The 72,089-nt window shown below is 40.4% G+C and overlaps 2 protein-coding genes across 5 annotated transcripts; both read right to left on the bottom strand.

The window, feature by feature from the left end:
* Positions 1–25,072: 25,072 nt before the first annotated feature.
* Positions 25,073–46,795, bottom strand: Lhx9 (LIM homeobox 9). 4 transcript variants are annotated; one of them, XM_008830255.2, is made up of 8 exons: positions 46,719–46,795; positions 46,164–46,253; positions 45,847–45,909; positions 40,529–40,647; positions 38,506–38,708; positions 37,012–37,367; positions 30,967–31,169; positions 25,816–26,911 (listed from the first exon to the last, which is right to left on the bottom strand). In XM_008830255.2, exons 3-8 carry the CDS (start codon positions 45,872–45,874, stop codon positions 26,855–26,857), a joined length of 966 nt encoding a protein of 321 aa, XP_008828477.1. In that variant the 5' UTR covers positions 45,875–45,909; positions 46,164–46,253; positions 46,719–46,795; the 3' UTR covers positions 25,816–26,854. The 4 variants fall into 4 exon arrangements, with proteins under 4 accessions (XP_008828474.1, XP_008828477.1, XP_008828476.1 ...); XM_008830253.2 differs by lacking the exon at positions 25,816–26,911 and adding an exon at positions 27,378–29,852; XM_008830252.2 differs by lacking the exons at positions 45,847–45,909; positions 46,164–46,253; positions 46,719–46,795 and having other exon boundaries at positions 25,073–29,852; positions 40,529–41,186.
* Positions 46,796–50,489: 3,694 nt separating this feature from the next.
* On the bottom strand, positions 50,490–55,182 carry CUNH1orf53 (chromosome unknown C1orf53 homolog). The gene is made up of 3 exons (XM_008830251.3): positions 54,902–55,182; positions 51,980–52,081; positions 50,490–50,627 (listed from the first exon to the last, which is right to left on the bottom strand). Exons 1-3 carry the CDS (start codon positions 55,127–55,129, stop codon positions 50,556–50,558), a joined length of 402 nt encoding a protein of 133 aa, XP_008828473.1. The 5' UTR covers positions 55,130–55,182; the 3' UTR covers positions 50,490–50,555.
* Between the last annotated feature and the right edge of the window lie 16,907 nt (positions 55,183–72,089).

Below are 72,089 nucleotides of genomic sequence, written 5' to 3'. Positions count from 1 at the left end.
GATAATGCCTCCTATCACCCTCCGACCACCCCATGGTTCATTTCTGTTTCCTGGATCCTTCAGTTACTTCAGGATATATACTCAAATCTGAGGATTTGGAACTAGGACTCATAGATGAGAGAAAGCATGTGTCATTTCTTTTTCTGAGTCTGTATTTCTTAGTATAACAGTTTCTGGTTCCAGTCATTTACCTTCAAATTTTATGATTTCATCTTTCTTTACCACTGAATAGAACTCCCTTGTGTAAATGTACCACATTTTCATTATCAGTTCATCTGTTGAGGGACATTCAGGTTGTTTCCATTTCTTAACTATTGTGAAAAGAACAGCAACAAAAATGGCTGAGCAAGATTTTTTGTACTAGGATATCAAGTCTTTCGTGTATATGCCAAAGTGTGGTATAGCTGATCACATGGTAGATCTATTTTTAGGTTTTTAAGAGTTCTCTACATTGATTCACATAGAGGCTGCACCAGCTTGAAATCCCACTAGCAGGGAATGAGGGTTATCCTTTCCCCATATCCTTGACAATCTTTGTTATCATTTGTTCCCTTGATCTCAGCCATGCTGACTGGGGTAAGATGAAATCTTAAGGTGGTTTTAATTTGCATTTCCCTAATTACTAAGGATGTTGAACATTTATTGAGGTATTTTTTAGCCATTTTCATTTCTTCTTTTGAGAACTCTCTGTTCAGATTCATGGGCCATTTTTTTTTAATTGGGTCATTTGTTTTCTTGATTCTTTGTTTATTTTTAAGTTCTTTGTATATTCTGGAAATTAATCCTCAATCAGATGTATACCTGGCAAAGATTTTCTCCCACTCTGTGGGCTTCCTCTTCACTTGATTGATTGTTTCCTTTGGTGTACAGATGCTTTTTAGTTTAATGAGATTCCATTTGTCAATTTTTGACCTTAATTCCTGAGCAAATGAAATCCAATTTAGAAAGTCTTTACCTGGACCTATATCTTGTAGGGTGTTACCTATGTTTTCTTCTAACTGTTTCAGTGTTTCAGATTTCACATTTAGGTCTTTGATCCTTTTGCAGTTGACTTTTGAGCAGGGTGATGAGTATGGGTCTAATTTCATTCTTCTACAGATAGAGACCCAGTTTACCCAGTACCATCTGTTAAAGATGCTGCCTTTCCTCCTCCAGTGTGTATTATTAGCTACTTTGTCAAGTATCAGGTGGCTGAAATTGCATGTACTTATGCTTGGGTCTTCTATTTTGTTCCATTGATCTGTGTGTCTCTTTTTGTGCCAATACCATGCTGATTTTACAACTATAGTTCTGTAGTATAGTTTGAAATCTGGTGTAGTAATTCCTCTAGCATTGTTTTTTTGTTTTGTTTTGTTTTTTGTTTTTTGTTTTTTGTTTTTTGTGCTCAGGAGTGCTTTGGCTATCCGGGGTCTTTTTTGCTTCAATATAAATTTTAAGATTTTTTTTCTATTTCTGTGAAGAATGTCTTGGGGATTTTGTTGGGAATTGTATTGAATCTGCAAATTGCTTTTGATCATTTTCACAATATCAGTTCTACCAATCCATGAGCAAGAGAGGTCTTTCTATCACTTTGTGTCTTCTTCAATCTCTTCAAAGATCAAAAGTTTTCATTATAGAGATCTTTCATGTCTTTGGAAGGTTTATGCCTAGATTTTTTTGAGGCAGTTGTGAGTGGGAGTGTGTCCATGATCTCTTTCTCTGATTTCTTGTTATTGGTATATAAAAAGGTTGTGGTTTTTGTAAATTGTGTATCCTGCCGCTTTGCTGGAAGTTTTGGTCATTTCTTAATGTTTTCTGTTGGAATGTTTTTGGATCTCTTACATATAACATCATACCATATGCAAATTGACTTCTTCTTTTCCATATAGTACTCCTTTAATTTCCTTCTCTTGTCCTATTGCTCTAGCAAGAATTTAAGCACTCCTTGAAAAGGAGGGGAGACAATAGACAGCCTTGTCTAGTTCCTGATACTAATGGGAATGCTTTGGGTTTTTTCTCCATTTAGAATGATGTTGGCTGTAGGTTTGTGGTATATAGCCTTAATTATGTTGAAGTAAGTTCCCTCCAGTCCAATTCTCTCTAGGACTTTTGTCATGAATCCATGCTGGATTTTGTCAAAGACCTTTTCTGAATCTATTGAGATGATCTTGTGATTTTTGTCTTTAAGTCTGTTTATATGATTTATTACATTTATTGACTAACATATAGTGTACCATCCCTGCATCTCTAGAATAAAGCCTACTTGATCATGGTGAATGATCTTTTTGATAAGTGTCTACTGCAGTTGGCAAGTGTTTCTATTGAGAATTTTTTCATATATGTTCATTAGGGATACTGGCCTGTAGTTTTCTTGTTTGTTGCATCTTTATCTGGTTTTGGCATTAGAGTAAGACAGGCTATGTAGAAGGAGTTTAGGAGTTCTCTCTCTTGCTCTTTTTGAATAATTTAAGGTTTCATTCAAAATCATTTTCTGTTGAGCGACTTGTCCTAAGCCTCAGAGAGCTGTCTTCTTTATTTCCTCATTATCCTCCACATCTACTTAGAGAAAGAAAGATTGCCAGCTCTCAGGCTCTCTTCTTAAAAGGTCATTTACAAAGTCCTCTGAGGCTTCAAAAGAGGAAGTTTAGTTAACACTGTGAAGTATCAAGGGCGAAAGTTAATCAGACTCCAGTGTTTCAGGGAGGTGATTCAGATTAGATAAAGACTTAGTGTGGAGCCCCATGATTGAATACAAGTAGTCAGAAAAGAAGGGCAGAGACCAACAAAGACAGCCACACTCTTGCACTCTGCTGTTTGCCATGTGATGCCCTGTGCCACCAGAGGACTCTGTCAACAAGACCCTCCCCTTGCTGCAGCCCCTGGACCTTGCACTTCCAGAACATAGAGCAAAACAAGTCTTTATGCTTACCAGTGTGAGGTAGTGTACATAACAGAGTCTACACCCAAAGGCCCCATCCTTACAAAGACTTCATTTAAACTAACCACTTCCACGGGGGTCCCATCTCACTAGAAGTTCAGTTTTTAACACGTGAATGAAGAAGGGGCAGTCCGTAACAAACAACAGGGCTCTCCTGGATCGGCTTGCCTCAGGCCTAGTGCAAAGCAGACTGATTTGTTTTATTCTCTCTCTCTCTCTCTCTCTCTCTCTCTCTCTCTCTCTCTCTTTGATTTTTTAAAATTTATTTTTATTTTATATGTACAAATGTTTTACCTGCACTTATGTGAGTACACCATGTATGTACAAGGCCCACAGAAGCCAAAAGAGGGTTTCAGATCTCCTGGAACTGGAGATACAGAAGGTTGTTTGCTCCCCACCACGTGGGTTCTAGAAACCAAACTCAGGACCTCTGCAAGAGCAGCAAATGAGCCATCTCTCCAGTCTCTAAATTTTGTTTTTCTTCTTAGGATATCCTTTAGATTTTTCCTCACACAAAATATCTTTTTGATGGTATTTGATTATGTTTTTCTTTTCTAATATGATTATTATCTATCTATTTAAAATGGTCAAATCATTACAATGTTTCCTTCATAAAAACAAAATGAAAGCATTGTTTAATGAGTTTTAAGGTTCTACTTATAACCAGATTCTAAACTAGCACACAATTATTTCAAGATTTCCATGTGCTTTAAAAAATATTTTATTACTTTTAATTATGTGTACTGTTGTCTGTATGGGGATATGTGTGGGGGTGCCCAAGGAGACCAGGAGCATCCGATCTCCTGGAACTGGAGTTACAGGTCTGTTGCCCACATGGGTGCTGGGAACCAAACTCAGGTCCTCTGCAAAAGGAGTGATCGCTCTTAACTGCTGAGCCGTCACTTCAGTGCCCTCAGGTGCTTTTTCTTTTCTTCCTTTTTTTTTTTTTTTTTTTTTTTTTGAGACAGGGTCTAACTATACACCATCCCTGGCTGCCCTGGAACTCCACCCCTATGTAAATAGACCAGAACTGACATTGAATTCAAATACCTGCCTGCCTCTGTCACAAAGTGCTGGGAATAACAGTCCCTAAAGATCACAAAAGACTCACACAGATGAAGGAGAAAAATAATCACAGACCATGACCCCCAATAGTGCACACTGTGACAGAATGGGTGACAGGGTGCCAGAGACAGTACATGCTGCAGAGAAGGAACTGTTTTCTATGTTGGGGAAGCTGCCGAAGCCCTGGATGAAGACAGGAAATGCTTGTTACATTCTCCTTGTACATCAATGCTATGTTCTAAGCTCATTGGTTTATTCCTTTTACCTGAAGGCAGTGTCTGCTTCCTTTCCTCAGCTACTGCTTTAATGTCTCTTTCACATGTTTGCATACCCTGCTTGACCCTAGTCACTCAACTCTTTAATCTTTAAGTTTCTAATTTTTTTCTTCTCATGTGTATGTATGTAGTATGTAGGCACACCATGTGTTGCAGCCATGGGGACAAATATGCGTCTCTTTCATATGTTTGCATACCCTACGTGACCCTAATCACTCAACTCTTTAATCTTTAAATTTTAATTTTTTTTCTTCTTTTCATGAGTATGTATGTAGTATGTAGGCACACTGTGTGCTGCAACTGTGTGTACAAATATGTATGGAAGTCCCAGGTTAATGTTGGAAATCTTCCTCACTCTCTGCCTTTATTCTTTCTTGATTGGTTTCATTTGGCTTTGCTTTTCAATTTTTTGTCTTTTTCATGAATTCTTTAGAATTCCGTAAAATGTATTTTGATCGTGTACTCACAACACAACACACACAGTAATTCCTTCAATATCTACTCTCCTTCCCTACCCACTCCATTTTCTGTCCTCCCTTTTTGTAAAACCCATGGAGTCCAGTTTGTGCTTCCAGTATACTCTTTTTGAGGCAGGGTCTGACAATCAAGCCCAGAGCTAGAAGATATGGGTAGCCTGGCTAACCAACATGCTCACAGGTGATCTCCATCTGTGTCTGACTTTTAAGGATGGATTTGTAGGTGACACACGACACCTACCCAGGGTTTATGTGGGCTCTGGGGATCTGAACTCTGGTCTTCTTGCCTGTATGGCAAGTACTTTAACCACTGAACCATTTCCTCAGTCCCCTTAGGTTTCTTTTAAAAACCACTTAATAGACTATAAACCAGTTTTATAATTATTCAGTCTGAAATGGTTTTTCTCAAAAACCAGTAGCTATTTTGACATAAAACTGATACAAAATCAATTGCATGCATCATGAGTAGACAACATCAAGCCTTGCTTTTTCTAGGTCTAGTTTCCCTGATTTTTAAATAGTAATTTTTAAAAAATAATTTATTGAGAATTTCATATATGTATATATGGTGTTTTGATCAAATCCATGTCCACTCCCTCCCCTCCAACTCCTCCTATATTTCCCTATCACTTTTTTCTGATAACTTCATGTACTTTCTTCTTTTTTTAAATTTTTTATTTATTATTTTTATTTTATGTGTATGCGTGTATTACCTGCATATAGGTAAGTGCACCCATGTCCTGAAATGCCCACGGAGGTCAGAAGAGGCTGTCAGATCCCCTGGGACTAGAGTTAGGGACAGTTGTTAGCTGCCATGTGGGTGCTGGGATTCAAACCCAGGTCTTCTGCAAGAACAACCAGTGTTCTTAACCACTGAGCCATCTCTCCAGCTCCCTCTTTCTACTTCTTTTTTATTTAAAGGGGCTTTTGGCTACTCTAACATCCCCTCCTTCTGAAATTTTTAAAGTTTTCTATTATCTACTGTCCAGAAAACAATTTTAAATTTTTTGATAAGAGCAATCATCATGTGTTTAATTCCCTGAAGCAATAGCTCTCAGTCATGATCCCTGGGCTAGCAATGTCAGCATTGCGTTGGAACATGTTAGAAATGTACATTTTCATATGACTCCCAAGACCTACTGAATCAGAAATTCTGGTTGAAGCCCAGCAATCTATGCTTTAACAAGCCTTTAGGTGATCTGGATGCTAAAGTTTGAGAACCAGTGCCCTAGTGCATCTAAAACAATCCCCTGAATATTGATTCATTCTACATTCATTCAATAAATATTTATGGAGTGCCTACTCCTGCCTAGCATTATGTTAGATACACAGTGCAAAAGTAGAAATGGTCACTGCTCCGATGAGTTGTAGGTTAGTCAAGAGACAGATACTATTAAGTACTCTCATGAATAAATATAAAGTGGCAGCTGTCATAAGTTGTACACAGAAAGGCACATGAAACCACTCAATGCTATGAAACCTTATCATGCAAGATGGATCACATCTGTGGTATGCTTTTGAAAAGGGTGCCACTTCAGCTTCTAATGAAGGATGAGTATGAATCAACATGCAAAGAAGGGCCAAAGCACTTTCCTGACTGAGGGAAGTACCCATGCGAAGGCTTGTGTTAATGGAGCTGAGACCTGTGAGGCTGGAGCTCAGAAAGTCAGAAGAAACCTAATCAAAGGTAGACTTGCACTCCACAGGAAAAATCATTAGACAGACAGGATCACCAAGAAATATGGAGATTAATATTGTGAACCTAAAACAATACTCATCTGACCTATACTGCAAATTTCTCCCAAAGGCTCCGCCTTCTTACCATGACATAGAGAAAGTGAGGGTACAGTTACAATAGCTTTGAAATTTAAATTTTATGAGAAATGTGATGATTGGCTTTATTTTTAATTTTTATTGAGAATTTCATACATTTTATGTTGATCATATTCACTTCCCCTTTCCCAACTCCTCCCAGACCCACTCCTCTTCCCTATCTACCCACTTGTGTCATCATTTTAAAAAACATCTTTCAACTCTAATTTGAGCAGGGTTGACCTACCAGGGGCCACACTCTTAAAGAAAACTGACTCTTCCTCTCCCAGTTATCAGTTGCCAATAGCTCCTTAGCTAGAGATGGGACTTTGTACCCATCTCAACCCCCTCCATTCTGGGATTTTGTCTGGAGTTTTGAGCTTACATGGGTCTTATGTATGCTGTCATAACTGTTGTGAGTTTATATGTACAGCTACCCTGTTGTGTCTAGGAAACATCGTTTGTTGTAGTTATGCACCACCTTTGGCTCTTATAATCTTTCTGCCCTGTCTTCCACAGTGACTGCTGAGTCTTAGGAGGAGGGGAATAATGTAGATGTCCTATTTAGGGCTCAGTGATCTGAAGAGTTTGAGAGATATGCTAATATAGAGATACAATGATAAGTCACTAGGAGTCGTTTTAATACTAGGTCCATTTAGCATTTAGGTTCACCTATTGACTATGTAGCCACAGGTTCTTGGCCCTGATAATGGTGCCAGGTATGGGTTCCATCCTGTGAAGTGGGTCTTAAAATGGGTTCCATCTTGTGAAGTGGGTCTTAAATCCAACACAAAAACATGACTGGTTACGCCAATGAATTTCATACCACTACTTCACCAGTGGGCATGTTCTGCCCAGCCAGTCATTATTGTAGCTTGCCAAGTTCCATGCTGGATAAGACTGATGATCACCTTTCTTCTCTGGTAGCATGCATAGCACTTTCCAATACTATGAAAGCTAGCTGTAAGAATGAAGCTTCTATGTCAGTACCAGCTTGTTTCCTCCATGTTCTATGATTCAAGTATGTGGTATTTTCAGCAACAGGATCTTACAATCAAGTTCTGGAGGGTTACAGAGAGGGATGACAATAGCCTGCCATTTTGGTGGGGTCTATGGGAACTTGCTGACCAACAAGTCCAAAAGGCCAACATTACTGGCACTGAATCTTTTATTTGTTAGCCTGTGGTATCTTACTAAACACCACTGTTGCCCCGTTATAGGGTAACTCAATTTAAACTCTTTTATGTATGTATATGTATATATTTTGGAAGCTTCAGCAGATTTCCATATGACTTTTTCAACAGGTCTTTGGTGTGCATCATCTCTCCCCATACTTCCTCCTCTGCATTGCCCTCCCATTCCCCACCCCATTTAATCCTTCTTGTTCCACCATTCCCCTTTCTCCCTTAATATCACTATGTTCTATCTCTCTTCCTATCTCTCTTCTATCTCATCCCCTCTCATGGCCCTTTACTAATTTCTTTACTTCTATGGGTTTTTCAAATGAAACCCATATACGTTTACAAAAATGTAAAGTTAGAGGCTGGAGAGGCAGTTCAGTGGTTAAGAATACTGGCAGTTCTTGGAGGTTGTATTCAGGTTGTAATCCCAGCACCCACATGGCAGCTAACAACTGCCCATAACTCCAGTTCCAGGGGATCTGACAGCCTCTTCTGTCCTCTGCAGACAATACATGCATACACATAAAATAAAAATAATAAATAAATAAAATAAATTTTTTTTAAAAAATTCAAAGCTAGCATTCACATGTGAGAGAAAACATGTGAGATTTGTCTTTTTGGGTCTGTGTCACCTCACTCAAGATGACTGTTTCCAGCTTCACCAAAAAATACACATTGGAAAAAGAGCAGCTTCAAGAAATGGTGCTGGTCAAACTGGATAGCTACATACAGAAGAATGAAACCAATCCTTATACCCTAGACAACACTCAACCTCAAATGGATCAAGAATCTCGACATAAAACCCAATACCCCAATTATGTTAGAGGGTAAAATAAGGACTATGCTTCAACTTATAAACACAGGAAAGGAGTTTCTGAACAGGATCCTGATAGCTCAGGCATTAAGACCAAAAAATAGGAACTTATGAAACTAAAGTCTCTGTACAGCAAAGAATATCATAATTCAAGTGAAGAGGCAGACTATAGGATGGCAACAAAGCTTTACAAGATATATATCTGACGGAAGGTTAGTGTCTAGAATGTAAAAAGAATTTTTAAGAACTAAACACCAAGAAAACAAACAACCCAATTAAAAATTGGGGCATGGAACTCAACAGAGATTTCTCAAAAGAGATGAAATATAAATGGCTGAGAATTCTTGTTCTTAATGTATATGAGCAGTCTGTCTCTATCTATAAAAGTGTACCCGTGTTGTGCAGTGCCCACGGAGGCCAAAATAGGGTGTTGGATCTCCCGCAACTGGAGTTATAGATGGTTGTTAGCTTCCATGTGGATGCTGGGAGCTGAACCCAAGTCCTCTAGAAGAGCAGTCAGTGCTCCTAACTGCTGAGCTATCTCTCCAGCCCCCTGAAAAATATTTTTTTAATGTTCACCATCCTAGGCCATCAGGGAAATGCAAATTAAAACTGCTCTGAAATTTCACCTTACCATAGTTGGAATGGTTAAGAATTTTAAAAAAAAGACAAATGTTAGTGTAGGGAAATGAGGAAAGGGAAACTCTTACTGCTGCTGGGAATGAAAACTGGTACAGCCACTATGGAAATCAGTTTGGAAGTTCCTCAGAAAGCTAGAAACAGATCCACCACGTGACTCAGCTCTAATGTTCTTGGGCATATATCCCCAAAATCCTGTGCCCTACTACAGAGAAGCCTGCTCACTCATGCTCTTTGCTGCTCTAGTCACAATACCCAGGAAATGGAAACAACCTAGATGTCCATCAGTGGATCGTGAAAACATGGTATACTTACATGATGGAATATTATTCAGCTGAATTTGAATATTTATCATTCAAATGTGATAAAAAGAGTCAGAGGAAGTTGGAGTAGAACAAAAGATGGCTGAGTGAATGAGGAGTGATGTAGATTCTGCAAAATATTTTCATTTGTTCCTTAAAACTTTATGTATGAAAAGAATACTAACTAGACTATATGACACATGATTACATATCATAGTAACCTTACACTAATTCTAACCTTGCTTCAAGGCAGCCCTCATGCAACCATTGAAGCATTTGCTCAAAATGTTGGCTGTCACTTTCTCTACATGTTCCATCTGATGAGCTCAAATTGCAGGGAACCCAACTGTACTATCCAGGGCTGACCTCAGGGAGAGGTTTCAGGATCTCAAACTGGTGACCTGATTGGGAATGAAAGGGCCTGAGTTTTGCCTGTGGCATTGATAAAAGCCACTGTGTCCCTTCTAATGCTGCCTGTTCCCTAGCAAGGGTCAAAGCCAGGCCAGGTCTGACTCACCTACATGATACACATTCTTGTTCTTACTCTGAGTAGGGATATGGGTCTAAATAGTTTAGTTTCTAAAAGGGAAGATAGGCAGATATAAAGAACTCAGCGAGCCAGGAATCCTCTGAGAATTTGCTAGGCCTGACATGAAAGTAAAAATTCCTAATTCTTTGTATTCTCTGTCCTTCTTCCTCCCTTCTCCCCTGATTCCTGTACTGTGAATGCTCAGATGAAGAATCCTTTTTGAGAAAGGAAGAGAAAAGTAACTAATGAGTTATTTCCAGGTGAACGCTGGACCTAGTGGAGGGAGGGAGCTTTCAAATGCCCCTCAGTCTTTGGGCCCTACAGCAGCCATCAGAAACTGGGCCTGGGGGATGGGGAGATGAATCAACCGGAACAGGCTACCTGAATTCAATCACTGGAACCCATGAGAACAGACTCCATAAGCTTATTCTCTGACACAGGTGTCATGCATGCACACCCACATGCATACATCACATACACACAAATGATAATAAAGTTTCTTAAAGCATTCAGAGACTGTAACAGGGCAGTTTCAAGTTGTTGGTGGCTCTTCCTTCATCAGAACCAATGAAGACAGAACAGTGATGGAGTTAGGACTTTGTCTGATTTGAGCTTGAGCAGGTCTTGTGCACGCTGTCACAATTCCTGTGAGTTCATATGTGCAACTGCCCTGCTGTCCACAAAACACTGTTTCTTTGTAGTCGTCCACCACTTCTGGCTCTTCCAATCTTTCTGTCCCTTCTTCAATTAAATTTTATATTCAGCTGACCTGGAACTCATTGTGTAGACCAAGATAGTCTTGATCTCACAGAGATCTATCTGCTTCTGCCTCCCAAGTGCTGGGACTAAAGGTGAGTGCCCCCATAGCTGGCCAATATTTTATTTTATATTCTTAACATTTACTGCAGACCAAAGATCTTTGTTTTTCCTATTGCTTATATCAATATTTATTATATTAGAAATTAAATTTATTCTTGTACCTGGCTGTACTTTTAACGTGTTATGTTATTTTAGTTGAAGTTGATAAAGAAAAATATGATCTCATAGAGATGTACATTGGGGGAAGAGAAGGACAATATGGTAACCACTCCAAACAGGGTTGAATGTTTCCCTAGCATGTGGGCTATTCAGTCCCCAGTATCACAAGAATTTTGATACAGGAAGCCAAGTAATTATAAATGGTCTTATTAGGCAGTTGGGACTAGAGAGATGGCTCTTGTAGGGGAGCTGGGTTCTTGTTCCCAGCACCCACATGGCAGCTCACAACCTTCTGAAACTCCAGGGGATCTGACACTCTTTTCTGGCCTCTGCAAGCATTGCACACATAGGTGTACTTACTTACATTTGAGCAAAACACTCATACAAATAATAAAAAATAAATAGTGAATGAATGAATGAACTTGAGAGTTGCACACACACACACACACACAAATTTTGACAATTGCAGATTGTTAATGGATAGTTGCAGTATGGAATCTGGAAATATAACAAGAAATTTCTCCTACTCCGAAGTCAGAGTATATATATATATGAAGTCTTGAGGGTAGTAAGGTGGGTGTGGAGATGGGAGGGGCCTGAGTATGTAAGAAAATAAAAGTGAGAATGACAAATAGCATCTTAGAATTAAAATAAAATAGTTTCAGTTTTGTGGCAATCTTAAAGTACTTTGGGAACCCTTAGCAGTACCAGGGCTGCACTTTTAGAAGCTTTGCCTTAGACTATCCACAAGGAACTTAAATGATTCTAACAGAATGGGTAAATTCAATTATAATAGGCTACATATTGCTTCTACCTTTTAATAATACCTTTTTCAGTGACTTGAAACTATAACAAAAAGAGTGAAACATCAAATTTTAAAGTACTGAGATGATTAATCCAAATTCTTGTTTTTCAGAGGAGAAAGCCAAGTGCTGAACAGACTCAGAGGTACAGCTGGAATTATCTTGCTTATTCAAGAGAGTCAGGCTTGGAAGTTGTCTCATTGGTGGGTTTGAGTGCTGGTAACCCTAGCACATGGAGTATTCCTAGCGTCCAGTTCTTCCTCTTTTAAGATTTATTTTTATTTTGTGTGTGTGTGTGTGTGCCACCTATGTACAGGTACCCAAGGAGGACAGAGAGAACATCTGATCCTGGAGCTGGACTTTTAGATGATTGTGAGCTATCCAGCATGAACACTGGGAACCAAACTCAGGTCTTCTGCAAGAGCAGCAAGGGCTCTTAACTTCTGAGCCATCTCTCCAGACCCTCACTTATTCTTACCATGCAAACCAACAAGAAAAATAACCATACTACAGTGTTCACAGACTTCTTTAAATCCTTGAGGAACAACTATCTTTCTCCATTCGTATCATTTTCCTGACAGATCCGTTGGTATAAATCTGATCTTAAAATAAGACATCTTAGAGGTCTGAATGGTAGGCAACCTAAAAAAAAAAAAAAAAAGAGAGAATAAAGAAAGAAGAACAGCTTTTCACAGACACAGTCTCTGAGAACAATGTCTTTGGCCTTGTGCAGTACACAGCCTATGCAACAATACTCAGCACTCCTGGCCAATGTTCCGGCACTGGGAGACCAGCTCCACAGACTATGGTATATCTATATTATGGTACAGTTTTGCACCCATTACAAACAATAATCATGTAGCAGGTGGGAAATGCTTTCATATAACTATAAAATGTTAATGGGGACTGGAGAAATGGTTCAGTGGTTAAGAGTACTGAATGCTCTTGCAGAGGACCCAGGTTCAAATCCGAGTACCCACTAGGTAGCTAACAACCATCCATAATGCCAGTTCCAGGGGATCTGATGCCCTCTTCTGACCTCCGAGGGCATTGCATGACACGGGTGCCCTCACACACATGTCTGCAATATACTCATACAATAAAAATAAAAATATTTTTTAAAAATAAAATGTTAATGAAAATGACATATAAAATGGCATGATCACTTTGTTATGACATGTCTCTGTGTGTCTGTCCTGCAGATATACTTTCCCTAGTCTCACAACTTGATCTAAATAAAATCACTGCATTTGGGGCAACAGCCACAGCACACCACTGCTTTATACAGAGTCTGCTCTGTCTTAAACCTGACAGGTGGTTTTTTTTTTTATCTTTTTTGAGATAGGGTATCCCTGTACCCCTAGCTGGCCTGGAACTCACTATATAGACCAGGCTAGGCTCGAACTCACAGAGATTCACCTACCTCTACCTCCCAAGCACTGGGATTAAACGCATGTGCACCACACCTGGCCTGGTGGTTTTTTTTTTTTTTTTTTCTTTTTTCTTTTTTCCAGTATGCTGCTGCTTAGACATGATCAGTCAGTCCTACCTTCTTTCTCCTTATACTCCCTTCTCCTAGCAACTGAGAGCTCAAGAGTTTTCAGACTGTGTTTCACAGAATCTCCACACAGGCTATGGAGAGAGGTAAGAGACAGGAGGACAGCCACCCCCCACTCTCTTCACTCCCACAACAGCCAGAGAAGATTTTTCCTATGTAGAATACTGGCAAGATTTCATGTAATGGGAGAATTCCACTGCCATAGCTCATGTCTAAGCAGGTGCAATTTAGGGACTGCATGAAGTTGTGCACTTTCTCCCTCCCAGGTTTGAGCTCATAGGTTCAGGTATCTGATATCTTAGTGTCATTTCTATTCTGGTTTTTGCCATCACTGGATTGTCTGTTCCTCCCAGCTTTGTACCATCTGCAGGGGTGATTAGCTTGACATCTCAGTCCCTAAACTAATTCAGTAATAAAAATGTTGAAAATAATACAGTCCTTGAGCAAGCCCCTAGACACCTCCCACAAGTGTATTAATTCATGAACTGGTACTCGGGGATTGACTGTTCAAATTCTGTTATCAGTCTACATAACTATATTCACTGGCCCTCTTGAACCTAAATTGAGATTCAGATATGCCAGGTAAAACAGACATGCCTGAGAAGAGTCAATTTGCAAAAGCTGGTTGTCTGAGGACTTCTGAATGGGGCTTGGATTAGTTACTTTTCCTGTTGCTGTGACCAAACACCTGACAAGAGGCAAGTTAAAGGAAGAGTTTATTTTGGCTCACAGTCTAAGGGGATACAGCCCAACGTGGAGGGAAAGCACGCAGCAAGCAGCTCTGTGGCTCAGGAGTGTGCCACACCTCCTGTCTTGGTCTTCCAGGAAGCAGAGAGTGGAGAGAAAGTGGGGCCCACCTATAGCTTCAAGGCCCTCTACCAGTGACCTACTTCCTCCAATAAGATTCCCCCTCCTAAAGGTTTCACAATCTTCAAGAACAGCACCACCAGCTAGGGACCAAATGTTGAAATGCACAAGCCTATGAGAAATATGTCACATCCAAACCACACCTGGGATGAAAGAAGGTTGTGCACAAATGGCTGGGATGAAAGGGCTGAAGATAGAATGGTAGGAGCACAGCTTTCTTCTCTTCACCCCCTCTTATTTCCACCAGAATAGCCTATTCTTTTCTGTTTTATAGATTCTATTCTGTGAAAAAGTTCACCATGTAAAGTTTCCTGCTTAAAAAAAAAAAGAATTTGAGAGCAAGTATTCTAAAATATTCCCATCTGTGAGACTGGTCATATTTTTTAAAGTTCACCTGTCTAAAAAAAATTGCCTCAGAGCCTCTTATTTTAAAGTTCATTCACTGTTCATTAATCCCCACAGCTAGTAACAGTCTCACATATTTATCTAAAGGTCATATTTATTCTATTAATGTAGAGATGACCAATTATATTGGTCACTATGCATCTCAAAGAGGCCATGCTTAATAAGGACTATTAGCATCAATTTAGTGGAGGAAATTAATGCCTGTTTTCTAATGCAATGATACAAAAAATCAACAACCATCCTCAGTAAACAATAGGTTGTACGAACAGTTAGCTGTGATGGGGGCGGGAAAGACACAGCAAGCACCTTCCTCAGCTGAGATGTGGCAGCCTGTGGAAACAGTAAGATATTTCACAGCTGTGCTTGCATACCTCAAAATTTGATGCCAATTTTTGATCAATGTGTAAAAATTCTCTTTTTTTTTCTGTGTTATATACTGATAAGGCAATGGTATTGGTTTGAAGTTGTGTTATGCCAGATAACACTTGCTGCCAGTAGGAGGGTCAAATGCAGCTTAACACTAATCTGGCACCCAAGAAACAGGCTTACTGAAATGTGAGACTCTGCCTTGTGATATATGAGAACATCTGCTCAGGAAAGTCCACAATCTTACTCAAACCAATGCTCATGAAGGAAGGTTAGAGACGTAGGTAAATAGCCACTAAGTGCCTCTGTCACTGGTACAAGGTGCTATGAATAAGTAATAGTAATTGTATTGTCACCATTGTGACTTACTTAAGGTTCCTTTGAGTCTTTTAACTCCCTTTCAGTGTGTCTCCAAAAGCTTCAAAAGGGAAAGAGCCACCAAGTAAAATCGTCCTAAGATTTAAAATGAGGAGATCCTGCTTTTCCTCTCAAGATACCAGGACTGGTCACTGCAATGCTCTCCAGATCAGAAATTCAGAATGATCATGTCACTGTGTGCTGCAAGTAGAGTAAAAATAGCAGCCACTCTTATTTCCTTTCTGTGGAGTTAACCCACAAAGCACTTACTGGTGTCAGAGACATCACAACCAAGGATAAGAGCCAGAAACAAAAATATAACCTTCTTTGTCTCAAGAAATGTGTAGAGCTAGAGCTAGAGCTCAGTAGAGTGTTTGTCTAGCATGCAGGCAGTCCTGGGTTAGAGTCCCAGTACCACATAAATCGGGTGTAACAGCTTACAACTGTAATTTCAGCAAGCAAGAGGTGGTGGCAGAAAGATCAGAAGGTTAAAGTCATCCTGAGCTACACAGCAAGTTTGAGGACAGCCTGGGCACATGACCTCCTGCCTCGAAAACAAAAGTATGATAAGGTATTTCGAGACACTTAGAAAATGGTTAGACTTGTAATGTGTTTATAATAAAGACCTAATATTATTCATGTCACTATGTCATGAGGTGGGCAGGAAGGAAGGCATCAACTATGGTAAGTGTTGATGAAGATAATTTTCTTGGAAAGAGAATGATATAAATGATTAAAGTTTTGTGAGTCAAAGTCAATTTGCATGCATTGAATTCTTAGCATGCTGCAGTTACCAGACTGTGATCTTTAACAAAATTGTCATAATTTTATTGGAACAGAATAGGAAAAATTGTATATGGATGATATGGATGTCAGTAATTTTATCTTTCTATTTTTCATTATTAGCATTATATATGAAGCAATTAATTTTAAAAAGAAACTGAGACCAGGTGTAATGTTACAAGCTTATAATCCCAGCACTTGGGAGGCTGAGGCAGGAAGGCCATGAGTTCTAGAAAGATTGGGCTACACAGTGAGTGCCAGGCTATCTGAGCGACATAGCAAGACCCTGGCAGAGAGAGAGAAGAAAAAGAATTTGTAAGATAAGCTTAGGCATGTAAACTGATAACCTAAATTGTTTTATAATTAAGGAAGAAAATGGTTGCAAAAGATAGGACAGTGAGAATGAATGCAACCTGCTGTGAACAATGAGCTCTAGTGCTGGGAAGGAACGAAAACTAAACTATGAAGGCAAAACAGTCATCATACCTGAACCCTGAGCTTCTCCGATAACTGGGAAGGCAAGACAGTCATTGTATAAGAACCCTGAGCTTCTCAGATAGGAGTTTCTATGAATCATATCCAACATGAACAAAGAATACCACTATATAAAGACCAAGGGTTTAATTCATCAACAAGATATAGTGATTCCAAATCTACCTAACGTCAGAGCACCCAATTTCATAAAATAAATACTAAATGACGAGACAGGTGCTTGTAGTGTGGATTTCAAACCTCCACTTCCATCAACAGACAGATTTCTCTGACAGAAAATAATAACTAAACATCAGGGTTAAACTCTACGGAAGATCTAATGGATTTAGCAGCCATTTATACTATGTTCTCCAACAGTACAGAACATACATTCTCCACATCAGAGCATAGAGCTTCTCTACAACATACCATCTACTCAGCTACAAGCCAATCTTTACAAACCCAAAAACTTTGAAAGCTTATTCTGTGTCTTCTCTGATCAAGATGGATGAAACTGGAAGTCAACAACAAAAAAACTTTGAAAAGCATACGTAGAAAAAGAGACTCAGTAGGACAATTTTTAGTGAATAGTTGAGTCATTAAGGAAGACAAAGAAAATATTTAAATTTTCTCAAAGTTAATGAAAATGGAAACCTCAAAAATCTTGAGACGCATCAAAATCAACAGCAAATGGGGAGGTTTAAAACAATTAAGTGCTTACATCAGAAAAATAGAAAGATTTCATTTAAACAGCCTAACAATATATCTAAAGAATTTAGAAAAGCAAGAATAAGCCAAACCCAAAATTAGAAGAAGAAATAGTGTTTAGAGCAGAAATAAACGGATCAGAGATCCCCCCAAAAAAGATTTAAACATTACAAAAGATCAATGCGGCAAAGACACGGCTGTTTGAAAATGTAAAATGGACAGATAGCTACACTAAGAAAAAAGAGAGATGGTTCAAATAAACAAATGGAAAATGAAAAGGGAGCCATTAAAATCAACTCTGAAGAAATAAAAAGGATCATTAGGAATTGTTTTGGAAAACCATATGCTAATAAATTGGAAAATATAAGAAAATGGACACACTTCAACCCAGGAGACTTAGAAAACATGAAGAGATGAATAACAAGTCACTCAACTGAATCAGTTATAAAAGTTTTCCAAAGATAAGCCCAGAGAGAGATGGCATCTCTGCTGGATTTTACCAACCCTTTAAAGAAATACATTTACTTCTCAGATTCTGATAGCAATGAAAGAGGAGGAACCTTTCCAAACTTGTCCTGTGAAACTAGTATCACCCCATTACCAAACCTTCTGAGAAAAGAAGGGGGAGGGGAGGGACAAAGGCGAAGGAGGGAGGAGAAAAGAAAACAAAACTATAGAAAAACAAAGCTGTTCCTGATGAGCAGAGTATGTATTTTTTTTAATCCTCAAACAGAATTCCAGCAATTGAACAGCACATCAGAAGAGCATTTGTATGGACAGTCAGGCTGATTTTATTCCAGGGATACAAGGACATCTCAACATATGCAAATCAATAAAAGTAATATATCACATCAACAAAAATAAAGGTTAAAATTATTTAATATTATCAACAGATACAGAAGAAATATTGACTAATATTCATGATATACTTCTACATAAAAAAGGCTGTAGGACACAAACTCACAGTTGCATCACACCAAACGGGAGAAAACTGATTGCATTTCTTCTATGATGAGAAAGACCTGGATGTTCGCACTCACTGCTTACTCAGTATAACACTAGATGTTTTCTCTAGAGCAACTGGGAAATGGAAAGAAAAGGCTTACAGATAAGCAGTAAGGAAATAAATTATCACAATTTACAAGTGATATACTTGTACGTATAGAAAAAGCCAGAGACCAAACCAAAAGACCATTAGAACTGATGAATGAAATGAACACACAGAAACCAGTGACTTTGCTATACAGTAACAAATCGTGAATGCAATCTCGTTCACAATAATTACAAAAGAATTGCTACAAAATACCTAAGCATAAGTTCAACTGAGGAAGTGAAAGAAGTCCAAGGTGAAAAATTACAACGTTGATAAAAGAAATTAAGGAAGACATTCAAAGACAAGAAACAAAGGCTCATGTTGACAAGTGGAATGATGGCATACCACAAAGTTTCTGCACAGCAAAGGAAACAGTCAGTAAACCAACAGCCTAAAGAATAGGAAAAAAAAATTGCTAACTCTTCATCTGACAGATGGGTCATATTCAGAATACATAAGGAACTCAAAAAATTTAACAAGAAAACATAATCCAATTAAAAATTGGAAAATAATCTGAATAGATACTTCTCAAAAAAGATACAGGGGCTGCAGAGACAGCTCAGATGTTAAGAGCACTGAGTGCTCCTGCAGAGGACCCAAGTCCAATTTCTACCACCCACGTGGCAGCTAACAAACCATCCAGTTCCAGGGTATCTGAAGTCTTCTTCTGACCTCCTCAGGCATTGCACAACATGGGCTCTCTAAACACATGCAAGCAATACACTCACACATAAAATAAAAACAATAAATAAAACATTTTAAAGAATACAGTGGTGACCTTGTCCAAAAATACAGTGGGAATACATGAAAATGTTCAGTAATTAAAATTACAATGTAATGCCACCTCAACCCACTTAGAATAGCTATTACTAAAAATCATTAGATAAGTACAATACAAATATTGGCAAGGATTTGGAGAAAAATAAATTTTGATACACCATCGGTGTGAATGTAAATCAACATTGCCTTTATGGAGAACAGAATGGGAGTTTCTCAAAAAACTAAAAAGACACATGATCCAGCTCTTCCACTCCTGGGAATCTATCCAAAGGAGTGAAATACCTGTATGCCCATGTTTACTACAGTATATGCTCAATATCCAAGACATGGAATCAACCTCAGTGTCTGCCAACAGACACAGAAAATGTGTTTCATACACAATAGAATACTATTTGTCCACAAAGAATGAAATCCTGTCATTTGCACGAAACTTGATAAAACTGAAAGACATCATCATGTTAAATGAAATTATCCAGACACAGAGAAATGTTGTCACTTGCATGTGGAAACTGGAAAAAAAAAAAATCAGCCTAAAGTAGAATAGAGATTACTAAAGACTGGGAATAGTGCAGGGTGAAGAAAGGTGGTTGGATATAATCAGTGCAATCTGGATGTGTGTATGAAAATACTACACTAAACCCCATTGATAAACTTATTTAAAAAAAAAAAAGCAAAATCTCCTTAAAATCAAATCTATAATGGAATCCACTAAACTTCCTAAAAAGGAGAATGTAGCTGACAGAAGGGTTTAGAAAGTTGTGCTTATTGAAACATGCAGGAAGGCTTTGAACAGAGAGAGCCACTATAAGGGCATCTACACAGGAGGATGCAGTGTGGGTGCCCTGAGCGGGTGAGGGCTTGCATCAGAACCTTGGTGGGAGAGGTAGAAATTGAACCCAGGTCTGTTTGTTTCTCCAAAGCCCAAGAGTTGTCTTCTTCATAGAACATGTGGCTGGATCCAGAAATAACCTTGATCCTGCTCCACTTTTCAAACACCTCCATGAAAGTATTAGTAATTTATCAAATAAAATAGATTAGTTTACGCTATTTTAATTATACATAGATTGAGAACACTCTCCCAGTTGTCCAAATAAGTGACCGTGAAGTACCTCTTAAATCCCCGTAGAGAATGCTCATTATCTTCTAGATTATATAATCCGGCATTAAAAAATAAGTCATTCTATATCACTTATATAAAATCTTTTTAAAAGTCTCTAACCGATGGTTACAGTCTGATAGAGAAGCAAAGAGCAGGGCTAACAGGAATGGCAAAATACAGGTAGATTGGGACCTAAGCAAAGACGTCAGAAAGAGAAAAAGTCAATAGGATTTGGTAAGTGGATGACATAAAACAGTTTTAAAGGGAAAAGGAGAAGCTATGACATTGCCTACTCCCATTCTAGAGGATGAATAAAAGAAACCAGAATCATTAACACAACTGAAAAAGCCCAGACATTTTCTGAAGAGAAAACGTGAGTTCAATTTCACCTATGCTGCCCTTCAAGCAACAACAGAGAAGTTAGATGGAAATGTCCCAAGAAATATATTTGGAATCATTGCTGAAGAGTTGAGGGCAGCTCCGGGGCCCCACTGGTATGCTGGCTGGGAGTAGGCAGAGCTGCAGGCTGAATCGGCAGGTGCCAGGCCTGCAGGAAAGGAGTCTCAGGAGAAAGTCACAGGGGATGTAAAATCCGGCACCACAGATATGTGAACAAGACAGGGAAAACACTGTAAGGAAAACTTTAAGGAAGATGGTTTTCATAGTGGGATGGGAGTAGAAGTGAGATCAAAGAATTCAGAAATAAACCGTGAGCAGCCGATATGCTGGATAAAGGCTCTAGAAAGTTCTATGAAGTAATAACCAGTCATGTTTTGCAATAATCATGATATTTCAAAATGGAATGCAGTTGTCAGTACCACTCCAAAGCGATGACTCAGAGGTCGAAGTAGTAGCTATACTGTGAAAATGATATTTTTTCAACAACAGTGAAAAAACAAAAAACAGTCGGTCAGTAGAGACAATAGAAATGCTTGACATTGGCATTTTTCCAAGGAAGATGCTTCATAAAGCTGAGACTGTGTGTGGTTCAGAGGTAGAGCACTTGCCTAGTGTTCCTGAAGCCCTGGGTTCAATCGCAGCACAAAACAAAACAACAAAGCAGGCCACTGAACTAAGGTTCTCTGGACTAGAAACAGTACACATCTATCTTTGTGCTTTCTGTTTCAAAAACTGATGAAGGGAAGGATCTGAAGATCTCGCTTAGGTGGCAGTGTGTTTGCCTAGCGTGAAAAAGTCCTGGGTTCAGTCTTCATCACCACATGCAGAGAACCTGGTATAGAAGTGTATGCCTTTAATCCCAGGAGACTGGAGATGGAGTTGAAAGGATTCCATATTCAACAGCATCCTCAGCTACATTTTGAGTTTGAGGCCAGCCTGGGATATATAAGACCATGTCTCAGAAAGAAGGGAGAGAAGGAGGAGAGGGATTCGAACCAATTTAGTGATAGTCTTCTCAAAATAGAGAATGATTCTGGGAGTTTATCAATATCTGAATTAAAACAAAAATAAAGTCCATAGGAAGAGTTTTGTTGTTGAACTATTCCAATATTAAGGTACTCAGGAAAGATAGAAAATACTAGTGCTCATGTCAAATAGTTCACAACCCATCATGTGACTATTAAAGTGGCTTATGTGGTGAATTTTCTCTTGGTCAGCCTTAGGATACAGCTCCCTTTTATAGTATGTACATTTAGCTTGGATACTTCTGGGTCCACATACATGTATAGATGAACTCATATTTCATATTTATTAACAAACTCATTGAAGTCTAATGACTTTAATGTACTAATAACACTCATTTTAAACCAAAATATTCTCTTGGACTTGTGATAGAACTTTCATCTCTGCTCTCTTAATAGATGAGGTAAATTAAACTGTTCATTCCAAAAAAAATTTGGAAATCCATATATTAGTCAAACATGGTTGACCATAAAAGTCCAAAACTGCAACATAATTCCAGTAAGAAGAAAAGTTATGCCCAAGCTGAGTGAAGGAAATAAACTAAACTTAGAAAGATTATTAATCTGTGAGTACAGAAGCTTTGGAGAATCATAGGATTCCACGATTCTCCTAGAAGTTAGGCTAGTGAAAAGTAGGGTTCCACTGTACATAGATCAATGAGAAATTGGCATTATTTTGCCTGTTTTTCTTTTAATTAACAACTGGTCTTAATAGGTGTTAGGAATAACACACACACACATACACACACGCACACCAGGCTTGGGCTGTAGACTTTTTAGAAATTATGTAAAAATTAATCAGAACCACTAGAAATACAAACATGTCTTTGTCATTGAAATATCCAGATCTACAAACAAAAAAAATAAGGTAACTGTGTAATTGCATTCATAAAACAAGCTGTCTCAATTTCTTATAGACAAATACTTATGCCATCACTTAAGTATTTACCTTATAACATTTTGGAGATTTTTCTAGCTCTTTAAAAATCCTCTGCACTTTCAACATCTAAGTGTTATTTGCATTGAAAATGAGTTTTTCTGTATGAAACAGTATATTCTAAAATGAAATAGAGATATTTTTAAAGGTTAAAACCTCATTCAATTTTATGTCTTACAGGGTTTATACTGAGTACAATAATGTATAACTGCATTAATTCAACACTGTGAACCTAAAAACTACAGTCAATTTTGGAAAGAGATGCATCTTTGCTCTGGAAACTGTTATTGACTATGTCAATGTAATGAAATGCTTCTACTAATTATGTGGTTATTAAATAAATTGTTAAAAATCCTCTGCACTTTCTAGGTCACTCAGATAAAACGCTATGAATATTGCATTTAAAATAATTTTCCACTATGTTTTTCTTCTGAAAAACTATTTTTCCTTGCAGAATTCAAACAACTGTTTGAAATCCTGAAATACCTATGTGCATTTCAAAACTCGCATTTCATAAAGGGCATTTATCCTATAGAATTAAAGTTTACTAAATAATAACTATAACTTTAAGTGATGCAAGCTGTCAGAATTGTTGAATGCCAAAGTCCACGCTGGTCGCTCATCACACCTTTGCTACATTGGAAAAGGAAAAACAGCAGAATGGAAGCAGTGAAGAAGGGCGGGGCCACCTTTGAGCTTCTTCACTGTTGCATGTTTTTCATAAATAACAATTTAAACATCCTCAAAGGTTAATATTTTCTGGTTCTATGTGAAAGTAGAGGGAAAAATCAATATAGTCATGCATGATATGAAGCAACAGAGGACCAGAGCATCTTATTTGTAGCAAATTTTATTTCAAGTAGCCATAAAAGGTATCCAGTTACTCATCAGATTAATTTATAAGATCATGCACGATGTAAATAGAAAGCTCCAAAGAAAAGAAACATTCCTGACAGTTCTAACAAGTGAGCTGAAGGTACGCAGAAATGGACATCGGAACTTTCTGCGCAGGGCTGATGCCTGAATCTTTATTCTCGCTGCTTCCTGTCATTTCAGCATAAGATAAAGTGGAATCCAGAGAAGCAAAAACTAATACTCCAAGGGAAAAGAAACTTCGCGATGGGATATATCATGAGAGGTGGTTAATTTTATTAATACTCACAGAGAAATGTTGCAAACGGGATGGGATGTTGATTAAAACATCTATTTTGCAACACAGTTAACAAGGAAATGAATTGTGAGGATTGTATTGCTGCTTACATCACATTTAGATACTTCTCCTTGAGTGTCCGGCAGAGTTATGAACTTTTTTTCTTTTTGCAATGAAACCAGGTAAAATAAAACGGAAATCTTCCCACAGAGCATTGAAAGCGTTAACTTAGTATTTTATTTTGAAAATAGAGAAAATCATATTAATTTGGGAAAATGTTATAAGGGCAGATTAGGTATGATAAAAAAAATCACTTAAAATCAATAGCAAAACATAAAGAAAATAATTTCCAATTTTTGACATTGACTGTAAAGCAAAGGACTGTGCATCAGAGATTTCGTTGTTGTTTTTTTTAAATTTCAATCTTCAGAGTTGATTTCCCATTGTTAAAAACAGAAAATAGATCCACCCACAGTCCAACCCAGAGCATATCTATATGCACAGCTTCAAGGAAAATGCAACACCATTCCTTAGTGTAGCCTAAGTCCCAGTGTTCTTATTCCCTCTGACATCTAGTGACCATAAAGTATAAAAGGTGTTGAATGTCCTTGACAGTACATAATCTTTCAACAAGTAAAGTTAACTGTGTAACATAGATAAAATGAAGTAACGAAACGCTATACAAAACTAAGAGTTTATATTTTTCTAACAATAGCATTCTCCCTCATATTTCCTCAAGCGCCTAGAATGACAGGACTCCACATAGCCATCCCAGAACTTCCCATTTCTACTGCTTCACACCATAATCTTTGTAGGCACAATTGCAACAGAAAATGATTTGATCTTTATATGGGGCCAGTAAAAAATGCTTTCGCCTCCAAAACCATACAGTAAATTCAACTAGAATTTTAGTTAAGTAAAGCTATTTACTTTGTAGGTAATGAAAATCACCAAGGTTCTAAGAGTCATTTGCTTTGGTTTCTGTATTAGGAAGTTTTATTCTTATTTGAGGTATCAAAAGCCTATCCCCTATGTAAGTCAACATTAAAGTGATTATTCAACCAGACTTCACAGATACTCTTAGTAAAAGTTTGTGTGCCCAAGATCAGTTTGCCAGAAGTTAGAGTAGTCTAGTACTGGGGAGGTAGGAGTATAAAATCTCGGTGCCCTGCACCCATCTCAAAAGCACCCATTCTTTGAAAACAAATTTGCAGTTGCCCAGACTAAGACGGTTGTACATCATAGCAAATCGTGATAGATCTTCCAGCTCTACGTCACATGCTTTTTTCTCTTACCACTCACATAATTAGTGCTCTTTTCTTTTTAAAATATGTGCCTGTTTCAAATTTGTATTATTTTTTTCAGATGTCTAATTTCAGTTACGTTCTTTCCCTCTTTGGTCTCTTCCCGCATTTCACATACCAGACAAATAGTTAAAAGTCTGTGAAACCAGGCAAGCTTCCAAAATATTTCAAAATGAAACTGCCCCAGGTGACAGAAAGGAAAAAGGCAAAGCTTACATGACCAAGATTTCAACAAACTGGCTGGAAATGTATTGGAAAATCCATTCAGGTTGCTGGAGCCATGAAGAGATTTCAATGAGACATAAACATTCAAGTTACTGACAGAGCCAACATGTTCCATGATCACTCACAGTAGTCCACTCGTCACGGAGCAGTGTGCTTTATTAGGAGTTATTTTCTTTTAAAAACTGTTTTCTTGTTTAGTATTGAAGAAGTGAAAGCATTTGAGAAAACATTCAAAATTCTGAGAATAAATGTCAGCAAAATTTAATGTCTGTAATTCATAAAACTTACATCCTTTACATAGGGTTTATTTGTATATAATAAAAATTTCACCATAACTAAATTCTTTCTGGAAAGTATTTTATATGCTAATTTGTTTAACATGTGCTTTGGATGTACAGCTAAATAGGAGTAGCTTAAAAATTCTTTCTTCAAGTATTCCTGTTAGCAATGAAAAGAAACCTCATTCCTAAATATTTGCTTTTCTTTTCCACTGACCCTTGTTTGTGATATCATATGTAACCTGAACTACACAGAGTGACTCTTTTCATAGTTCAGAATATGTTTGTATACTTCAATAAATTTGCTCATTGCATAGTGAACTTGTAAACTCAGAAGGATTCTATAAATATTACCCTAATAATCTAAAGAAGTTGCTGAAATTTTACATAATAATGTATTCTGAGGTTTATTTTTGTTGTAATTTGGGTTTGCTATTTTATTTTTATACATGTGTCAACCAAATACGATAAATGAAAACAAGCTATAAAAAGCTAAAAACCCAAGAAAATAATTTTACCTCATTCTATCATTTGGATAACTTCCTGGGCATAACAAGTTGCAAGTGCTCTGTGCTGCCTCTTTAAGACTGTTCAAAATTAATTCCAACAGCGTGTGTTTAACATAAAGTTAACTATGTTTGCATCAAACAAAATGTTTATTAATGAAAGCTATTTATCATACAGGAAACAGCAAAGATAAGTCATTGTTACAGAGATGTACACTAGAGGTGACAGATGCAAAAGTGCATGCAGAGTCTTCTGTTTAGAAAGGAAGTAATAAACAATAACACTAAAATTACTGGGTTTAATCCCTATATTCTTAAATGAGTGAAAGTTTGTCTTTGAATTTACACTTGGAAAATGCCATTAACAGGTAGGACTAAAACACATTAGCAAGCAGGTGAAATGGATATTTGGGGGCTTTATTTTACAACTATTGTGCTTGACAAATGTGTAGGATTGTTTTCAATAATAATTTTCTCCAAATGAGGGGAGGGCGTATTACTGCTGGGTTGCTCTGGTTTATACATGAGTTATCTCCTTCGTTTGTTAAACCACATAATTTTAAGCCTCCGTTTATGTTAGACATCATAAAGAACAGAAGTTTACTTAACATTCAATAAATGACATTTAAGTCTCACTCTCTCTCTCTCTCTTTTTGGCTCAATAAACTTTAAATGTATGGTTATCATGACCTAATAGTGTCTTTGTCTTCACTGCAGTGGATTTCCGATCAAACTTTTCCCCTTCTTTTAATACTTTAGGGAATTTTCAAACGTCGGGATGTTTGGCTGTAATGCCCCAAGATTTGTTCTCCCTGAAAAAAATCATAGTGACAATTTATTAACTACAGAGCAACTTGGCTTTTAGGGGTCTGCAATTTCTATTTAGATTTACAAATATCCACTTGTGCTCAATAGCTCTAATATTAAATCTTAATCATATTATTTAAGATTTCTTTTCATGCAACTACTAATCTACTAATTTATTTTTTATTCTAAAAATTGAACTGAGTCAAATCAGTGGGGCATTGCTTTTGTTTATAAGCAAATAAATTTAAAGGTAATTCAAGATTGAATCACATTGCATATGCAATGGTGTGTGCATTTAATATGAATCATAAGTTTAGAAATCTAAGGGTGATTTGTATGTTTGAATTTTTTAATTGCACTACTGTTTTATAGCATTTACACAACAATACCGAAAGCACCCTAATACAAGTCAAACTTAAGTAAAACTGATGGGAAATAAAACTCCTTAGATTCAAAATGGTTTATTCACACAAATTTAATAGGATATATCACAATTGTTTGGTCCATAAATATTTAGGGGAAATAGTTTCTATACAATGCATTTATCAATAAACAAAGGAACATGGACAATTTTGCTAGACCACTTACTGTACTATAAACACGAAGCTCAATATATAAGATTATTGAATTTATCAACTATATTTGAAAGAGTGCACAACTGCTTTCTATGACATGTTTGTCCCCTCTAACAGGATACACCATAAAAAGAGTTTCAGAAATAAGAGGTAAAACAGTACAAAACTAGTGAGGTGTCAAAAGGGCTTAAAACAGTTAATTTAACAAACAACACATATATCCTGATTTTTCACAAGCTTACTTCCAAGTTATATCATAAGGCACATAGGAGAACTGAGTTATAGATTAGTCTACTTAATAAAGTAGATCTATAGTACCATATATTGTTCTGTCAAAGAACAAAATTTATGTGTCAATATTTTACCTGTAAAAGTGTGTTAATAAGATCTCAGCCTTATCAAGGTTGTTTGGTCTGGTTAGTGGTAAATGCCCAAAATGTAATAGAAATACGAAAAGTCAAGATTTAAGCTCCATAGAAGATGACCACACTTGCTAAATATATAATGGCGATCACACCTTTCTTCTGTTACAGTGTTAACTTATCTTCCATCATCTTTTTTTAAAAAATAAGCTACTTTCTGTGCTAATTTTCTAAAGACCCTGAGCAAAAGTTACAATAATGCACTTTAATGTGGGCAGTGAACTGTCAATATGTAACCACACATTTATACAGCCAGAAGGACACCTTTAATATCTATTAAATAGCCACTTAGACCACCAGAGGAGATTTAAGGGGTCCAAAAATGTGGACAATATGTGCAAAGTTATTCTTAACAATCCACTAAAGCAAGACATAGATCTTGACTTCTTTTTTAATTAATTTTTTTTAGGAAATCCACAATCTAATTGGTATTTAACTACAACAGAAGCATATAGATGAACATTCACCACTGCCCAGACCATTAAGATTTTACCTTAAATTAAAAGGAAAAAAAAAATGCTACTGTAAACTAGGAAATATATTCAGATCAGCATCCACAAGGCTTCTGAGTTTATCTACTTGACTCATAACTTCACATCTGTCGTGTTAAAAAGGTTTTTGTATATATAAATCAACCTGTGCCAAATAAAATAAGGAAAAACCAAAGAATTCTTATTGTTGATATTAGTTTGCTAAATTGTTTTTAAAAAAAAAAAAAACAAAAGACATTATTCATATGGAACACCAGATACAATATCATGGTACAGCTGAAGCCAATTAATAGACCTATTAATTAAATTATACCGATATTTTTACTTCTTAAAAAATTATATTTTGCTTATTTCCATTTTCTCTAGGAGAAAAAAAAAAGGTAAGGTAGAAAGAATAGTCTCAGAAGTTGTTTTTGTTGTTTTTTTAGGTTTTAGGAGGTCAGAAGTATCAAATTTCAATTTCTATGTGTAATTTTCATGGGTACACAGGGAGTTTAAGTATATATATATGTGTATATATATTTTTTTTTCTTTAATTTTGAAAAACAACAAAGTAAAAAGTTTGCGGGCTTGTACAGCCCTAACAGCAGGATAAGTTACATTTCTGGGTTAGACCTCCCATCCAATTAATCATTACTATTTAAAATTTATATTAATGTTTTGTTTAATCATATTCCTCATTTGAATTTATACTTCAGGTAAAAACAGTAATGCTTGATACGTTTTTTTCAGTTTTAAATTTTTAGTATGAAGATTTCAAATTGTAAGGTTTTACAAGTAACTAATTAACTGGTTCTTTGAAAACCTGACCGCAGAAGCAGGAATATGATTATTTACCCATCATAATACCATTCATTTTTTTTTTCCCTCCGAGATTCTGGAAATAAGTAACATACAATTTTAAGAGGCACTTATTTGAATGATTCAAAAACTCCCCTTACCGACTGAAAGACCTAATTAAGGAAAGAAAAAAAATCGAAATACACATTGGTAGACAAAATATGTTCACTTAAAAGAGACAATACTGTCAACTCATTCGCCAAGTGGTTGCGGATGCTACGCACCAAGCTGATATTTTCATTTCCCAAATATCTTGTGGGTAAGAAGAAAAAAAAAAAAGGTCTTGTAAATAATAAAATAATAATATTAGAATAATAATAAAAAGAGGAAGAATTGAATTAAAAAAAAAAAAAACCAATGTTAGAAAAGGTTCGTTAAGGTAGTTTGTGAGGGGCTTCCGGATTCGTGGCTGTCCATGTTAGAGGTCACAGATGTCACTACAGTGATAGTGGGATTGGTCAGGTCTGTTAAAGTGGTCGCAGTGCCGGGTGGAGTGAGAGCGCCGCTGTCTGCTGAGGGCGGGGCCGGAAGCGACGTGCCGTCAGCTTTATCAACACCCCCATTCTCCTGCCGCAAAAGGTTCCTTCTGAATTTGGCTCGTGCGTTTTGGAACCAAACCTGCAAACCAATCCCAATTGATTTCTTTATCGATTTTTTTTAAGTTTTTTTTTCTCTCTTCTTTTTTTTCTTTTTTCTTTCTTTTTTACTTTATTCCTTTTTCTTTCTTTGCTCTATTTCTCCTTTTAAATATAATTCTCTTGGGAAAAAAACAGGCTTTTTTTTCTCCTTTCAAACTAGACTAACAAGTAGTAGTAGCATAGATGTATTCTCTCTCAACTGTACGTATTCCTACATTAAAAGTGTCACTTGGAATAACTGGTGCTGTGTGTAGATACCATGATACAAAAGCACAGAGATTAAGGGGGGAAATGCACCATCCTTCAAATTTTGTCTCTTCAGAATAGGGAAAAACAGGGTCACTAAAAGCAATTTAAAGTAGGAACCACTCCTGTGACCGGAATAGACCGAGAGTTTAAAGTGGTGGTCCTCTCACTCCTGGCAAGCACTCTTCAGACAGGAAAACTTCCGGAGCTACAGACACCCAAACAGCTAGAGACTAGGTATCAGAGCAGAAAATGGCTGCTGCTTGTCACGACCCAGTGGGAGATCACAGGTCACTCACAGTAACCCATTATAATTTTATAATTCTTACCATAACTTTAGGGAAGCAGTTCGACAGCAAGAAAAACTCCTGGGTTTTAGTTATGGCTTGATAAACATGGAAAAATCCTCGTTCCAACTGCTTGCTGAGACACTATTCATTTGACTGTTCAGGAGCTAAGGGGGCAGGTGCCTGAATCTGGAAGTTTGCAAGCTTGCATGGGTTCACAAAAGTTTGCTGAGATGGGTCAAGAGATACTCAGAAACTATTGCACTGAACCCAACACAAATGAAAATCTCTAGAGGCAAACTTGGGTGACATCACTGCCATTTTATTCAGCAATGAGGCTTTGGACCATCTCTCCATCTGCAGAGAGAATGTGACTACTTTAAAAGACCCTGGATCCCTCTTCGAGTACCTTCCAAGAAGCCCCTGTAGGGAGATAACTAAGGCAAACTACTAGGAAGCAGAATAGGAAACATCCATACCAAGGTGATCAGGGAAAAGATCTAGATGTTGGCAAGGGGAAGGGAGGAGATGCACACACAGCCAACAATGGACGTGCCTTACCTGCAAAACTCTTTTGGTCAGGCCTGTTTTTTGAGCAAGCTGCTTGAGGTCCTTTGCATCAGGGTTGTGGTTGATTGCAAAGTAGGATTTCATGGTCCGGAGCTGGTGGTGCTTGAAGGAGGTGCGCATGCGCTTGGTCTTCTGTGAGGGTGGGTAAGGCTGCTGGTCCCGGTCCAAGTGGTCTGCATCATTCTCATTACAACCTGTGTTACAACAATGAACAGACATGCTCAGTGGAAACTTCTGCAGTGGCTTACATGATACGGATGTATGATACTGCTGACATAATAAACCCAAAGGCTGCCAACCCAGCTGTGAACACGATCTAGACAAGAAGACAGTTGCTGAGGTCAGCTAACCCAGTCCATTTGGATACAATTGGTTTGCATAATAGAAAATATTAGGTAAAGCCTTTCCTTTGCTTGATTTTTGGTAGAAGACCTTGGCAAAACGAGTAAACCCTAAACAGAAGGTGAGAGTGGCCTCCAAATGAGAAAGGAAGAAACTCTTTTTATAATGTTTATAATGTGCATCTGCATCCTGGTGCCCATGTTCACAGGTTTTTGAAGCTCGACTTTTGTCAATGCTTCTGAATTGCATATACTGTCCCAAGGCACTACTTTTTATCATGATGGATATAGCAAACAAGCATTTCAGATCTCAAGTTTCAAGTTCTTTGAGAGGCCCCTTCTCCAACTGAGGAATAATCTAAATCACTTCCCATTTTTAGCATTGTCTTATATTCCTGAAGCTTTCTCAACCAGGAAAAAGAAAGAGGTTGGAAAAGGAGGAGACATCAGGAAACTTCAAATTTCTTGAGGAATTGTAAGAGCATTACATTTGAGAGTTTTAGCTACAGCTGGTTAACTTGGGCTATATCAGGGGAGAAAATGCTTTTCTCTTGGAGCTATTCTAATAAATATTTCTGAAAGAAAATGAGCCCAGCCTTCTTATTTGTTCATGCCTGAAGCACTGCCCATAGCTCACTGCTGAGACATATGGCTGATTTATTTCCAGCTCAGAATTTGGCTCCTCTGCTCTGGATGTGTGTGAGTCAGATGTGAATTGTGCCACCGACTGACCTGGCAGAAAGAGGGCAGCATCTTCTCTGCTCTTGCAAAACCCTCCTGGGCACCAAGGGCAAAAGCAGTCAGACTTTAAAATCAGCAAAAAAGGTTCTCATCCTCAGAATGTAAAGGTTCACATTCTAAAGGGCCATTTCCTGGCTCTGCACAAGAAATATGACTACAGACTGAAAAGATTTGACTATGTATGTACTGACCTTTGCAAATCAAATTCAAGGGCATAGGTATTTTTTCTTTAAACTCTTATTTCATGTTTATCTAATGTATATTCATATCTGACCATCCTGTGCCTCAGTGCATTATTTAAAATCAACATGATCATATCATTCATCGTGAAAAACTTCAACCCTGAAGAAAGTGAGACCTCTCTTAATATTACTTTTCTCATTCTGCTTTTTAAAATGTTATCTGCCTGCTATGCTCTGCTTAGAATTACTTTCAAAATTATCTAGCAATGGGGTTGGTGAGATGACTCAGTGATTTAAGAGCACTGACTGTTCTTGCAGAAGACCTGGGTTTGAATCTCAGCACCCACATGGTAGCTAACAACCATTCATAACTCCAGTTCCAGAAGATCTGACGCCCTCTTCTGTCTTCCATGGGCACTGCACCACACAGGTGTACTTACATACATGCAGCATAACACTTATACACATAAAACAAAATAAATAAATAAAAATCTAGCATATACATATATATGTTCAGCAAATCAGTATATCTGTAGAAGTTTTACAGTCATCACTGTAAATCTGCCTCATACAAAACTCATTTAACAATAAATTCCTCCAAATATAATAAAATGAATTATGAACTAATATCTCCCTGTGTCCTAAGACATATAAGTGGGAAATCATACTTGGCAAAAGAGCAGATGGCAGGTGAATTTTCTGAGGGAAAGGACTGTATCCTATTCACCCTTTGATTTCCTAAGTCATATACAAGGCCAGGAACTCAACAAGCATGATTTTCAGCCTTTTGTTCAAGAAAATTACAAGGAAGCATTAATACAAAATCAAATGAACTTGAATTGGCATCCAAGTCACATATGTGCCATCAAACGTTGAGCATGAACTTCTTGGGTCGACCAGAATGGCAACGTGTACCCAGAGACAAGAGAAAGAATATATTTTACATGATATCCTATTTCATCCCAGTGGGGATATGTCAACTTCAAATAGTCTACAGAATTGCACTTTCGTGTCCTCAAATGGATGAAACAGCATCTCATGACCTACTATAAAACTACACTTATCTCCAGTAAACTGAGTCATATTTCACAGCTGGATTAGAAATGTACCCACAGCAAAATGGTCAAAGAGGCGCATGCCAGGCTCTGGGGGCTTCTTCAAATGAGACTGCATTCATTTCATATGTGAGCAGCTTTTCCTGAATTCATCAATTGAATATTACACTTGGGACAAAAGCCTTAACTCGATGTTTAAATGATGTCCTTATCCCACCACTCCCAGGGCAATATCCTTAGAAATGAATATGACTCCTAACTTAGCTATATAACTATTCATCATTTGAAATGAATTTTAGGAAAAAAAATCATTGAAGTAAGATTTGATGAAATTGTTTCTGTAGCTACATACTCTTTCAGAACTCAGCCTACCATTTTAGTGCATTAGATAGAATTATTGGGCTTATTTCCACATGAAGTTTATAACCCAGTGTGTAAGAACATAGGTATCAGGTCTTTCTTATGATATATGATTTCCATGTAGCTATGTTTGCATTTATATGATTCAACTTGACAGAGAAATCTGTTTTCTTCCACAGTTTAAGGTAGTTTATTATCTTAAATACTGTGTTTAATGGCAAATGTATTACATAAATGATGTGTTTCTTCACCATTTATTTCTAAGCTTGAGGGTTTTCCCCCCTAAATTATAAGAACAAATAACTTGAAATTGTTTCAAACTTCCACCCGTAAGTACACATCTGTTGCTATTGAAGTTAATAAGATCTAAATGTTTTATTTTTCAGTCTCCTATGCAATGGTCACCTATATAAACTGAGTTTCTAATCCAAAAGGTTTCAAACCTTTTCAGAATTAACTGATTCCTGTGAGACCACTAGGGGTCAGTGCCAGGCTAATTTGACAGCTAGAAATCTGAAAGTTTCAATAGAAAGAACCTAAAGAAAGAGATTTTAAGAAGTTGTAAAACTCCAGTCTCTTAATGAATGCTAAATTATCCAAATAGAACCTGTCTACTCGAGACTAAATCTTCTCGTTTCTGGAGAGCTTTATTTCAATCCAGCATTCAGATAAACTTTCTATGTCTTTCAAATAAATCTACCTGATTATTTTGATTAACCTGTGCAAAAAGGAATAAACTAAATTAAGAATACTCTCACTGAAATACATTTAGCCTGTGACAAACAGTAACTGACCTCTGCCAAGTTTCACATGTTCTCTGAAAGTCTTTAAATCATAAGCATGTTTTGTGTGTATGTTTTGTGTGCATGTTTTTGAAAACATCATTGTGTAAGTTGGTTTGGATCATATTAATACTACTCTATAAGATTACTTTTCAAGAGAAATGGTAACAGCAAATCCAAAGAGGGCTAAAATAATACAAGTTTAAATTGTAGGTGCATTTTATGTTCTACATTTTAACATATTTTTAACTTGCTGAGATTTACTTTTTCCCAGATTGTGCAACAAGCTGACATTAAAATCATAAACACTTTTTGTAAAGCTCCCCCCCCCCACACACACACCTGATTCTTTTGTTAGATTACTTTAAACCAATTCCTCTAGACTACCTTAACCCTAAAGAAATATACACTCTTTACTTGTTCCTCTGGGGAAAGTCTAAAAAAGATGGAGTAGATGTTAAGAAACTGTAGTGTAATAACTAGTGTCTCAGGTTAGAGCAGGCTCAGCAACTTTTCTATTTCATGAACAGGACAACTTTCTCAACAACTGTCAGCAGCTTTAATGTGCAAATTTAAGATCCAAGCAGCTTTTTTTGTACCCTATTTCTCTTAGAAAAGTAAAAAGTAAGAGATGCTAAATTCTATTACTCTGAAAGCTCCTTGGATCTGCCTGACATAAAGTAAGATCCAAGGCAAAACCAAATTTAGCTGATTAAATTAAATAAAACAAGGGAAAATCCAGGCTCGCCTCCAGTTTGACCAGAAATCTCCACTCCTCTGGATTTCATTGGGAAGCAAACATCATTCTTTCTCTGCAAAGGACTGTATAACTTGAGCATGAGTCCCCCCAACCCCCAATTAGGACTTTAAGGTCTTGGTGAGTGGCTCAAGATTCCAGTGTCATCTTCTATTACTAAAGAACAATTAATGTGCTGCCTGCTCTGCCCTGGGGACCACGCATCAGAGAAGATGGCCCCTTAGCAAAGCCACGCCAAAACTCAGCAGGGGCTTGGGCCAAGCACCTGAGGCAAGAAGCCCCAGAAGCCACTGCCCCAGGTTGGCAAACCCAGAGACTGAGCAATCTGCCCCCCAGACCCGTCCCTTGTCCTCTTGAAACCCCCTGGCCCTTTTCCTTTGGTTCAGCAACTGCACCCAAATGTGAACCTACTAAGGACACATGAGACCTCCTAGTACCAAGTCCCATTTCTCCATGAGATGCCTCCATGTACCTGGCTAGAATGGATTCTTCCTCTAAGTTAGGAAGAGAATCCCTGGGAAGAGTATAGTACAGGGCTTGGGGGGGGGTGCCTCCTCATTCTACCTACCTCCCCAGAAAACTAAGGACTCTGAGCAGGACTCTCCATTGAGACCTTCACCCTGGCTGTGATCTTGGGCAGATCACTTAACTGGATGGATACTGTTGCTTTATCATTGACCTACTAGTTATACCAGAAAAAGTATACAGGAGAATGATCTAGGAGTGCTGAGAGCCACACTTAGCCTGTATGTCCCTTCCAGTAGAAAGGACTTTTACATGAGTCTCTTGCTTGCTGAGTTCCCAGATAGTTCCAGACCAGGGCATGAGAAGTCAGAGCAATCAAGCTCCTTAGGCTCCCCAAAATTGTGGCAAAGAATTAGCCCCAGAATGAGCTTATATTTTCTTCCCCCAAATTAGCTTGTGCTTTCTGGAACCCCCTTTCCCTGGGGACTCACCAGGAGAGCTTCTGCTCTGAGTAAGAGCTCAGGACTTAAGGATCCTGGAGGACAGGAGGTGGGGACAGGCCACCAACCATAAGAAATTGATGCATGAATGGGATGCAGATTGATAATGAGTGTTCAAAGCAAGGCTGGCAAAGGAAGACTGGCAAAGGGCCTGAGACAGCCATTCGCCTCTTCAGTGAGCCTGACCTTGCAATGGCTCTGCTTGTCTAAGTCTGGATGATCTGATCGTCTATCTGAGGAAGCTGGGCAATGCCCTGACCCACACCAGAGGCATGGCTGGCTCCCGTGTGGAGATTGAGTCTCAGTCCACAGCGGCTCTTTGCCAGGATTAGGGATTCAGTTTTTCAATACTCTTGCCAACTGTGTTGCTGATTAACTTCAGGCTGGTGACCACAGCCTCTTCCCCCTCTAGACAGAGTGGGGTTGGGCTCTGAAGTCTTTCTTTGCCCCCATTAAGTATTTAGGAAAACCTCCTCCAGGATCTATAATTTGGCTCTGACAAAGGAATTGCCCTGGGGCTGTTTGCTCCAACTGGGAGCCAGAAACTAATGGGCTCATTAACTAATGGGCAACAAGGATTTGGCTTTGCCTGTTTGAGGGAAGTCACTCCAGCCCCATGGTTATAAATGTGTTTCTTTGCCACAAGCTCAATAATGTGTGTTCTCTCGGGTCCCTCTCCTTTACTTCCTCCTCTTCCTCTCTTTCTCTTCCTCAGACTGAGAAGGGGTTGTGGTAAGAAAGCAGGGTCCTGTTAGGCAAAGCGCTGTCTGGCAACTGGATCTTGGAGCAGAACTGGCGCTACCAATTCAGGGAAGGACAGACCTGCCAAGGTGGGATAAGGAGAGGCGCCCACCTGAGTTGTAATTGACGATGTCCACTCCCAGAGCTGGGCTTTTCCGCTTCCGGGGCCGCCCCTTCTGCACCGTGCCAGTGCCATTGAAGTAAGGTAAGGCCAAGCCTCCGCTCTTGGCCGCCAGCTCCGTGTAGCTCAGCTGCGGTGGATACTCTCCTTGCAAGAGGGTCTCGAAGTGGGCCCGGCAGTACACCAGGCTGTCCTTCATGCCGAAATGGTCGCCGGTGGTCAAAGTCTTGTTGCAGGTGGAGCAGGTGAAACAGCTCAGGTGATAGACCGAGTCTCGGGCACGCATGACCATCTCAGAGGCAGAAATGCCAAGGTGGCAGCGGGCACATCTCTGCACAGAGAACCTTCTGGAAACAAACAGAAGGGTCAGGGCACTGGCTAATGGAAGGAGGAACTATCTCCCATTTGCAGTACCTGTGCTTGGTTGGTAGTGGTCAGAGACTTAGACTTGGGGTTGCTCCAGTATCACAAAGACACTTGGGTCACTTTAGACAACAGTTTTATTTGCTCAGTGACCTGTTCTGGTTCTGAGTAACAACAGCAAATCCTTATATTAAAGTCAAAAGAGCAGAACTAAGCTTTAATGTTTTTGTTTTGTTTTGTTTTGTCTGTTTTTGAAACAAGGTCTCCCTTTAGCCCTAGCTGGCCTGGAATTGGCTATGCAGACCAGGCTAGCCTGGTTTCAAAGTTTGTTTGTTTGTTTAAATAAATAAAACCCTGAAGTGCCTAATTCACAGCACTATAATGCCAAAGGAACAGCTTCGTCTTAGTGGTTGACAAAATATTGTATGAGTGAAGGAAAGTACTACTACTCTTTCAAGGATTCCTGTATCTGAAAACCTAGACAACCCCAGAAAATGGCAGTTTTAAGCGTTTCTGCTTCTGTTTAGAGGGACGCTAGGTCACTTGTAAGAGCTCTGTCCTTCCCAACCCAGAGACTTAGGAAGACTCAGTAAACCACCACGGGTGAGCATTTCTCTTTAGTCTAGATCTGACTAGTCAAACTGGAAACTTGGAACTAGATGACTTGGGTTTTGCAGTGACTGTATTCCTTCTTCATGGTCATTCACAAGATCACTTGAAGCATTCACTTGGTTGCTGCTGTCCAGGCCACCAGTGGGGAAGTTGCCCAAATTCATATAAAGCAGGGGCAAAAAAAAAAAAAACCAAAAAATTGCTAGCCCTGTTCACCAGAGAGCTCTCCATTTACTCCTCCCCAAATTTCTCCCACGGGGCTGATAAAACACAACCCCTCGTTTGTGCCTCTCCCATAGGTCCTCACCGACCTACGGGAGGGCATGCTTAGCTTACAATGTCAAGGCACATACAGTGAATTTCCCTAGGCACATATAGTGAATTTCTCCAGTCTCTCGGAAATAACTGTACCCTGAACCAGCAAAAACCCGGGGACAGAGAAGCAACTCCCGACTCCGGCAGGTGGCTCCAGCAGGCGTAGGGTCAGAGGAAGTGTGGTAGGGGAAGTACCTGTAGTAATCCTCCTTGCAGTAAATGCTACCGTCCTTGGCAAAGCAGGTGAGCTCAGACTCCAGGGCCAGCTTACATTCACAGCACTTCAGGCACCTCAAGTGCCACTGTTTGTCCACGGCCAGCAGATAGTACCTGTCGGAGATCTTGCCGCCGCAGCCGGCGCACAGAGCGGGCTTTTCTGGGCTGAGCGGGGGCATGCCCTGCAAAGGAAGCACACGGGGAATCTAAGGAGAGCTGGGGGCATCGCGGCACAATCCAGGATTCCGGACAGGCAGCGGGAGTCCCCCGCACACAGGAGAACGCTGTGAAGTTCGGGGCCACAGCACACAAAACCAAAGATCCAGAAAACATTTGCAATTTCTTCTTTCACGACTGACTCGCTCGTTTTCTTAGGATTTGTCTGAACCCACATCCCCGTCCCCCTGGTCTATGAACCTAAAATCTTCTAACCATTTGAAGCCTGGCTTAGAAAGGACTGAAAGCCCACCAACTAGCTCGATGGGAGTTTCAGAATTAGAATAAGTAAGTCTTAAAACAGTAACTTTCAAAAAATTCACAAAATAAAACAACAGAAATTATTATTGAGAAGTAGATAAAATTTTGAATAAGGTGTTTGTTTTTACACCAACATTTCTATTTTTCTAAATTTATGGAGACAGTGTAATTTGGCCAGGATTGTTGTGATCCGGACCTATTTAGCAGATCCTGCTGTTCCTAAGTTTCAAGGTCCTGGACCAGTTCCTGGGAGGGAAGTGGCTGAGCTGGGGGAAGGACCACTATCCGATCCTCGGTCGGTGGACTCCCTCTTTGCTCTGGCAACAGCATAAACAGCACGGACCATTCTCTTGAAAAACTAATACCCAAGTTTCAGTTTTCTCTTGAAAAACTGATACCCTAGTTTTCCACCTAGATCCCAAATGAAACTAACTAGGGCGGTAAAATTCACTTTAGGGACGCCAGCTTGGGTTTGGTTGCTGCTTTTAATTCTTAAATATGATAACCACGAAAGATTAAAAGAAGTTGATCACTGGACCTTTCCCTCAGACTAGCAGAAAGAGACTGGGCTTTTTCCACAGCAGTTTGGCGATTTGGAAAGCTTAAGTTTCGCCCTTTCACTCAGATCCTGGGTCCTTATTAGGTCAGTGATGCAAATGGCGTGGCATCCGCCTACTTGGCTATTAGGCGCGCCCCAAAACACCGCTGACCGGCTGGAGCGGTCTCACGAGGATCTATCTGCACAGCACTGTTCTCTCGGAATCATTCCCCGAGACTTGTGTAATTTTCTCCCTCCAGTCCGTAAGTGGGAAGGGGACTCACTTGGTTTACTAATATTTTTAAGACGAATAACTATTATGGATAATAACACAGAGGTCCTTGTTTCTTTTAAGGGTTAGGGAGTTCTTGGTCTAGCTTTTGGCCTAGGGGGCCTTTCCTTCGCCTTTTTATTCGATCTCCCACTACACTTGCCACCCGCCAGGTACAGAAGCGAAATGCAATTTTGTGTCTGCTGAGAAACTGAGCCCTGAGGCCAGACACTGACAATCTTTGGTTTGTGGGTTTAGGGTGTGGAGCTCCAGTGTTCAAAGAATTGGAAAAGATCAGTCGCGTCGGAGTCTACTCTAAAGGTCTGGTCTTGGATCTGAGAGACTGGGGTCCCCGGTTCAAGCGTGTCTGGGTCGCCGCGGTGGCGAACGGACCCCTGGTACCTGCAGCACCGCTAGCCCTCGCTGCTGAGGACCTGGCCCGGCAGCGCCGGAGAGTCGGGGGAGAGGAGTTTGGGGATTACAGGGAGTATCCCCGCTCCGCACGCGCGGCTGCCAGCCTGCTCCGAGGATAGCGAGCTCGGGGTCGCCGGACCTAGTCGCAAACCGAGCCTTTGCCTTAGCCCTGTAGACCTCAGGGGACGCCAGAAACGCAGCGATCGTCCCCCCAGCAAATGTCCCGGAGACCCGCCGCCCCCCAGCCTCCGAGGACCATCGACCCGCAGTTTCCCGCAGCGTAGAACTGGGCCCTTCCTTACCGCCTCCCGGCCGTTGAGCTGAGCGCCTTTGGCCAGACGGGCCTCGGTTTTGGATCTGCGCTCCATCTCCTCCATGATGCCTTGGATGTGGCCTCCGGAGATCCCGTGGAAGAGCATGGCTGGGGGGCGGAAAGGACACGAATTGTCTTCGGCTCGGCACCCCACTATTTCCATAAACACACGCCGGGGGCTCTCAGTGCATCCGAGGGAAGGAGCAAATTGGACCGCAGAGGATTGCGCGGGGGAGCAGCGCACAGACGCGTGGGGACAGGGGGTTAAGAGAGAAAAGAAAGGGGCAGATACAATAGAAATAGATCTACTCGGAAGGGAAAAGACCCGGGGAAAATAGGCAATGAAAGAAAAATAAAATAAAAAAGCTCCCGCGGTTCCCTGAAGGAGATGTGCAGAAAACAAACAAACGTGGACAGAGGGGAAAGCAGGCGAATCTTACGGCTCTGAGAGATCAAATTACTAATGGGAAACAACTGCCGCGGGGGTAGGAAAACAAAATCTGGGGAAGAAAGAAAATAGTTTTGAACACAAAGAAAGAAAACGAAGTGCTATTTTCAGCGGTCCCTGGCTGCCTGCAAGTTCCCAGTGCTTGTAGGTTGGGTTGGGGACTGCTGCTTGCCGGAGCTGAGTCCAATTTGTTAAGAGACTAAAGCCAGCCCATTTTTGATAATTTAGTAGGAGGAGTTCTCTCCCCAGAGCTGCCACGGATTTTTATTCAGACAACAAAGACCTGTCATACTCCTCTCAACCCCCTGGTGATGGGCAAGCGGGGACAAACATTATCAAGGGGTGGGGGCTGGGGGAGGCAGAAGGAGAGGGCATTTACAGCCCTCCCCCTCACGCGCCTACACACACACACACACACACACACACACACACACACACACACACACGAGCACACGTCCTTCCAAGAGTTCTCAGCAGTCCGGTTTTAAAGGGGTAAAGGAGCCCTTATGGTCGCTGTCCGGGCTCAGGAGGCATAGACGGCCTATTTGATCCCAGTTCAAGATCAGACCCCGCCCTGGGTGCGCAGAGTATCAACTCCAAGCCCTGATTTCCTCCTTGCCCACAGACTTTTTTTAAATCCTCAGTTTTCAGGGCTATCACCCAAAGAGTGGGCAGACATTCAAATACTTTTCGAAAATGGAGTTTTTAACGCGTGTTGCTTTCCTCCCCTTTCCTTTTTCCTCAACTCTCTAAAAGCAGTCTCGGGCAGTTCCTTCCTTAGCCTTACCTCCTTAAGGGCGAGAGGCTCTACCAGGCACTGAGGTGTTTCCCAAAGTGAAAAGAGGCGTGAAGAACTACTTTTCTGTGGCTTGCTTTTGAAAATAAAGATGCTCTTTGAAAAGCTGGCGTGTAGAGGCCAGGGCGTGGTCTCGTAGACCTGGGTATTCAACTGAACCTTGACCCTCGGTTACTTATTCTTTTACTCAGTTCTAGTTTGAAGGTGAACTGGAGAGTGTAGTGTTCCGTTTAGAACTTGGGCAGCGACTCAAGGACTCGAGTGAGCGCGGCGGCACCAGACCAGGAGGACCAGGCGTCAGCCACTTTCAGGAGGATGTGAAAGGGGCTCGAGGTGGAGGCCCGGAGGTGAGAACTGACAGGATGGCAGGCTGCTCTTCCTAAGAGCCAGAATTGTTCGTTAGGTCGCCCTCCGTCCATGTTCGTCCGGCGCTGCCCCTCCCACAGGTCTCATTAAAGGGTCCACAATATTCAGATACTGTAGATTCATTGAAACGGCCAGAAACCTACTAGGATCTTGGAGCGCGGAGCGGAACGGACTGAAGCTTAACCCGAGAGAATAAAGCCTGACGCTCTCCTATGGTTCTGGTTGCCAGCCTGTTTCCCCAGCGCTCCCGGCCACCTCCCGGGGAACTTGGGGCTTCTGTCTGGCCACACCACAGATAGACCAGAGCAGCCAGGCCGCAGGCCCGCCTCCCTCCGCCAGGGGAGCCCAGTGTGGAGATGTAGCCTAATCTTGAAAGAAGGGGGAGAATAAATCAGGAAAAGGAGGTAGGGGGAGGAGGGGAATGAAAAGAAAGAATAAAGGAAGCATGGGAATGGAAGGGGGAAGGAAGGAAGGAAGGAAGGAAGGAAGGAAGGAAGGAAGGAAGGAAGGAGAAGGACCCCCACACACACACAACAACCCTGGTGCCGCAGCTTGACTTCCTGTCCCAAAGAATCGCCCTCTGAGGCTCCGGGTCACCTGGGTACAACTCGGGCCTCTACTGCTTCCCCTTCTTTTTTCTCAGGGTCAAAAATAATATTGTTTGCAGACTGGACGCTTTTAAGGTCCTCTGGGTGCCAGAATACAGCTCATAAAACACAATTTCAAACACAAAAATTGAAGCTGCTCAAGTGAACTAAGCTGGAGACAACACACACACACACACACACACACACACACACTTTGGCAGCCCTACCTGACAGCAGGGCGGCTATTTACTGTAAGTAATGTAATTAGCCCCTTTGGATGGAAATCAATGAGCTTTTCAAACCGGTGTGTGCACAAGAAGGGCCCCAAGGAGGGGCTGGGGGCAGGGGCCCTTTCCTAGACAGCAGGTCCTCTCACAAAGGGGCAGATTGCCTCCATACAAGTAAGCAGTTAGACAGACTCAGAGCCCAAAGAGGAGGAGAAAGAGGAGGGCTCTACCCAAAGAACCAGTCAATTAATCCAAGGAGGCTGAAGCACAAAGTAAATACAGGACTGCAGTTCACTTCATTCAGCTCCACCCAAACCCTTCCCCACTCTCTACTAGGGATCTTGGGAACTACATTTGGTTGTTAGATTTTGGTCCTATTTAGCCAGAACAGTAAAAAAGAACCCAAGAACATCATTTTGAAACTTCATGAAGGAAAGCTTAACAAACAACTCTTTTAAAAAGTGATAACTTTTGTCAAGAGTCTCCAGGAACGCCAATCACAGAAGACCTGTACACCTGCAATTAGCCATTCATTCATCTACTTCATCTTTAAATCATCAGGTACAGGCAGGACAGAGCATCTCCTGCTATCAGCTTCCTACTGAAACCTGTCTACAACTGCTTTTACTTATAAAACTCAGGTTATAAGGTCCTGGACCTATAGTGATTGGCCACTTTCATAAAGAAGAGAAGTGCCAGGGTTTTTTCTTGCTCTAAGAATGCAGAAAGTCTTTGGAAAGGTGGGGGGATGGGCGTCTGCTGGAATTTGAGAGTTCTTAGTTCTGGGGGAAATGGTTCTCTATATGCCCAGCCCCATCCTCCTTGAAAAATGAAGCCCTTAAGGAATGGAAGGCTGAAATGGCCTAGGAGTTAGGGACAGGTGCAGATCATAGAGTGTCCTAACCTTTTGTCTAAGAGATTACTGAAGAGCTTGTTTCAGCTTCTTCCTCTTCCCTCTCAAAGGGCATTAAGCACCAGGGTTGCTATGCTCCTTTCACCCTCCCTAGCCCAGGGGCTGAGGCCTAGAGCACAAGAAGTGTTTCTCCTTTTCCTATCTCCCAGCTGAAGGCCTGCAGGTGTTCCATAAAAGTTAGAGCACTTGCATTTTCAGTTGCAGAGGCTAAGACCCCGCCTTCATCAATGGGACAGGTGCATGGTGTGGGAACTGTCTAGCCCACATTCCAATAGGATGTGGCATCTTCTTTCCAAATTCAAAACATTATTAGAAGCAGTGGAGTAAATTTCCGGCCTGGTACAGTCCTCCCTCACAAGTGGGCACAAGCAATCTACTAGGCTCTTTCTTTTTTTGTTCAGTAGGCATCCATCTGGCTATTGTTACAACTTTCAGCAAAGTGGAAGGCTGGATTAAGTGGGAGAGAAGGTTTTAAAGTAAGAGTACAAGACCACAGCTTTTCCACGAAGCTCTAGGAGATTGCAGGGCCATTGTCCAGACTCTAGAAGTCCCACCTGGGAACAGGGCCCTGGCTCAACCCAACTCCTCAGAGGCTAGGAGAGGGAATATAAAGGGGATGCCCTGGGTTGCCCAGGTAGCTGCCAAGGTTTTAGGATCTAGAAAAGAAAAACAATGTAACAAATACTCCATGGGTTAGAGCATCAGAGATTTAAAGTCCCTTTAGACCTTAATTTTGGAGACAATAATCCTACCTATGCCCCAAATTTGACCATGAAAAGGTAGAGTTCTCTTTCTTCAGATCTTAAGAATCCCTTGGGTTGGAAAGGAGCAGCGCTTCAGATCCTGTCTAGGTTTTTAAATTGTTGGCAGCATCCCAAGAACGAGGGGAATTAAGCGGAATCTTGGTGCTAGGAGCCTTATGCCTGGCGGCACCACCCGATCTTGGATGTCCAGGCTGTGCCGCAAGGCTGAGGTATCAAATGATTGGCAAGTCCCCAGGCCTTTCTTTGGACAGCAGAGACAGATCTATGTGCAAACTTTCCCCAAACGAGGCTGGCAGGTTGTCTGCTACTGCTTTCAGGGACACCTCTGTCTCACAAGTAAGGCTTCCTTCAGGACACAAGAGAGGCTTCCGAGATGTGGCTACAGGAGCCAGCCAGGCAGCCACGGAGATAGGACGCGCGACCGCAGTCCAGCTGCCGCACCCTTGTCTGGGGCTCGCTGGGACTCACCGGTCGGGGCCCTGCAGGTCTACGAGTAGTTAGTGCGCACACCCTCAGTGGCCTCAAAGGCCCTTGCCAGCTGCTTCAAACCTATGTCCTCCTTGGATCTTGTTTTTTGTTTTGTTTTGTTTTGTTTGCAACAGGGCTGTGATTGAGAATACCGAGCTTCTGAAACCAGAAGCAGTTTTTACCTAAGGTTTGCTGCTCCACTGACCCGCAGAACCTCCTAAATAAACAGTAAACCCTGCAGAGTTTAGCTGAGATCACGCGCAGAAACCGCTATGGTGCATTAGAGTTGAACAACAACAACAACAACAACAACAACAAAAAAAAAAAAAAGTAGGTAAAGCCAGTTTCCGCTTAAGTCCAGCAAGGTACTTGCAGTAAGATGACACCCCAGCAGCTCTGCCGAGGTCCTACGGCCAGTACTGCCTGAGGCCCAAAGACACCATTACCTCTGGCGGGAGCCCTGACCCTGGACTTTGAGGAAAATCAAAGACATAAAAACTAAATTTTTAAAAAAAAATATCTTAAAAGCCAAACGCAGGCTTTGGGACTTCTGCCTTCCAGGAAACTCTGAGCCAAACTGTTTTTCAACCTCCAAAGCACAACCTAAGACAAATATTCTTTTCCACTGAGTGAAGGCATGCTCATAAGTGTACACACACACATACTCATTTACCCAGCACACACGCGGGTCCAAGAAAAAGCAGCAAGGAAAATACCGAGGAACAGGAGCGGACTCACCTGCCTCTAGAGTGGTGCCGTTCAGCATTCTTACAGAAAGATCGCTCTGTAAAGGCGGTTGCACTGTCAGGAGAAAAGGAAAAAAAGCCTTGCATCAACTGGATACTGCGGCCCGGCTCCCCAGTACCTCGGCCGGATGGTGGGGCCGGTCCCATCCACTGGTCAGCCTGGACTCTGGGACTCCGGGACTCCCTCCGGGACCTATGCGGCTTCCAGTCAAGCTGACCTTTCCTCCCAGTGTCTCCAGAGACATTTCGCGTTCAGAGTTGTCCGCCCACTACAGGGACCACTTATAGGTGACCCCAATGGGATGTTACCTTGATGTCTAGATGTCAGAATTTCCTCTCCAGAATTCGGTTCTTAGCCAGACGGTGCCCAGAGGTGAGGGCCAGTTCCTGTGTCTCACTCTGTTAAATAAATAAACCCTGTGAATGAAAATAATTCTCTCTCTCTCCCTCCCTCCCTCCCCTTCCCTCCCTCCTTCCTTTCCTCCTTTTCTCTCTCTTCCTCTCGCTCCCTCTCTCCTCTCCTTTTTGCAGTATTGGCCTGATCGCTCACCTCTGACCCTCAGCCCCTTCCACCTGTCTTTTATTTTCTATTTATGCTTTCTCAAATCGGAAAAGGGAGGGGGGAGAAATGGGCAGAGGGCTCAGCCGCGAGCCAATGCCCTGACACTGAGGCCACGCTCAGCCCTGCCAGTCTCTCAATAATCCGAGGAGGTGTTAATGGAGGACTTGGCGGTAAGGGAACCTCATAAAGCCGCGAGCATCCTCAAGCCTGGGCGCAGCCGGGGTGGGTGGGGGGCTGGAGCCCTGCGGTGCGCCCTGGGCTCCCGGCCCCCCAGCCAGTCTTTGCCTTGCTGAAGCTGGTACCTAAAAGATGCTGCCGCCAGCTGGTGCCTGCATAGACGGTAAATGGGCGGTAGCTCCTAGGGGAAACTGGCTAAGCTATTGATTGCTCAAGCCATCATCCCCGCCTTCCACTCGGATCCTGCGCTCAGTCTCCATGCTCCTAAGCTGGGCAATGGAAACCCAGCAGGTCCGAGAGCGCTTTGCCCTCCAGGGCGGCATTTGTGACCCCGTCAGCAAGGGAGCCCAAAACATCTGCCCGTCTTGGGCCCTTACTATTGGATGAGGGTTGAGATTAACCTTATAAGGGGAAGCCCAGACTTAAAACATACAGACAAATGATCAAGGGATGCCAGAGACCCGGGACGGGGCGGGGACTGTATTACCTCGTCTCAGCATTCGGTGGGACTGCTTCGCCCTTGGTGCGCTCCAGCCGCCTCCAAGTGGAACAGAATAGGAAGCCAGGCCTTTGGTCAATCATTCACCCTACACCCCACCCAGGGCGCCCCTCGTAGTCAGAGTTCGGAAGGCGAGGGATTAACCTGGGTTCGCTCGCTGGTGGAAAAGGAGGTGTGAGCAGAGAGACTGGCAGCTCCGGAACTCTGGTCCGTGACAGTACCGCCCTCCCCCATCCGCCTTCTCTCCAAACCCAGAGGCCTCGTAGAGGTTCTCTGACTTGGCATGGGCCGAGGGCTGGATGGACCGAGGGCATCTGTGAGCCTCGCAGCCACCAGCGAAAACTATGATTGGGAGCCACCCTTGAGTTGTGCGGGGATGGAAGCCAGCCAGTCGTACAAGCTCGGCACAGTTTGGGGGATGTTAAGGGACAGTCTGGGGGTGAGGAATCCGAGCCCTCTGCGTTTCTCGTTGCACCTCGATTGCCAGAATGTCGCTGGGAGCACGAAGGACTGGGTCCCTTGTTCCACGCGATGGCTAGGTTTCGGGAACTAGTGCCACCAGCAATCAGTTCCATCCCGTTTCCCTTTACTCTTCCCTGGACCCCAACTTCCCCGTCCCATGACGACCTCCCCAGCTCCTTCCACTATCCCCCCATTTTGGCCAGTTTTCACAGCCAAGAGGGGACAAGATTCCCCGGCTTAGCTTTTTCGAAAATCAGCAAAAGGATAGAACCATTTCCACCGGAAAACACTTTATTGTTCTTCCCAAAGCAGCGCCTTTTAACTTCTTTCGGTAATGAAGTATTTCAGGAATATGATAACGATATGCCTTGTATACACAGCTAACACACGCGCACAGACACACTCGCGCGCGCGCGCACGCACACACACACGCACACACACACACACACACACACACACAATGGCGCATGCACCCTGAAGCACACATCTAAATGCACATTTTAGAACACAAATTTCTGGTGGGAGGGTGTTGTAGAAGGATGTAGAAATCCTTCTACATTCTATAATTTCCTGGTTAACATTCTCTTTTATCACCTTAATTCCAAGAAGGAAGGCCCTAAGATCGGATGTTTTGCAAAGCTCAAACTCAAATTGTTTGTGGAGGTAAGGGTTAACCCAGTACCCAAGACACTGGGGGCACCCATCAGGGTATCCTATTCTAGGGACAGACCAATCTCTGGTTAAACATATCTGTGGATTCTCCCACAACATTTTCCCAGAAATCAGAGTCCTAAGAGGCCCTCAAAACCACACCCTTCCTCAGCACACACACACACACACACACACACAGACACACACACACACACAGAAAACCTGTTTTTTTGTTTTTGTTTTTTTCCTGAGAGGATGTCGTTAGAACTTTGTGTGCCAAACACACACACACACACACACACACACACACACACACACACACAGAAAACCTGTTTTTTTTTGTTTTTTTTTTTTTCCTGAGAGGATGTCGTTAGAACTTTGTGTGCCCAAGAGACTTTGCAAATGCCTTTGGAGAGAAGTACTGTGATGAAGGAAAGACCTTTGGTAGAGCCAGAGAGAACTTTGGGACCTCATCAAGTACAAGGGGGCACCTTATTTGGGAGCTTCAAATTTACTTGAAAAGATAAAAACATTTCTCTTCTTGCTCTGCATAATCAGTAGGGAGAGTTCAGCTCTTGGAGAGAGGGGAGTATGTATCACCATCCACCTGCTGGGAAGGACTTCTTCCCAGCTGCCTTAGAAATCCATCTCCACCCCCACTATGGTAACCCATTTCCATTGGCTCCTTCTGTGTTAGAAACACCCTAAAAAACAATCTCCCTTGATTTATTGAGCCCTGGGGCAGAAGGAGTTTCCAGAAGCCTTGAGAGTGGAGCAACACCAGAATTGATTTAAATCAGGATGTTGCTACTTCTGGGCATCCACATGTGTTTGTATATACACACCTAATAAGAAACCAAAGTTTTTACTTTACAATGTGTGAATACAATATAGCTTAAACCTCTAACAGGGAAGTCCATTTATGTGGTCATATTGTGTTTACTGTGGGAGCACCCACCCTGCTGCCACCCAGTGCAGGGTTCACAAGCTCTCTCCAGAACCACAGCAAACTTCTGCTCCTGGCATCAGGTGCAGGAAAGAGTAAATGCCTCCTCCTACCCCCTTCTTGAACCAGCAGCTCCTTTCTAGTACGTTCAGACTCCACAAGGGCCCTGAATGGCCAGTTCCTTTTTGTAAGGCATATAGCGGGTGGAAAGAGCACCTGTGGGAAGGAGACCTCCTTGGAGTTCCTTCTACCTACCCAGGGTCATTTCCCAACCACTCCTAACCTAAGGAAGGTGCTGACACCTTCCATGTATCTTGGGAGGTGCTTCTTGGACAACTAGGATTAGAGGACCAGAAGAATCGAGCCATTAACCTGGTCAACATTTTTGGAGGTTATTAAATACCAGGCATGAAAAACAACCGATGTCACAGTTAAGGAGAACCAGAATTACTAGGCTTCTTTATGTGTATTTTACATTTAAGAAGGGATTTTATTTTGGACTGAATATGGGAGAAGGTACTAGAACCCTAGAACCTTTTGGTTGCTTAAGATCTGAAAGCCTCTGAGATGTTCAAGTCTGAAGGTCAGCCTTCCTAGTGGGCAGCAGTCTCCTTTTACAGAACAACTTCCACTGGCAAGAAAAGGGCCTCTTGGGGGATGCTGTCCTCCAGAAGAAGCTGAGAAGGAAAGACAATTCCTGGGAGAGCCTGACTCAGCTTGCAGGCTAAGACCTCACAGGGCCATCACCACAGGGAACAGGATGGATGCCAAGATAATAAAATATTCAAAGATAGATTTGTTTGGGGAGTGTCAAAAGAAAAGGAGGAAGACCTGGTGGGAGAGAGAATAAAGAATGTTCTAAGAGAGGCATGCTTAGCAGTCTGACCCCCAACTCAAAATGATTTGAAAGAACAGATGGAAGAGGGAGCATATTTTCATGCAGGATGGCATTTCTTGGGTATTCATATGCTGCACTACATGATATGCTATCCATTTCCTCAAGTTCAAGATATAAATAAAATGAAGAATGTGCTCAGCTATTTGCCAGCAAGTTTCCTTAGATCACTAACACTGGTGAAAAAACAGTGGGAGAACCAAAACTAAGAAAAATCCAGCATGACTCCTGTGACCCAGGGGCTGCTTTTCCCTAATAGAACAGTCATTATTTTCTTCTTAAGCATATGTGTGTGATCATGAAGCAAAAAGAAAGGAAATTATCAATGTGCCACTTTAGAAACTCAACAGTTGCTGGCTCTTCCGTTTTATGGATGTTCTTTTGAATATACGTATTTACTATTAAGCTAATCCTCAAATATTTGCAATGGACAATAATTCTAGATAACAGCTTTATTTAAAAAAAAACCCACAAGTTCAACTTGACACAGAACAGAGATGAAATTGCTGTCAAACATAAAAATGGGAATTGAATTGCTTCTTCTTAGATGGATCTTTCACATTGACTTGACCATATGGACACTGAAATGAAGTAAAACAAATTAAATCAAATGATTTAGAAATCATCTTGGAAAAAGTACACTTCTCATGGTGGAAAAAAAGGAGACTGCTAACAATGTTATTTAGATCATTAGATATACCAAGTCTTGCAGACTAAGGAGAATGGCAACCTTGTGCAAATGGTCTTAATTAGGGTTGAAGAACCATTTCCTAAGTATATCCTTCCAACTTCAAAAATTTTACTGTCAAACCCCACTCTTAGAAAAGTTTTGGGTACACAATTTACACAAAGTTCTTTTGCATTTGATTAGAAACAGTTCATGGCACAGGTAGGCACATACATAAAAGTGAAGACTGACTTTTAAAACACTGGGTACAATTAATACATGCATTTAGTGTCCATTCTTTAATCAGAAAGTGGGCTACTTAAAGGAAATAACACATTCTTGCAACAAAACATACAAAGTGTTCTGTAAACAGATGTTATTGTTTATAACCTTAAACCAGTAACAATGTACCTCAATGGTATGCCTTTCAATAGAAAAAAAACAAAACAAAAAAAACAAAACAAAAACAAACCTTATTTCTTCTTTGCTCATACTACAGGAAAGAATAGTTCATTCATTGTGATCATTAAACCTAGACACATATCTATTGAAACAAGACTATTAGGATCTACAGCACCAAATTTGGAGTAATTTAGCTTTGTGGTTATCTTAAACATTGACTAGTAAAAAAGGGAGAATGGAAAGAGGGAGGGAAGGAAGGAGAGAGGGAGAATGTAAGGGAAGGTCTGGGGAGAAAGGGAAAAGAGGGAAGGAGGGAGGGAGGAAGGGAGAGAAGAAGGAAAGGAATCACTAGAGCTCCAGTACTGGACAGCTGCATGCCAAGGGAAGGGTTGACTGAGAAGCAGGGAAGAAAGAAGGGAAGAAAGAAACCTTTATCATTTGAAGGAGATGTGCCTCTCTCTTAATGTTGGGCAAATTTCTGTTTATTAAATGGAAATAAAGAAAATGCTTTCTGGGTTCTGGTTTGCAACATTCTGGCTTCTCCTCCTATCCTCTGTGCCTGTCTAATGAATACAACTTATTTGAGACTTCATGGAAGTTTCCTTTTAATGAAGCGTTCCCATGAATTCAAGTCATAGCATTTTCAGGAGCTGATGCTTGCAGTGAAATGTCATAAAATTCCATTAACTTTAAAGGTCCTGTGTTGGTACTAACTGCTCCATTGTCCTTTGCTAAAATAGCTCGTGAAAGGCACACTGCAAGTCCATTTAGCTTTTTTATTTGACTTGTTGTTCAAATAATAGGTATTTATGAAGTTACAGAAGCTCAGCGAACTACTGGGGTAATTGGAGAATTGTTACTCACATGTCTACAGGCAGAACCACAGCAAGCACCTCTCTGCAAGTGGGCCAGCCTCGTGAGCACCACATAGCCAGTAGCTGGATCAACATAGTTTAGCTGGCCAGCCTGAAGAGTAATAAAACCATTCATTAATCTTCACTAATGTTCATCATATCTCAATATTAGTTCTACTCCCAAACCCTGCAAAAATAAAAAAAGCAATATTCCCAGCAATGTTAGTGACACTTGCAATTAAGGACTGAATGCATTTCAGCATTATTCACAATCTATGTGATTAAAGGAGAAAATACACAGTTGGAGTAAAATGAGACGTTGATGGAAAAACAAGAAGTCTTCTGTATCCAATAACTATGTAGCCACCACTCTTGTATTTTTCATTCAGTTTCTAGGTAACAAGCTTAATAACAGGTGATTTAGATGATTTTAAGAGCTTAAGAGGCTGAAAATGAACTTCACTCAGAAGTTGCTGTTGCAATTTCAGTACTTACAATATGTGGATAATGATTTAAACTTACAGAAAAGGTGCTAATCAAAACCACCAGCCCTCACAGAAAACAGTTACCTTTGCTATTATTGAACACTTTTCTATACTTCACAATGTGTTGCTCCACTGCACCTTTTACACTATTTTTTCCCAGTGTTTAGTTCTATTTTTAAATGAAAAAAAAGTTGGAAAATGTATTGTTTTACCATATTTAACACTCACTGCTTTAGCAAGTTTGATCAAAAGCAACTTTTAGTATAACTGCTTCCAATGTCAAGAAGAATGTATTCCACCTACATTCAAATGTGATTAAAAAAATTAAGTCTCCAAAGCACTGCATGTAAAGGTACAGGTAAATTATAACTTATCTCATGGACTTGCATCACAAGATAATACTCAGCCTCGAGATTTTACAGGGAAGCCTCCTCATTGGCTGTTATGTAACACTGTTATCAGGAGTAATTTGATCTATCACTCTTGCACCAAGACTTTCCATTAAAATATGCATGAAGCCAACATGTCTTCTGGCACACATTTTTATATTACTCAGACAACCTCAGTTGTTCAGTGTCTTATTTAATGGCTGTACAACTTATTGTGGTTGAAGTTTAGTAAAGTCTGAAACAAAAAGAAAATTTCAAGTGTAGTTTCCCTCTAAGGCATTCCTGCACAGAGATCAAGGCCATTAGAATAGCACTCAGGAGGCAGACACAGGCAAAAAGGATCGGGTAAGACCCAAAACCAGTCTCAGGAGGCTCCCAAATCCTCTGGGGCCACAGGAAACCAGGAGCCCTAAACTCTGCTTTAGAATGGACTTCACTTTTTTCTTTTTCTTCCCTCCCTGCCTCCCTCCCTCCTCTATTTTGTTGTTGTTGTTTGTTTACAAAGCTCATGTTTAGAGACTAGGGAGAAAAATAAAACATTGCAAAGTTGACAGCAGTCTTTACTTTCCATAGCTTCTGAGTGCTTTCTGAGGGCAATCATCTGGCAACTGGATGCGTAACAGGTTGCTCCTGCACATGTGCTCTCTGGCTTCCTGTGTGGACTAAGCACCTCTGAGCTTGCTGACTGCCCATACACACTTAATTTGTCCTCTGAAAATGGGCCTGAGATAATGGTGGCAACAAAGATGAGGCAAGAGTGCTGACAGTTTGACTGGAGAGCAAGATGCTCAGTGAAGCACATCAGCAGTGGGAGAAAGGAAGAGAGCTATCTGCCTTGAGGCGTAGACAGGGGCCATTGTGAGGGAGCTGTGATTTGTGGAAAAAGAGAAATAACAAGCTTGTTATTGGGTTTACTTATGGTCTCCTGGACAGTCATGTAACCTGTGATACCGACATTGATGAAACAAGTGTGGATTCCCCCAGAGAGAATAAGTTCCTTTCTTTCCCCATGCTGATTGAACTTGTCTTTACATCCCGCTGCTGTTTGCTTTGCAAACGATGAAACTTCTTTTATCCACCATAGTTGGATGGGAACAAACTGCATCCATTATATTTAAAATAAAAGCATAAACATGGGCAATCACATGCTGCTAATAATTTTATTTCAACACCTGAAAGGATCAGACAGTGGATTCTCTGGGCATAGTACTGTCAACGGGGAAAAAAGTCAGTCTTAGGCAACTTTTAAGATTTTCCTCTCCACATCTGGTTCAAGTTCACCAACTCACTCATAGTTCTATCAAGTACTGGCCGCACACAAAACTGAATATATAAAGAAGGGTTAGATATCATTTTAGAACTTATTTTTTCTTATCATTCTTTCATAAAGGAAATAAAATAGAAATAATGCTACTTTCAAACTCTCGTGGTCTGAGATGTTAGAAAACTGAAGGGAGATGATAAATTTAGATACTGGTGGTAACAAACAAATGTCAAAGGTGCAAACGAGAATTAAACGTTTTATCCTAGGCTGCCTAGAGAACTTGCCTGATCGTAATTTCCTCTGTTTACTTGGACTGGAGGCCAAGGCCCAGGGGGCAGTGGGGAAAATAAAAAATGTGTCTTTTTTTAATCACAAAAAGATCACCGGGTGGCAAATGGTCAAGTGATCATGTAGATGCAACATATTTATACAATACAACAAACTTTTTCTATGACTGCTCAGGTCTTCAACCTCCATCAGTTCCTTAACTTGCCTTTTCCCCACCCACACACTCAGGCACACAGTGGAGCGCGCACGCACACAGATCCAAGTGTTTAGCTGGGACGCTAATCAGAAACTGAGCCCCACTCTCACTCAGGACAGACACCCGGTAAACCCTTTGTCCGGAACGGAAAAGAACGGTCAGGTTTCTGGCGGGACGTCGAGGCGCGAGCGCTAAGAGGACGTGCAGGGCCTGAGGCCAAGGACCAAATGGCGGCCTAGAAGCCAGGGGCCACGCGCGCAGGCGCAGAGGCCGTGGGGCGGACGGGCGGGCGAGCAGGAGCGGGCCTCACCGCGCAGGCGGTTGCGTGCAGCTCCACTATGTGCTGCTCGGCCGCAGTTAACGCTTCGCTTCCCGGAAGGCCTTCCGGCCTGCTTTGCGAGCGGGGCGTAGAGCCGCCGCGGGCTCCCTCCGAATCTGAGCAGAGCGCTAAGCTGAGCAGCTGCCCGCAGTCTGCAGTCCGAGGCGATGGCCGTCGCAGCGCAGTGCCCGCCAGCACCCGGATCCGCCCGGCCGCCATGGCGTCTGGCTCCGGGCGGTGAGTCGGAGCGAGGGGCGCGGCCCTCCGAGCTCCCGCCCCCAGGGAAGGCGGGCTGCTGAACCCTGGCCCTGCCTCCTTCCCGGTCCTCTGGTGAGAACATCACAACTGAGGACCAGAATCGCCTATGCCCCTTCCTGCTCTTGCAGTCTAAGCACTTTCTTCTGAGATAAAAGGGTGCACTTTTCCCCCCTCGTCTCCCTAGACGAGATTCAGCAGAATCATAAATGTTTAAAAAAAAAGGGGGGGGGGCCTGGAGAGATGGCTCAGCCGTTAAGAGCACTGCCTGCTCTTACAGAGGACCCGGGTTCAATTCCCACCACCCACATGGTGGCTACAAACCCGTCCTCAACTCCAGTTCCAGGGGAGTCCGAAGTCCTCTTCTGACCTCCGGGGCATTGCACCATACGGGTGCACTCAGATACATGCAGACAGTACATTCATGCACACAAAATAAAAATATTAAAAAAAAGAAACCAGGAAGTTAGGTTTGTTAGCACCGTACTCTTTATATAGAAAAGATTATGTGTTTACTGTGTGAAGGCAATAAAAGTTGGAAACAACCTTGGTAGCTTAATTCTTTGACCCACAACAGAATTAAAGTTAAGCTGAAGTCTCACACTAAGAAAAGGTGCAATTTTCTTGTAGCTAAGTATTTGCAAAATCCAAACTAAAATTATGCTTCCTGTCTGAAAGATGAGAGTTATACTGCTACCCCTACAAAATTAAATTTGAGAAAATTAGCACAAGCCCAGGAGGTAATTTCACATGTTAGAATTAAATTAACACCACCCCCAGTCTGGATTTCCAGAGAAGGGGAGTTGAAGAGTTAGTGGTTTTGTTAATGCTCTTTAGTATGACAACTGAGGTCCGGACTTGATCTACAAGGGCAAACAGATTAGTTGGACAGGAGAAAGGTGTATAAAGAGCTATAGATAATCAATACTGTCTTATTGTATCTGCATTTATCTTGCAACCTTGAAATCCTATTTTAATGTTCTTAATCACAGATAAAAACACAGCTATTTGGCCCATTATAAATCTTAGTGAATTGATAAATTGGACTTCCCATTTGGCAAAAGTTTCCTTTGTGTTGAAATAATAAATTTGGAGACTGTACCATATTCTGAGAGAAGAGTTTAAAACCTGGAAGGGGAACAGGAGATCCTAGAGAAAGCTAAGGAAGGATGGAATTAAACTTGAAATAAAAAATGAGTATCAATAAAAATGAGAAGTTAAACATTTCCATGTCAGCCCCAGCCAAATTCTTTAAGTTTGGAGATCCAAATGTATTTCACTGCACTTAAAATTGAAGATCAAGGTGTCAGCATGATAGCAACTTAAAGGATGGGGACCACATTTTATAGACCAGGTTGAAATAGAAAAATGAGAGCAATCATTTCTAGGAAGTGTAATTGTTACATGAAACATGATTGGGAGAAAAAAAGAAGTGACTAGAAAAAGGTTGAGCCAGGAGAATTTACATATGGGAATATAGCATAGAACTGTACATGCAGCGTTCCAATATCATGTTTCTGGTTTTCATATTGTAATTATGTAGTATGTGAGCATTGGGAGTAACAGGATAGAGAGTATATAGAGCCTCTTTACTGTATTTACAACTCCTGAATCTAAAATCATTTAACATTTAAAACAGTAATAAATAGGTGTACACATATTTTTCAGATTACTAAATTATGCAAACACCTTCTTTGCCATCTCCTCCATTCTCAGGTTTCATAGTCATCTTGAGCCAGGTGTGGTGGCATATGCTTATAATTGCATTGCTGAGGGGTTGGAGAGATGGCACAGCGGTTAAGAGCACTGACTGCTCTTGCAGAGGACCCCGGTTCAATTCCCAATACCCACATGGTGGCCATGAACCGTCCTTTACTCTAGTTCCAGGGGAATCTGAAGCCTTCTCAACTCCGTAGCATTGCACAACACGGGTGCACTCACATACGTGCAGGCAATACACTCATACACATAAAAATAAAATATTTTTTTAATATTCCAGTGCTCAGGAGGTGAACACAGGAGGATCATGGATTTGAGTCCAGCCTGAGCTACATATTTGAGTTCTGGTCACAAAAATGATCCAGTCTAAGAAAAAGAAAAAAAAAAATCCTTCTGGTTAGTCACTGACTCTGGCACACAGCTGAGGAAGCTCTTTGTATTAGTCACATGTTACCGTTGTGTGCATTGCTATGAATGCAACTTTAACATGTAATCAAAGTTGGAAATGATATAATTAAAATACATGGTAAACTATCTCACTAGTAATAATTCTCAAACAATTTGGTAACTTAATTACAGTATTATGTAGATATTGAATAGATTGTTGTCTTTCCTTCAGTCTTCATTTGATTCCCCAGTGTTATACCAATTAACTTTCTTTGTGCCTCTTCTTTTAAAAGGCCCTTGCAGGACTTGATTCTTAGCTTAGTCTTTTCAGATTCTCTGTGTTCAAATAGATAAAAACTGTAGGAAAGTGAGGGCATTAAGTACTACCTCAGAAGGTAAATTAAGTTCTCACTTCGTTATGAAGATTTTACAGCTAGATTTGCTGCCAGTCTTCATTTGATTCCCCAGTGTTATACCAATTAACTTTCTTTGTGCCTCTTCTTTTAAAAGGCCCTTGCAGGACTTGATTCTTAGCTTAGTCTTTTCAGATTCTCTGTGTTCAAATAGATAAAACTGTAGGAAAGTGAGGGCATTAAGTACTACCTCAGAAGGTAAATTAAGTTCTCACTTCGTTATGAAGATTTTACAGCTAGGTTTGCCGCAGAAAGAGTTGTTTTGTGCTAAATTCTACAAGTAACATGATATTATTGGGCAGATTTTATAAGTCTTCCCAGAATTTAGGGTGTTTATACTGGCATTAAACATGCTTGTCATGTTGGAGGATGGGTTCTAGGGAAATGCATTTCCCAAGATTTCAGTTATATTAATTTTTAAATAGGTACGTTAGAACTCTGGGTTGCAAAATATGTATACGTCATACAATTCAATCTGATTATAGCAAAGGACTCTTTTTATACATGTAACCATGAAGGATAACTAGATTCGGGGCTTAATGAATTGATGAGGGCTTGGTTCGCTCCATTTTCTGCCTGAGTGATAATTTACTTTTTAAGCAGGCTCTTTTCTTATTGGTGAAAAGTGGCTCAAACAGATTCTAGGGTGTCATAGTTTCTCATTCTTGTCTGGTAAAGAAAAGAGGAACTTACTTGAAGTTTGGGATGGGAGATGCTTCACGCTTCCTATAAATCTTAGCAGTCATCGTCAGTGTGAGAAACAAAAATCTTACCTTCATTATAAGAGTGCTACAGACTCACAGGAGTGACAGTGAGTCAGCTTATTTTATAACTTTGCAAATCCAGGAATCAGCCCAGAAAGGCAGGTGTGCTGATTGAGTACAGAGAACAGTTTTTAAACCCTAATACAAGCAAGCTCCTTCCTCCCTTTCCTTTCAGACTGAGTAAACAAGGTATATTATCTAGATCTTATCTTTTCTTCTGTCATATATGTTTGTCTTTGTCTTAAGAAAAAACCTTTTGTGGGTTATGTGGTTCACATTCTGTATATTTTAAAGTTTATGTGGTGGTTTGAATGAGGCATGCCCTATAGGCTCAAGTATTTAAATAATTGGTCGTAGGTGGTGGCACTACTTTCAGAGGTTTAGGAGATGCAGCCTTGCTGGCAGAAGCCTGTCAGTGGGTGTGGGATAAGGGTCCATAGCCACATTCCATCTCGTTTCTCTGTCTGCTTCCTGTGTCATGGTGTTTTATCATGGCAACAGAAAAGTAACTAGTAGAGAAGTACTCCAGAGAGTGGAGTATTGCTGTGAAGAACCTGACTATGTTGGTTTTGGGAAGATTAGGGAAGATTTTGGAAGTTTGGATTAGAAAAGTGGTTGAATGGTGTAAGCAGAGCTTAATGGGCCATTATAGTAGGGGCCTGGCTCAAGATGTTCCAGAGGGATATGGAAACAAGGACTTATACAGCAACAGGAATTTGGGGCAAAGACTGGCTTCCATCTTCCTCAGGCTAGATTAAAAGGTAATGGACTAATTTCTTTGGCAGAGGAAACTTCAAGACAGCCTAATGTTGAATCAGTGGCATAGCTATTAATGATGAATACTATGAGATCTAAACCAAAACAGAGCAAGTGCAGCAGAAAGAAATACAAAATGTAGTATGGAGAGGAAAAGAAGGTGATGAAGTTTAATAATGTGGGAGCCAAGGCTGGTGCTGAAGAAGAGGCTGTCTTTAATAAGGAGATTAGAGCCATTAAGAGAGGCCTCCAGACTTACATTTGAACAATAGAAAAAGCACCCTGAGAACAAGACCCTTCCCAGCTAAGCTTCCAGCTTGTGAAAGGAAAAGACCTAAGGACTTTTCTGCTCCTACAAAACCACAACTTAGAGATGCTCTCAATAATGTAAATCCCAAGCTGGCAGCCAGACTTGGCAATGTCATTCACATGGTGCTGGATTTAGAGGCATGAAAGATGCAAGAATGATTGGCCTTTGGTTCTTCCTCCATGATTTCAGAGAGCTGCTGAGGCCAGGAAATGTGTAGCAGAATAGTTCCTGTTTAAAGAAGGCCCTGGGGCTAGAGAGATGGCTCACTGGTTAAGAGCACTGGCTGCTCTTGCAGAGGACCTGGACTTAATTCCCAGCACCCACATGGCAGCTAACAACTATCAATAACTCCAGTTCTAGGAGGATTTGACACACTCTTCTGACCTCTGTGAGCATTGCACAGTATGGATGTGCTTACATACATGCAGACAATGTACTCATACACATAAATAAAAATAGTAAATAAAATATTTTTTAAAAGAAGGCCCTGGGAGGCCAAGAGGCCTTGAGAGGCTATTGTGTGAAGTTGTGAATGTCAAGCCTATTTGGCAATGGAGACCCCAAGATGGAGATGTTAGAACTGTGAGACATCTGCCAGGAGAGCTGTGCACAGGGAGTAGTGCCATCCCAAGGGAAAGAATTATGTTGCATGCAGCAAGTTGGAGGGGCTGAGCAACCTAGGCCTTTTGGAAATAAAGTCCAGACGGTGTTTGCCCTGGTGGGTTCCATTCTTGCTTTAGTCCAGTATTGCCCCACTATGCCCCCATTCCTCCCATTTGAAATGGGAATGTGTATTCAGTTCCATTGCATATTGGAAGTATATAATTTGCCTTTTGATTTTATGAGGGCTTACATTTACAAGCTTAGCTTGAGTTTCACAAGAGATTTTGGACTCTGGACCTTTGAACAGTGTTGAGACTGTGAAAGACTATGAGGGATTTAAATTTGGACTAAATGCATTTAGCATTATGATATGGTCATGAACCTATGGGAGCCAGGGAGTGGAATGCAGTGGTTTGAATGGTACACCGACAATAGCCTCAAATATTTAATACTTGACTCCAGTTGGTGGCACTGTTTGCAGAGGTTTAGGAGGTGGGGCCTTGCTGAAGGAAACACGTCAATAGGGGCAAGCTGAGAGTTCATAGCCATATCCCATTTCCAATTTCTCTCTCTGATTTCTGTGCCTGCTTGAAGATGTGATCCCACAACTTCTGCCCTATCCACCCCTGCCACCGTGCCTCCATACAATGGACTTTTATCTCTCTGGAACTGTATGCCAAGTATACTCCTCCTTCTGCCTTGCCTTGGTCATGTGTTTTATCACAGCAACAGAAAAGTAACTAATACAGCTTATAAGATACATCACCTTGTAGACAAACTTGGTTGTTAGTAATTTTCTACTCTACATTTTTAGGGTTTTTAAAAGAGGGGAATGGCTTAGCAGAGTTTGGATGGTTGGACGAATAGCTAGATTAGCAGCATTCACAGGAGTCAAGAATTTTCTAGTCATTTGAAGCTGGTTTGAGGCACTTTGAAAATGAACCATCAGTTACAATCAGCATCATGTTCATTCTTGAGTCAGTCTTATGAGTTCAGGTTATACTTAAGCCAGTCAGGGTTAGTCTGGATCTGCCCATGGAGCAACCCACCCAACCCTGTCTGAAAAGAGCCTTTATTAACATCAAATTAGCATCATCTACTACAGTGTAACTTTCAACTGCAAAATAAATTCCATCAGCCCACCTGTGCTGCATTGAATAGGAATGTCCCACATACACTCCAAGTATTTGGACATTTTGTCCCCATTTGGTGGTGCTGTTTTGGGAGGTTTTAGGAGGTGCAACCTTGATGGAGAAAGCACAATGTTGGGGGTGGGCTTTGAGAGTTCTTAAGCCTTGCCAGATTCCCAGATGTTTTCTGCTTCCTGTGCCTTGATGATGTGAGTGTTCGGCTTTCTGCCCTGGCCACCTCCTACCACCATGCCTCTGTGCATATCATGGGGAATAATGGACTCTAACCTTTTGGAACCATAAGTCAAATAAACTCTTCTTTCTGTAAGTTGCCTTGGTCATGATGTTATCACAACAGAAAAGCAACTAATATACCACCCAATCATTTTAGTATCAAAATGTTTGTCTTCTAAATTTTTAAAATTGTTCCTCTGGTTCCCCCTGGTTGTCCTTCCTTGAGCATCTCAGAATTATGTGAGCCATTTTAGCTCTTCATTGGTGGTAATGTTTGGCATTATAGTCTCAAAATACTACAAACAATAGTGAACATGTCATTTCCATCATTGTATCTACACAGACCATCATATGCTTTTGCATAGAGTTTAGAACTATGGAATTCATGAACTTTTGATTGCATAAATGAGTCATTGATTTGCCATTCTCAAATACATATTCCTGAACACTAGTCAGAATTGTGTGAAGTTCTAAATTTTCTATATTTAATATTACATATTTGAATACATTTATTATGTATTACTTGTTGCAAATAAAGTATTTTTGAAAAAACTAAGAGAAAAGAAATACTAAATCTGAAATCTTACTAGACAGTAATTTTACTGACAAAACAGATATATACATCATCAAAGGATCTAATCTGAGCCCTTGAATTGCTGCATCTAATTGACATTAAGCATTATGTTTTTTTAAAAAAAATTGAATATATTATTTTTTATTTCATATGTATATGTGTATTGCCTGCATATATGTAAGTGCACCCATGTCATGCAAAGACAGCAGAAGACAGAAGAAGCCATCGGATCCCCCTGGAACTGAAATAACAGACAGTCGTTAGCCATCATGTGGGTACTGGGATTCAAATTTGAGTCTTCTGCAGAATACCAGTGTTCTTAACCGCTGAGCCATCTCTCCAGCCCCCAAGCATTATCTTTTTAATGAATTCTGAATATAGTGAGCTGTGAGTGGACATTTAGTACTGGAACCACAGAGCAACAACAAATTTCTTATCCACAGACTGGCTGCTTTAGTCAGTTCCTTTTGGGTGCTGATTATGTGTTTGATGTTTTTCAAATAGGCGAATGGTGTGTTGTGACATGCCATGCTGTATGCAGAGTCCATTGTCAGTATCAATTCTTAGGATTGAGAGCAAATGTTATACGTCTCTAAGGTTGCCTATAGGGAATTTTTTTTTTCATTTAATCAGACATTGACTAGCACGCTTTGTTTCACAGAGCTGGTCTTAGAAAATTCTTCAGGGAATTATAACCATTTCAATTTGCAAGACCAGCAATCTCTGCTGACTTTTCAGTGGATGCTGCTCCACCAGTACCCACCTAGAGCACTGCTGCATTGGGCCCTTATCCTTCTAGTTTGTTTTTGGTATCCTGGACAAGTATGGATGTGCTATGGGAGGAGAAGAAATCTCACCATTTCATGTCTTCCACTCTCTCAACTGTTCTTTGATGAAGAGCAGTCTGGATCTCCCCCACCCCCCAACATTGCTACCTTCAGGTGTCTCAGATTACTTGGCCAGTCAATCCAAAACACTCATATAGTGCTTACTGACTACAGAAGTAGTCCTGACCTCTTCACATCTCTCCATCCAGACCTTCAGCAAGAGCTGCCAGTTTTATTTGTAGACAGTCTCAGATTGTCAAAAAACTCTTAAATCAGATCTTTCTTTTGCTTCTATCATTTCTCAATTCAGTTTGTTATTTATCTCTCTTTACATTAGAACCCAATGGTTCAATATTGTAAATAACACAAAATGAGATTTTATTACTTTTCAGAGTCTTGTCCTAAGTACTCGAGACTTATTGTTCATGCTTTGTACGTGCTGTTTATTCTAGCAGGACTATTCTTCCCCTCATCTCCACCTCAGTCTTCATGCTCATTTCCTTGGTGTACTGAGGTGATTACAGTTGAGCTTCCTTGGGCCTCAGTCTGCACCGTCTCTTCTAGGAAGCCCTCCCTGATGCTTACCTTGCTTACTGTTGCCTCCTCAACAGGATGTGTACACACTTCCTCAAGGCTTCCAAATATCTGCTACATGTGCACCTTCTCTTGTATAATATTATGTTTTTTTATATGCCTACACCATTGGGCCTTTAATAATATTAAACATGGTCTTACTTATCTTTGTGTCTGTAGTGGCACAAGTACATAGGAAATGCTCGGGGAAAAGGAAAGACAGAAATAAAACTGCTTCAGTGAACGAATGAATGAATAAATAAATAATGGAAGCAAAACCCAGTTGTGAATGTCATAGGCAGGAAATAATACAATTACATTTTCTCCTAATATATTACAGAATCAACTTTGGGTTTTACCAACATGCCAGCTGTTCTTGTGCTATTGTTCTGAGACACAGCATACTAAAATAATAAGGTAACTGATTTTATTTGGCAATCTATTTAGTAAGTTCTCCCCAAACAGTCATTGAATTAATGGTGAATGCAGTATTGTGGGCTGCATTCCAAATGAAGTAAGTATATGTTGACAGTGAAGTGCAGCATTGTTAACCCTGAACAGTCATTTCAATTATAAACTACATGCACACAATCACTGTCGTATAAATATACAGACTAATTACTTCTAGCCCTTTTGTTATGCAAGTATTAGAAATGGAACCTACCATATATCTATTCAATATTAACGGTGAAATTTCCAGAAATAGATTTGTTTTTAAAATAAAAGCAAAAGTGTTCATATTCTTAAAATAAATAACTTAGATTTGTGCTTTAAAATTGTATGGATAGCCATTGTTTGACAGGCTTTTCTTCATACTAATACATTTTTAAGGGAGATCTTGGTAAGGACATAACTGTAGCATACAAATCAGTGTTCTTCTCTGCACTCCTGTTGCTGCCTGAGGGGGAAGCATGTCCACTGTTCCATGACTGGAATGAAAGGCACACTGAGTTTTAGGTCAACTATCCATGACATTGACATGTATGACTAGTCTATTGAGTATGATACATGTTAATATCTTCCCTGTGCTGGGTAGGAGTGATATGCCTCAGTGATCAGCACAATACATACAACTCCTTTAGGTTTTCTACAGGTGCAAAGATGATCAATTTCCAAAGCCTGTGAAATGTAATTCGTCTATAAGCAGCTAAACAGTACCTCTGCTCTGTAGGCTGACATATTTGTGTAATTTTGTCAGAATGCCATCAACATAAGCTGCTGTCTGATCATATTTATTTACTTATTTATTTATTATTTTTGAGACAAGGTCTCATGTAGCCCAGGCTGGCTTTGAACTCTATGTAGTTAAGGATGCCACTGAACTCTTGTCTCTACCTCCCAAACTGGGATTACAGATTTTACGACATTGAATTTTGTGCAGTACTGAAGGTCAATACCAGAACTTCATGCATGCTAGGTAAGCATGGTAACAACTCAAATACATCCTTATTCAGATCATATTGGTTTTGTTTTTTTGAGACAGGGTCTCCATGTGGAGACGCCAGCTGGCCTGCAACTTGCTATGTAGACCTGGCTGGCCTGAATTTCACAGCTGGCCTGCAACTTGCTATGTAGACCTGGCTGGCCTGAATTTCACAGAGATCCACCTGCCTGCCTCTGCCTCCTGAGTCCACCACAACACCCAGCCAGATCATTCTTCTTCTTCTTCTTCTTCTTCTTCTTCTTCTTCTTCTTCTTCTTCTTCTTCTTCTTCTTCTTCTTCTTCTTCTTCTTCTTCTTTTTTAAAGAAGCTTCTTTTTCTTTATTTTATTTATTATTTTTATTTTATGTGTACAAGTGTATTGCCTGCATGTACGTGAGTGCACCTGTGTCATGCAGTGCCACAGAGGTCAGAAGAGGCCTTCGGATTCCCGTGGAACTGGAGTTAAGGATGGTTCATAGCTGCCATGTAGGTGCTAGGAATTGAACCCGGGTCCTCTGCAAGAGCAGTTAGTGCTCTCAACCGCTGAGCCAACTCTCCAGCCCCCAGATCATACTTCTTGATGGCACACTTTGAACAACACTGTAATGAACTAAATTGTTTGTATTACATTATGAAACCAATAGTAACAGAAAATCGAGGGCTTTATGACTGACTGAGCACTACAAAATATGTGTTGTATCTACATTGTGAGTTCTGAAATAGTGGAATGTTTGGAACTGTGTAGTTTCATCTGCCAATCAAAGTTCCATGACTGATAGTAGGAATATGTATATTCTGCCAACAATTTTGTTCCACTGTTAAGAACAGTGACAACGAAGTTATCAGTTAGTGAATGAATAAATTCATGAGTTGTGGCACTGTGTGTGGAAAGAATTTTGGCTAAAGGCATGAAGACCTGGAAATGAATCTTAACCTATTTATCTATTTTTTCATTCTGTGACTTTGAGATTATTTAAACCTTGTATGTGGGGCTGGAGAGATGGCTCAGAGGTTAAGAGCACTGACTTCTCTTGCAGAGAACCCAGGTGTGATTCCCAGCACCCACATGGCAGCTAACAACCATCTGTAACTCCAGTTCCAGGAGTCCAGTGCCCTCTTCTGACCACTGTAGGCATTGTACAACATGGGTGTACTTACACACAGCAGGCAAAACACTCATACACATAAAATAAGAATAATAAATAAAATATTTAAACCTAGTATGTGTTTCCTCCTCTTTAAAATGTGACAAATATCCCAACCCAGAGGTATTGTGAGGGATAAATGAAGTATTATGTAAACATTTAAGAGGGTACTCAGCACATAAATTGTGTTCATAAATGTTAGCTGTTGCTGTTACTGAACTGGAAAACCACTCTCCTGTTTTTAATCCTTTCACATATTAGTCCTCATTTGCTTAATAGTTCATTGCCTATTTTACTACCAATCCTTAATAGAATGAGGCTTAGCTTGGTTGAATGATTATCAACTTTTATTGATAAATGATAAAAGCCTGTTATGTATGTATAATTAAGCAGATTTTTCTATTAATTAAAAGTTTTAATATACTGACCTAAAATTAAAGTTTAGGATTCCAAAGATTATGTTTCTAAACCACCTTGACTATGGAAAATTAAATTATATATTCCCTGAGTAAACCTGCATTCAGCATGTTATAACGCTATTCAGAAACTTTTTTGGTAAAGAAAAGTCTGTGATAGAAGTAGAATTTGAAATGGTAATAAAAAATGCAAAGAATCTTTATAATATTGACATCACTGTGAATAATAACCTTGTAAGGAAGGGGAAGATTTGTAGAAGAGAATTTTACTACATGGTATAAGTTGATATGAGTGTTAATAATTAAGAGCAATTCTATTTATTCAAAAACATTGATGGTGGGGATGCAGTTAAGTAACAGAATGCTTGTCTAGCATACATTGGACCCTGAGTTCAATATCTAGCACTGTAAAACAAGGAGGAGAAGGAGGGGGAGGGAGGAGGAAGAGGCCTAAAATTTTGATTATCTTACAGAACGAGAAGTCTAGAGATGGGTATGGCAGCATGGATTAGTTAGTTCAGTGACTTTGTGACAGCAAGAGGAAACAAAGACTGGAGTTCTTTTTCTATTCCAGCTGTTTTCCTCCATGAATCCATAGACATTACTCACTGCCCATTTCAGAACATCAGTATACTTTGCTACTACTTTAGGGTGGCATTCAGACAAGACAATGTCCAGTGAGGAAAATGGATGAGTTTTCTCCTGGATTATATTTTATTATGACTATGTCAGACACACATAAAAATTCTAGATATTATGACAATGCCTGTGTTTCCTACCACCTAGCTTAAGGAGCAAAGCATTTAAAGCAAAATTATTGCTTCCTGGTGTATACCACCTCAAGTATGTATATCTACTTCCAAGTCCCCACTGTATTTTGCTAAATATGGTTTAATATATAATATGATTTGAATGTACATGTCTCTCAAAATTCTCATTTTGAAAACTAATCAATAGGTTGATGATATTAGAGGTAAGGCCTCTGAGACAAGGAGCAAAGCATTTAAAGCAAAATTATTGCTTCCTGGTGTATACCACCTCAAGTATGTATATCTACTTCCAAGTCCCCACTGTATTTTGCTAAATATGGTTTAATATATAATATGATTTGAATGTACATGTCTCTCAAAATTCTCATTTTGAAAGCTAATCAATAAGCTGATGATATTAGAGGTAAGGCCTCTGAGACGTACTTAGCTCAAGAGTGGGATTAATGTCCTTATAATATGTTGGAGAGAGACTGAAGAGGTAGATCAGCAGTTAAAAGCACTGCTGTCTTTGTAGAGGACCCAATGTTCAATTCCCAGTAGCCCCATGGCAGCTAACAACCATCCATAACTTCAGTTCCAGGGGACTTGACACCCCTTTCTGGCCTCCACAGGTATTACATGCATGGGTGCACTTACATACATGTAGGCAAAGCACTCATATATTTAATTAATTAATTAGGTTAAAAGGTTAGGTTAATTATTAATTAATTAGGTTAAAAAGGACTGGAGAAAACTAGTTAGACCTTTTCCCACTTCTATCTCTTCTGCCATGTAAAGACAAAACATTCATCTCTGCCCCTTCACCATGGGCAGATGCATCAAGAAGGTGCCATCTTGGAAAAAGAGTGAATCTCATGAGATACCAGATGTGCTGATGTCTTGATCTTAGACTTCTTAGCCTCCAGAAGAGTGAAGAATCAATAATATCTGTTCTATACATTACCTAGTCTCAAGTATTTTGTTACAGCAGCTGAAACAGACTAAGACACCAAGTATGGCTATATTTTTACTATATGGGTACAGTGAAATAATATGGGCATTATTTATATTGCTAAAATTTTAATAAATGTTTTACTACTATTCAACAATATGGGTATTTTTAAACTTTTTTAGATAATTTGTCTTTATTATATATGTGTTTGTGTATACATATATGTGTATATATGAGCATTCTGCATATATATATATATATATACCCATTGACATATAATGCCCACGAAGGCCAGAAGAGGGTATTGGACCTCCTGGAACTTTAATTAAGGATAGTTGTCAATCACTATGTGGGTGCTGGGAATTGAATCTGGGTCCTCTGGAAGAGCCACAAGTATTCTTAACCACTGAGCCATTTCTCTAGCTCCAGTACCCATTTTCCTGCTTGAGTTTGCATAGGCCTTGTACAAGCTGTCACAAGTGCAACTACCTGTTAGATCCAGAGAACACTGTATCCTTGCATTCATCCACCACCTCTAGCTCTTACAATCTTTCTGACCTCTCTTTCATAATGATCCCTGACCTTTGGAGGATATAGGTGTCCCATTTAGGGCTAAGCATTCCAGAGTCTTTTATTCTCTGTATATTCACCTGCTGTGGGTCGCTGTGTTGATGACCATCTACTACAAAATGAACTTTTCTCTGGTAAGAGTTGAGAGATGCACTAATTTATGGGTATAACAATAAGTCACGAGAAAGTGGTTTAATAGCATGTCCGTTTAGCAGAATAGTAGTAGGTTCTCCCCTGTGGCCTGTAGTCACAGATTCTTGGCTCTGAAAACAGTGCCAGGTATGGTCTCTGTCACACAAATCCAAGTCAGACAAAAATCTAACATGGAGAGGGGTACGTGGGGAAGATACCCCAGCCCTAGCTGAGGAACTATTAGCAATTGATAGCTGCTGGGAGAGGGGGAGTCAGTTTTCTTAAAGGATGTGATGCTCAGTAGATTGATCATACTCCAGGGCATGGGCCCACTCCCAAGAGCATATGGAGACTTCAGATTAGACTTGTTAGGACTTCAGAAGAAAATAGAAATAAAGGCCATGACTTTGGGGAGATAATAAGGGGTGGAGATGGGGTGAAGAATGGGTCTGAATATGATCAAAATACACATATAAAAATTTCAGAAAATCAATAAAATATCTTAAATATTTTATTTTTATTTTTTAATTTTATTCTATGTGTATGAGTATGTGCCTTCAAGTGCATTCGTGTCATGCCATGTTTGCATAGGTCAGAGGAGGACATCGGATCCCCTGGAACTGGAATTACAGATGATTGTTAGACCATGTAGGTGTGGGAAACTGAACCTGGGTCATCTGCAAGAATAGTCAGTGCTCTTAACCTCTGAGCCATTTTTCTAGCCCCAATAAAAAAAAATATTTTTTAAAAATTTGACTCATGGGGCTGAAGAGATAGTTCAGCAGTTAAGAGCCCTGACTGCTCTTTCAGAGGACTTGGGTTCGATTACCAGCACCCACAGAGTGGCTAACAACCGTTCATAACTCCTGTTCCAGGGGATCTGACACCTTCCTCTGACCTCCACGGGTATGGCATGACATAGGTGCACTTACATACATGCAGACAATACACTCATACAAATAAAATAAAAATACTAAATAAAATATTTTTTATTAAGGATGCTTGTGAGAGTAGGAGTGGGGGGATTTTTACTACAACATAGGCAATTTATCAGTAACTATACCACTGAAGAAAATATCAAGCTGTCCCTAACCAGTATTTTATTTTTTTAATTAAAAATTATTTATTTTATGTGTATGAATGTTATGCCTGCATGTATATAAGTGCAGCCATGTCGTGCAGTGTCCACGGAGGACAGAAGAAGGTGTTGGATCCCCTGGAACTGAAGTTACAAAGTCTTGTTATCTGCCATGTGGGTGCTAGGATTCAAACCCAGGTCTTCTCAAGAGAAGCCACTGTTATTAACCATTGAGCCAGCTCTCCAGCCCCCCACCCAACTTGTATTTAAAAAAAGAACTTTTACATCCAATTTAACCATCAAATTCCACTTACTCTCTTTTCATGATGTGCCCCCCCGCTTCTTTGACATCTTATTGCAACCTAGCATTGCTTGGCCATTATCTTTTCATGTCTAATTACTGCAAATGCTTCCTAAAAATTATTGCTCTAATTCCTGTTTACTAAAACTCATACTTAGCACTGTTGTCAAAATAACAGTGCTTATATGACAACACTCATGTGCTTTTATGCTTTTTTTCATTTTTTAATTATTTATTTAATAACCACATACTTAGAAGAAGCATTTCATTACAACAGCATTGACATTTTCAATAACAATTTCCTGAGCTAAGATGCATCTCTTTCAAAATTGGCTGTAAATTTTTAGGTTTGCAGTTGACTTATCACAGTTATACAATATTGTACTCAGTATAAACCCTATAGGACATAAAATTAAATGAGGTTTTAACCTTTAAAAAAGATCTCCATTTCATTATTAAAATACACAGTTTCATACAGAAAAATTCATTTTTAATGCAATTGACATTAAGATGTTTGCACATGCGTTTCTAATATCTATATAGCTGATTATTACTAGTCACAGTCAGTTACTTTGTGAGCTGCTTGACATCTGAGCATGGATATAAAGTCATCAGGTAAATTTTAATGGTAATGTTTTTCACATTTTAATGGTAATGTTTTTCACAATTTTTATGCTTTGAAGAATTATTATTATTTTTTATAATTAATTTATTTTTATACCCACTTCCCAGATAGTATGCTCCCAGAGCCTCCCTCGCCCCACTAGGGCCCTTATATTCTGATATCCCTGCTACAGTCTGCTGTGTTGTCGGCACCCACAGCCATTCCCCACTACTTGCCCTTCTGGTGAATCTAGTCAGCCTATCTAGAGGTCTTTATTTTAGGAGGGTCAGCTATTCCTCATCTAGCAGTAATCAGTTGTCAGTGTTCCTTTAGATAGGATTGGGGTCTGCTGTCCATTTTCCTAGTTCTATGCTGGGTTACTATCTGGGAGTCCCTTTGGTCACCCTGGCCAACAACTCAAAAGAAGGTATTGGGGGAAATTTTTTTTCTTTTCTTACTCTCTTGTTCTTTTGTCTTTAGACAGAATCTCATGGTGTTGCCCAAACTGGCTTGGAATTCATGGCAATCCTTCTGTTTGAGCCTTCCAAGTACTGGGATTACATGCATAAGGCACCACCCTTGACTTAATTCCCACACTATTTTCCTTGTCGTTTCCTGATTCAAAAATCTTCAATATCACTACTTACATGTAGGATAAAATATCAGTTTATTAGTTGGGCATTCATGGGCCTTCCACAACTTGACCCTGGAAGAACCCTTCCAATCTTTTGACCTATTACCCTTTAGCTCATGTACTCTGTTGTGGTCAGGCTAATCTACTCAATCTCCTCTAAATTATCCATGTTGCAGACATGCAGTTTTGTCTCCCAAAGAGTGATTCACTCCCTACTTCCAAACTGTATTTCACTGTCCATCCCTCCTCCATGTGGCCCTGAGGTAAATACTACCAAGTCTTAAGTCAACTTTGGAAACTCTGCTTTCCTGACCACTGATAGATTTATACAAACAGCGCCATGATAAGTAATTCTATAGGAAGCCTCCTGGGAAAGATTTTCTTGTAATGGAATTACTGGTGATTTCTGTCTCTATGAATATAGCATTGTTAACATCCTTTAAAAATACTCCTTTATGCAAACATTTGAATGAAAAATAAAACTGTATTTTTTAAAATGCAAAGATGATCCTGCAAAAAGAAGGGGGGATCTAGGCACCAACAACTGAAAACTAAACCAAATATCAGAGCCTGTGTTTGTCTCTGGCACTACTGTTGTTCTGGAGCTATATGACAACCTTGATGACTATG

The sequence above is a fragment of the Nannospalax galili genome, unplaced genomic scaffold, assembly GCF_000622305.1.
Source record: "Nannospalax galili isolate Female #2095 unplaced genomic scaffold, S.galili_v1.0 scaffold113, whole genome shotgun sequence".
Lineage (NCBI taxonomy): Eukaryota > Metazoa > Chordata > Mammalia > Rodentia > Spalacidae > Nannospalax > Nannospalax galili.
Note: the sequence above shows the minus strand (reverse complement) of the source record. Positions and strands in the feature narration are given on the sequence as shown.

Coding starts and splice junctions, on each gene's coding strand:
- Lhx9 (XM_008830252.2), bottom strand. CDS start 40,702: ATGGAAATAGTGGGGTGCCGAGCCGAAGACAATTCGTGTCCTTTCCGC. Junction 31,170..37,011: donor CATCGTCAATTACAACTCAG/GTGGGCGCCTCT, acceptor GTTGTAACACAG/GTTGTAATGAGAATGATGCA. Junction 29,853..30,966: donor TGACCAAAAGAGTTTTGCAG/GTAAGGCACGTC, acceptor ATTGGTTTGCAG/GTTTGGTTCCAAAACGCACG.
- CUNH1orf53 (XM_008830251.3), bottom strand. CDS start 55,129: ATGGCGGCCGGGCGGATCCGGGTGCTGGCGGGCACTGCGCTGCGACGG. Junction 52,082..54,901: donor TGCACGCAACCGCCTGCGCG/GTGAGGCCCGCT, acceptor ATTACTCTTCAG/GCTGGCCAGCTAAACTATGT. Junction 50,628..51,979: donor GTGGTTCTGCCTGTAGACAT/GTGAGTAACAAT, acceptor ACTTCATTTCAG/TGTCCATATGGTCAAGTCAA.